The sequence below is a fragment of the Vidua chalybeata genome, chromosome 5 (assembly GCF_026979565.1).
Source record: "Vidua chalybeata isolate OUT-0048 chromosome 5, bVidCha1 merged haplotype, whole genome shotgun sequence".
NCBI lineage: Eukaryota > Metazoa > Chordata > Aves > Passeriformes > Viduidae > Vidua > Vidua chalybeata.
Genome location: NC_071534.1, coordinates 6,861,136 through 6,933,224, shown reverse-complemented (window position 1 = coordinate 6,933,224; position 72,089 = coordinate 6,861,136). Strand labels below are relative to the sequence as shown.

At 42.1% G+C, this 72,089-nt stretch overlaps 2 long non-coding RNA genes across 3 annotated transcripts; one reads left to right on the top strand and one right to left on the bottom strand.

Moving 5' to 3' along the window:
• Positions 1-18,338: 18,338 nt before the first annotated feature.
• LOC128788244 (uncharacterized) lies at positions 18,339-38,196 on the bottom strand. 2 transcript variants are annotated; one of them, XR_008430997.1, is made up of 5 exons: positions 37,918-38,196; positions 37,307-37,427; positions 36,568-36,797; positions 28,876-28,946; positions 18,339-18,560 (listed from the first exon to the last, which is right to left on the bottom strand). It is a non-coding gene; the product is annotated as an uncharacterized LOC128788244 (long non-coding RNA). The 2 variants fall into 2 exon arrangements; XR_008430998.1 differs by lacking the exon at positions 37,918-38,196 and adding an exon at positions 37,728-37,812.
• Positions 37,488-46,002, top strand: LOC128788245 (uncharacterized). The gene is made up of 3 exons (XR_008430999.1): positions 37,488-37,788; positions 42,165-42,390; positions 45,746-46,002. It is a non-coding gene; the product is annotated as an uncharacterized LOC128788245 (long non-coding RNA).
• The last annotated feature ends 26,087 nt before the right edge of the window (positions 46,003-72,089 follow it).

The following is a 72,089-nucleotide window of genomic DNA, read 5'->3' as shown; positions in this document are numbered from 1 at the left end:
ATAGCTGGTGCCTGATAGAATCTGAATCCAAGTAGTTTTCTTGTCCAGCAAATGAATTTAATACTTATATAACATGAAATTGGACAGACCAAAGTCACATCCATCCGTGTGCTCCTCCTGTTGTCACATGCACATCCACCTGTCCATTGTGGAGACCACGTGGACAGAGGCATTGCACTGACCATGAAGCCACAAAATGAGGCAGGATGTTGATTCCCAGTCATGGCAGAAAGCTGCAAAGTTGAAATATGTCAAACAGGAAAAGCAATCATTGGTAGTCTTTATTTAAAGAGTTTGGACACAGTCCACCAAAGCATCTTTGTGGGACTAATCACTGGGGCTGTGGTAATGCCAGAGTTTGTTGAGATGAAATTTATGGGTAACAATCTATTAAAAGTACTGAGCCATAATGAATTCTTTCAGAATTTATCACAGTAGCATTAATTAGGATACATTTTGTGGACATTAGTGAAGCTCTCACAAGTATTTTCCAGATATTTGATCATAATTTAGCATTAGTCAGGCATGAGTTAATGGACACCAAAGGCTTTATTCCCTTAAAAATCCCCTCTTTTTTGGTGAGTCCCACTGCTATTATATCATTTAATATTCATTTTCATGACACTAATTGTGTGGTATTGATTCAGATATTGCATATTACCATTGGGATTCCATTTTAATTCAGTGTTAGTGCAGCACTAAGATGTAAAACAAAAGTGTTAGCATTTTAAATTAAAAGTCTGACTAAAACATTTCCATTTAGTGGAATTCTGCTGCCCCCATTGAGTCAAGAAGTCAATCCAGATCTTCCTTAAGGGTGCAGATTTGTAAACAAATGTCACAACCCCTTTTATTTTTAGCAGCCAAAAGGATTTCTGAAGTATTTAGAGGGCCTAAAGTAGGACAAGGCTCTCTGCAAAAGTAAAGCACCTTTACTTTACTACCAAAAAGTCACTGGGATATTTGACTTTGATTTCAGTGGCTACAAAACCATCTCCAAAGAATTTGCCACTTGTAATATTGAAATATTGCCAACAAATATTGAATTGGTGTGGTTTCCCCAGGGTAGACTAAATTTACACTTTTATCTACTGGACTTTTTTTCCTACAATTAAGCCACAAAGCAAATGCCCCAAAAGGAGAGAAAAAAGCACTTATGTTGCCCATCCTTTATATCTGTGTGTCTCCCACCATGGCATTATCATGCCATAAAAGCAAAGGACAGAACCCTTGTTCTGAGCATAAAAATGCCCCATTACAGTGAAAATGCCACACTTGTGGCTTTTAGGATAGTGTCCTTCCAATTTCTTTTCCCTGAGCCTAGTGTGGTTCCACTGAAATCTGTTAAAATACAGATGTAAACTTCAAATTTCTGTACATCTGTTCATATATATTACTCAAGACTTTCTTTGTTCATGCCGGTCTGCTAAAATTTATGCTCATTGAAGCTTGTACATCTTTTATTTTTAAGAAAAACTAGGTTTGGTCACTCTAATTAGACTGTGAGTTTTTTTAAAAAACTGGATAGTCTTTTGCTGAGCTGTGGCCATGGTTATCCAGAGCAGCACACAATTAAATACACTTTCCCCCCATTCATTATGGCTGTGAGATGCCCTGTTTAACTGTTTTTATTAAAGAGAGAAACAAATAATCATTTTGAAGATGCTGTGATCAATGGGGAGAAGAGAAGAAGCCTTTTGCCCTGTCCAATTTAAAATCTGTTAACTCAGAATTTACTCCTAACTGGAAGCAGTGCTCAAGATGATTAGACACTCAAGATGCTGAGGAACAGAGGTGTATCCAGATCCATATATTTAAAATCCATTCAAATGGTACATCCAGAAAGTACATCCTTACTTTTTAGACACCTATTGTTTGAGGCAGAGAGAAAAAACAGAGGGAGGATACAGAAGAGAAGATATGGAAATGAAAAATAAATGGGAAAGAAAAATCTGCTTTTGTGTGCATGACAGGGACAAAAGTCTGCACAGAATCTGCTTCTGTGTATGGAACGAGGATAAAATTCTGCCCAGAATGTTCCCAAAGTTGTTTCCAAAATCATCAGTTCTAAGAAAAAAGTGGAATCTGGACCCTGGGACATTTCTCTTCTGGTACAGTGTGCTCAGTCTAAGACTGCAGATACAAACAATGCTGAGCAGAGGAAGAAATCAGGCTGCTGCTGGATGCCACATCTCTCTGTTCCCTCAGATCATCTCCACCTCTCTGCTAATGGAGATAACCTGACATGTTTGTGCACACTGGAACTCGTCGTGGAACTCCATGGTGATCCATCTCCACTTGTGCTTCCTGAATGAGTTGCAGCTACTGAGATCAGATGCCACAGTATGGTGAGACCTCTCATTTGTGCCTCTCAAACCTGCTGTGAGCAGTGCAGAGCAAAACCTAGCAAGCAGCATAGCATCTTAGCAGCTCCCAGGAATAAAACTGCCATAGCTCTGCTTCACAGAGCAGAGGGACTAAAATGAAAGTTATTAATGTTAAAAACTCCAGAAAGCATTTCTTAGATATATCTCCCCAAGAATGCTGGCAGCTTTGCAACATCCAAAGCTGTATTAGTTCCATCACAACTGCAAAAGTGTCATATTTCATAGCCCAAATCCATGAACATTTAAGAATGTAAGAACGTAAAAATTTTGGTTGAAATATTCAATATAAATAGTCTCCACAACATTCTTCTTCAGATATGTTTTTAAACTCAAGTCCTGGGTTTGTGTCCATGGTATTCCTAAAGACGTTAACTTTTCTTGGAGGCTTGAAAATCTCCTAGGGTTTTTAGGTTACATTTATGTATATGAGTTCAGCAGTGTCATAAACAGTTTCATAATAAAGTTGCATGAAACCTGTAGTTCTGAACTGCATCACTTGGCCAGCCAGAGCAGCTCTCTTTTCTACTCCTGTCCAGTGCCAAATCTACAGAAAGATACATATAAAATCCTACAGAGGATGCTGAATAAGAAATTAGTGCCAGCTGGGAATGCTTTGTTCCCTTTTGTCACAATTTTGTCCTTCAGGGCTGCTCCTGTAGCTTAGCAAGAGCAAATAATGATGAATGTTAATTAAAGTCTTTACAGATACCTGACTAGTAGATACAGAGATAATCTTTGGCACTGAAGTTAGCTATGGGAAACTTTTCTGGAACCTCTGAAAAGGCAGCCTGAAATATAAGTCTAGTGGGTATAGATATGGGTATAGATAAAGCTTTGCTCTGTGCAAGGTGTTCCATAGCAAAAAAAGGCACATATAGAAAATTTTAGGCATGCTTTGGCCATTTGCTTAGGGTGTTCTCACCCTGCTAGTGTTGGGAAATCCTGATTTTCAAGGCCACATGGTAAGCCATTGGTTTGTTGTAGCAGTGTGCCATGAATTTCTCAAGGCACAGGATTGTGTCCAGCTGGTTCTGGAATATCCCCACTGAGGAGACTCCACACCCTCTCTGGACAATCTGTTCAGTGCTCAGGCACTGCCCAGGGAAGAAGTTCTGCCTCCTGCCCAGGTGGAACCTCCTGGGATCAGTCCCTGCCCGTTCCTCTGGTGCCATTGCTGGGCCCCCGGAGCAGAGCCTGGGCCCTGCTCGGAGCCCTCCCTGCACACAGGGACACCCAGGCCTGAGGGCCCCTCTACTTCTAAATCTTCTGCAGTCCATTCTTAGAGTGCTGTCATTTGACAAGAAACTCACTCCAGGCATTGGAACATCTCCAACAAAATATTCTTCAGTGGTTACGCTCCAAACATAAGAATTGAAAATAAACCTTGTAATCCTCACCCAAACATAGCACTGAGCAAGGGCCTTACTGATTTTTGCTAAAGGTCTAGGGTTTCTTTCACCACAATTTCAGTGTGCACAAAGCTGCCTATTCTGTTGAGAATATAGAGCTCAGCAGGCTTATGGGATCAGCACTTCCTTTACCACCCCAGTCCATCACCAATATGCAGGACTGGCTTCCTCAAGCTTTATTATTTGATGAGTAGTTTAGCATCAAGGATCTTGTACAGCATTTGTTACTAATGAATTTCAAACCCAACCACGTCTGTTTTTGGATTATGTTCTCTAATTATCTCAATCTTGGTGTGGTTTAGGCTGGGGAACCTGGCAGCTGAGAACAAAGCAGCACAGACTGTTCTGCTTGGCCACATCTGGATGCTCAGAGTAACATTACCTAAAGAGGGAACAGTTCAAACCTATTTATTGTTAGGCTTGTGGCACCATAACATCATGTTGGGCTTCTCAAAGCCACAAACATTTGTCTTCAGATACTTTCAGTAGAAGCTGCTTGAGGTCCTCCTTATTTGTTTTGGAAGGAGTCAGTGTTGGATCCTCTCGGGTACAGACAGACACTTGTCCCATATTGTCACAAGTGAGTGTCACTCAGAGAATATACTTGCTATGTTCTGCTCACTGAAGAACAAGTTTGGGGCTGGCCTGAAAAGATGCAGTGATTTTGACAAAGCTTTTCAGATTTTTTTTTTTTTAATTTTCTGTTTGGGTGCTCAAGTGGAACAGGATCTTCATCCCTTTTTATGAGAACACCATTTTGGATGTGAGGGGCCTTTTAGATATGAAGAATTGGTTACCCATGTTCTATTCTACATCTAAAGCATTATCCATATCCACATTAAGGATATTCTGGTTTAGACTGGTGGGAGAAGGTTCCTCTGCTGGCTGCTGTTCATAAAAGGATTACTGCCCAAGAACAGGGCTGTCCAAGACATGGGAAAGAGCAGCTGGAGCTTGGTGCTCTCTCTGTACTCATTGGGATACTCACCTGGAAAAGGGAATGCCCTGGTTCTTATCCGTCTGCCAGGGATCACTTCAGCTTATTGTGAAAATGCTTCAAAAGGGAGACTGAAAAGCTGTCCAGATCTGACAGAGTTTGGAGGCCAGGGCATTCTAGGAGCTGGGGATTTGACATTTCTCCATGGGAGAAGGCAGTGAATCTAAATCTCTGGTACTTTGGGTAAGTGGCTTAAGCACTGGGTTAGGTAGAAAGAGTGGCATTTCTTTGTTATTTTTCAGTGTTAGTGAATGAAGCTTTTCATTTGTCATTCAGTTCTTTGTTTTTATTGGAATTGTCAGCAATGAAAACAAAAATATTTCCATTGACTCATAATGACTTTTTTTAACAGAATCACAGAATATGCTGAGTAGAAGGGATTTTCTTCTCTTAGAGAAAAAAAAGAAATCACTTATGTTCAAGGCTAAATGTTTTGCTTGTTTGGACCAGGAACTGAGAAGTTAATTATTTGCACAAAGTATTAACTGAGGGTAAGTGCTTAATGGGTTTCACAAAGATTTGAATATCATGTAGAGAGAAAGGAAATTCTAAGTGCTTTGGAGGACTGGATCAGAATCTGAAAGATCTTGAAAAAATGGCAAACCAATCCAAGGTAAACAAAAACATTCTGAGTAAAGCCAAGCACAAAGTGACACAAATAAGAAGTAGCAAATGCATCTAAAGCAGGAGATAATTCCCAGGCAGAAGTGATACCAAAAATATGAGGATAACTCTGTGACAGAGTATCAATGACATGAAGCTGTGACAACAAGAAAAGATAAATCTCACTGAATAATGCATTCAGAGGTCCTTCATTGACAGAAGGACAAAGATTGAGCCCCCCTTTGTTTTTGTGCACAGAATTAGGTTATCTGTACATTAAAGAAAAGTGTGAGGGATGATTTACTTTCTTCACAATCGAGTGTGGCTACAGAAGGGATTGTTGAAGTTCTCACACTCCTTTATTTGTTTAATGTTATTTCTCAGGACATCCAAATCAGTGTTGGTAAAAAATGTAAATGTCCTGGAGGGCTGTGTTTGCTCATCACCACACACACAAATCCTTCCTGGGGCTTCCAACCCTGCGTAAGAGGTGCACAAGGAGGTGAAGCTTCACTTCAGATCACCCACAAATGCAATTCCAGCCACCAAACTGCCACATTGTTGGGGGGGTCATGCTGCCATGGCATGGCATGGCATAGAATCCATGCAGTCATTCCAAGGCTTCTGTGGAGAGATTTCCTCAGTTGACAGACCACAGAGAGGAGGAATAGGGCATCTGACCTATTGCATCTGCAAATAGACTTAGTCAGGGTCGGTGGAGTAAGAATGAAGCAAACCATCTAGATCCCCACCAGTCTAAGAGACTTTTCTTCCTATTCTTTCTATTACTAACACACTGCTGCTTCTGTTTCCTATTACTTTGTGTTCCCTTTATATCACTTGAACAGTTCAAAGAGCCCATAAAACAAGTGTCAATAAGCTTTATGCATTCTCAATCATGCCTTTATGTGTTCAGACTGCCTAAAAGGGCTGGGGGATAAATAAGAAGGCCCAAGGTGTGAAATTAAAGCTTGAACTGGGGAAAAGAAAATATATGTGCCTGGTTTATGGCTTCAATGAATGGAAAGAAATTGGTCAGGATATGAATCTTCTATATTTGGTACCAGGAATATATTGGGGTGGGGGTGGGGGTGGGGATGGGGAAAGAGTGCTGAATTATCCCTCAGTTTTATCTGCTCTCCCCTTTTCCATATAAGAATTGCCAGGACTACATTGCATCTGGGAGGTCTGGGCAAAAGTGACCCAAGAGACTCATCCTTGGATTTCCTCACTGGGCAACAGGTGTTATTCATGTTCAGCAACAAGACTTCCTTAGTCCAGGCCACAAGAGGACACAGAAAGTCTGAAAACTTTCCTCTAAGCAAAGCCCATGAAGTAATTTGAGTTACAACTTAGAGGGAAATAAACCCTTTTAAAACTCAATGGCTTTCTCCCGTACTGGGAGCAGGGCTGCCAAGATTTCTGCCCATTAAAGCTTTTTATGGGCAGTTTCTAAAGCCCTGAAAATAGGGATTTCCAAAGGAAACACTGACCCAGATGGAACTGCAACAGTGTAAATGAGGCTGCAATAACACTGCTGGGTTCCATAAAGAAGCAGGAAAGCATTCACCTGGAATTCATGTTTGGCATCACGTACCCCCATCACTCTTCACATCTTTCAGCATTTTGTGCTCAGTGCAAAGAGAATAACTTTGCTTCCTGGGCAGATTTAATGTTTTCTGTGCCTGTTATCCTGGTGGCTTTCCTGAGCTTTCCCAAAGACAATGGGCATGATCTTTTTATTATTATTTGTTATAAATTGTAATTTTTTCTGTTGGAGCAAATTTTGAATATTATAAAACTAAACAGACTTAAGCATATCAAAATGAGACCTCAAGAAGTGAACACCATTTGTTGCAGAGTGTGTGTTGCTCAACTCTGTAGGAGGGAAGCAGAACTAGAAAACATACCAGATTTCAAAATATCCTTTATTCCTGTCATCTGGTTTAGCATCAAGGATTTTGGTCACTTAATGTGAATAGAGCACGCTGACAGATGCAGGAACTCTGTACTGTGCTAATGTTTACCTGAGGCTAATGGGGGAGGGAGAACTCACCTGGCAGGGATGCAAATGCACTCCCTGCATAGCCATTCCTGTGGCCCACACAGGATATCAGTGCCATTTAGTGTGGGATTAATCAGCCACAGAGTGGCTTTGAGGTTAAACATTTGTCAAGAGTGAAAAAGGGACTGGACACTTACATGATGAATCATATAAAGATCAACACCTACAGTTACATCAGGAAGAAGTGGGGGAAAAAACAATACATCCAAGAGTTACTGGAAGGAAAAACAAAGCCTGATGGTTTAGAGTATAATCCCCGCTCCAAATGAAGCACAGAGGAACCAATTCCCTTTTGGTCATCAAGGTTCAATTAGCAGCTTCCTGAAAATGAGCTGCCTAGTGCAGGGCACGGCAAGAGAAAGGGTACAGGGATGGCTGGCTGGTGACCCAGTGTGGTACTGCTCCTGTGCCACACTTAGTGAACCTTTCAGGTGACACTGTGGGGACAGAAATTAGACTCTGCAAACTGCTCCTACCATGGGACAATGCCACAACCAAACAAGGTTTGGCTTTGCACTTCCAGAGGAGGTTGTAGCAAGGTGGGAGCTGGTCTCTTCTCCAAGGCAAGTAGTGACAGGACAAGAGGAAATGGCCTCAGGATGCACAATGGGAGGTTCAGGCTGGACATAAAGAGCAGTTTCTTCTTAGAAAGGGTTATGAAACATTGGAACAGGCTGCCCAGGGTGGAGTCCCCATCCCTGGTGGTGTTCAAGAAACCATTGGATGTGGCACTCTGTGCTCTGGGCTGGTTGACACAGTGGGGATTGGTCACAGGTTGGGTTTGATGATCTCCAAAGTCTTTTCCAACCTCAGTGATTTTGTTGTTTTCTGCCAAGCAATTTGCATAGAAAACAAGGAACTTATCTGCAGAGCGAGGACACTTACCTCTTTGATCCCTCTCTCACTATCTTCCCTTCCACCCTACCTTTTTGTTCCAAACCCAGCACTGTGTGCGTGTACTTGGAGCTCAGGGACAAACTCACACAGTTTTGCATGGAAGGTGTGTGTGTGACCCATAAACTTTATAAACTTTCTAAGACCCTCTGACTTTTGTCATTCCTTTCAACCAGGAGCATCTGTGGATCTTAGGAGCCCCCTTCCCCTTTGGGGAGGACACCACAGTGAGTCCTTGCTTAGTTTGCAGCACCTTCTCCTGAATGCTCCTCCTACACTGACTAAAGTGTCATGCAGAGCCCACTCTGGATGCTTTGCTTGTCCTCTTATTCCTTTTTAAGATGAGAAATATCTTTTTACTGTCCTACTGCACCTTTTCATTAACATGAACATAGAGGGACAGCATGGTAGCAGCCACCTACCTTTTTAAATTTTTTTAAAATATACACCACACACATTGCCTCTATCTAAAATCCTGGTTTATTTTAAGGTATTTATGAATTTTCTTAAATCTTCCTTATTGCCAAATGTATTTGCCAAAACAATGAGCAAGAAAAGTATTGTAATCATTCTGTATTCTTTACAAAGCAGTTTTTCAGAGCATTTTTGGGTATATTAGATTATGGTCTCAAGAGGTAACAGAGAAGGTAAAGAAAAAGTTGAAGGAATTTTAAGAATCACAGGACAAATCTAGAATTAGCCACAAACTCAACAAGATGAAGGCTGGAAGGAAACCAATGCCTTTAAGCTTAGTTTCCTTTTACAGTTAGAGAATCCTTCTTGGGAACTTGGGAACGTATACTTTACAGGAATACTCAAAGAAAACACATTAAGAACAATTCTTCTTGTTTTGACAAAGAATTCTAAGAAGTTTCAAAGGAACCTCATTAGAACTATAACTATTAACTGGAAAAATTCAGCGTTAAAGGCTTTCCCTGCAGGAATATGTCACTGAAACATTTTATTTCCTTATGCTTTCCATGAAAAGGAAGACTTCACATCTAGAAACATTGGTTAATGTAAGAATAGTAGCAAGTTGTGTTGTTGCAAACTGAGGAAATTTAATTTCTTTATTAATGGAGATTATTATTTCCTATAAGCAGCACAGTACAGTTTGTAAGATTCTTATTTTTTAATGCACAGATGCACCAGGTGGGGTTTTCCTGTCCTTATATAAGAGTTCATTTAAGTTTGTCTACTCCAGACTTGCTTATAATTAATAATCAGTAATTCTGGGCATGATTTCTCTAAATGAAAAAGTATGTGCATACCAAATATGTATTTCGTTTTGAGCTGCCAGCATTTTTGTTTACACAAAATCTTGAGAGAAAATACTCCTATTTGCCTTTGTGATAAGCAGGGCAAGAGCTGGAGTGCATGTACGTGTTTCCATGTGCAAATGAAAGCACACGCAGTGGCCTAAGGGACAGTGAGACTGACGGGAAAACTGAAGTACAACAGATACAACGATCAGTGGGGAGAGGGTAGGAAATGACAGCCCACTCTTTCTTCTTCAGGGAGCAAAGGGAAAGGAAACAACCTTCCAAAATCATCCCAAGGAGGAGAGAAATTTCTGGGCTGCATTCAAGGCCCCGTGGGCAGCAGGGGAGGGGGGATTGTGCCCCTCTGCCCCTCTCTGCTCAGCCCCACCTGCAGGGCTGCCTCCAGCCTGGGATCCCAGCACAGGAAGGACAGGGAGCTGCTGGAGCCAGGCCAGAGCAGGGACACCCAGGGGATCAGAGGGATGGAGCAGCTCTGCTGGGAGGAAAGGCTGAGGAAATTGGAATTGTTCAGCCTGGAGAGGAGAAGGGTTTGGGGTGACCTCACTGTGGCCTTGCAGTGCCTGAAGGGAGCCCACAGGAAAGATGGAGAGAGACTCTGGACAAGGGCCTGGAGTGACAGGACAAGGGGGAATGGCTTCACACTGACAGAGAGCAGGGTTAGATTGGATGGTAGGAAGGAATTCTTCCCTGTGAGGGTGGAGAAGCCCTGGCACAGGTTGCCCAGAGAAGCTGTGGCTGCCCCATCCCTGGCAGTGTCCAAGGCCAGGCTGGATGTGGCTCTGAGCAACCTGGTCTGCTGTCAGATGTCCCTGCCCTTGGCCACCTCCTCAGGTGACACATCTCTAAACAAAGGCAGTGTTAGGCACTCTATATTTTTGGACCATGAAAATTACTCTGTTAGGTATTTCTAGGTTTCAGCATGCACATGTGAGTTATGCTTGTGGCCTACAAGGCTAAGAGGGAATTGGCAGGAAGCAACACAATCCCATAGTAAGCAGTATTGTATCATACCTCTGGAAAGTAGCAATACATTTGGAAAACATAAATAAATTTGCATGTGGTATTAAGATTTATTTTAGTATTTTGTTCTTCTTTTCAAAACTGCTCTAAAATTGCAAATCTCTTGATTTCTAGAGAGAACTGTGTTTAGTATTTTTGGAGCAATCCACTTAAGTGAGTTTAGTTTTAAGCCAAAGGAAATATGCCCTTATTTACACCCAGTTGACCTCTTCAGGTTCAGTGGACATTTACAAATGGACAAAGGGGATAAATTTGTTATGTGGCTGCTTTATCTAAATCCATGAACCAACTATCATGTAACTGTGTCTTCCACAGGAATCCATCCAGCCTGCAGAGCTAAGATGTGGTAATCCACAGGAGGTAAAAGCCATGATGGGGCAGTGTGGATGGGACAGTCTGGTCAGAGAGCGAGAAAACTAGATAAGTTTTGCCAGAATCAGCTTGTGAGAATTTAGGGAGTTGAAGATAAACAATGCTAGCTTATTATTATAAACAACCTGCAGGTGTTGTTCTCCTACTCTCTGTTTTCCTGTTTTTCTCAAAGATTGTTTATAAGAAAGGCATTTTGTTAATTAGCCAGCCAGGTGAAATGTATTGATAAATTGACCAATCTGGTCTAGCTGTATCAGAACAATGTATAAAAAGAGAGAATCCCAAGTAAAGCAGCTATGCTGTGCAAATCAGCCTTCTGGTGAGTCTGTGTCATTTCTTACTCAACAGTGACAGAGCAGAGTGAAGTGGAGCTTCAGGAGGCAGCCTCAAGACTGAGAACTGCAAATGACTTTGTTGTGGTTTAACCCCACACAGCCACTCACTCTCCTCTAACCTACTGGGAAGGAAAAAAGCTGGAATTGGCAGGGTGGAAGCCAGAAACCTCATGGGTTGAGATAAGGACAGTTTAATAGGGAAAGCAAAAGCCAAGCAAGCCAGCAAAGCAAAACAAGGAATTAATTCACCACTTCCCATAGGCAGGCAGGTGTTCAGCCATCCCCAGGAGAACGGGGCTCCTTCAGACACACCTGGGGAAAAAAGTGCTATCACTTCAAACATACCCCACTTCCTTCTCCCCCCAGCTTTATGAAGGTCTGCAATGTCCCTTTGGCCACTTGGGGTCACCTGTCCTGGCTGTGTCCCTTCACAACTCCTGCACCCTCCTTGCTGATGGTGTGGGGTGAGAAGCAGAAAAGGCCTCAGTGCTGGGTAATTGCTGCAGAGAATCCTCCTATTTCACCTGCATACACTTGTTTTGGGGAAATGAAGAGACATAATGATTTCAATTATTAATAGTAAATTAATTTCATAGAATATCTTGAGTTGGAAGGGACCCACAAGGGTCCCACTCCTGGCCCTGCACTTAATTATGCTAGTAAAGAACAGCTGGGCCTGGCATAGATCCTTTTTAAATGCATAAACATGGATCATATCTTTTCTAGCTTTGAGTCTGGCCCTTATTCCCACGGGCCAAAATTTCTCTTGTCTGGCATTTCGAGTCCTGCAGGTCCAGCTTCTCTGTCTCTCACTTATAACCCCCAAATTCCCTATTCCTGAGGGAAATGTCACAATATAACATGGCTGGAAAAGACCTCTAAGACCAGCGAGTCCGCCCACCAAGGCAGCACTGACCCATGTCCCCAAGTGCCACATCTGCATGGTTTTGAACCCAGAGGGACAAATTTAGCTCTGGTGAAGCTCACAAGGGTTTTATCTTGCACAAGAGCAGCAGCTGCGACTCTGCATTACACCTGACCCTAATTAGCCCCCTCCCCACACTGCCAGTGAGCTGAGGTACTGGGACTTTTCACAGTTTAGGGTTTACAGCAAGACACTGACACAGTCTCCATCAGCTCACTTCTCACCAGGGATTAGTTCTACCAGCCCAGGCCCTGCACATGCAGGGTGCAGGGGAAGAGCTGAGTTACAGAAGCCTTGCAGCCCTGACCCACTCACAGTCCTTTCTCAGACAGAATTCCTGTGTTCCTGCTTTCCTCAGGCACTGCCTTCTCCATAAAGGCAGCCCTGCTGCCTGGCCATCTGCACTGCCACTGGCTGGGGACAACAGCAGCGTAGCAATCACCGTGGTGGGGTTATCTGATAGCCATTAAATGGAATCCAGATTAGCAGAGCAAATACTTGTGAGTCTGCCTGGTGGCTTTGCACTGCAAGACCGAGCTGTGGCGAATCTGGAACTCGGCGCTGGCGTTTTTGCGTTCTCACTCAGGTGCCACCTAAGTGCCCTGGTCCAAGGGGACTTGGAGGAAGCTGAAGTGACATTCTGGTCACCTAAAATCAGTGTTTGGTCGCATATCTTGACCCTTTCAAAGGCAAGATGAAACTCTCTTACACAGGGTTTGTATCCTCTGTTCTTTAAAGGAATACTTTTTTCATCTGCAACATCTATGGATTTAAGCATTTTTTCTTGTTTCACCTCTCTGTGAGAGATCACAAAGCAGAGAGGGGCTGGACTGAGAAGATAATGTCTTTCCCATTTTTCTAAAGGATTAAGAAGGAGCAACTTTAGACTGCAACATCTTCACTGGGCTCATTATTCAGATATTCAGATCCTCAACCTGCAGTACAACAAGACAGACAATCCAAGATATATCTTTCTCCCAAGCGCTAGAGATTAGCATGATTAATTGCATGGAGTCTTCTAACAGCTCACAAGTAACTTTTCTCTCAAAGCTCAATTTTGTCACTAGCTGGAAGCAGAAAAAAATTGCATCTGTCTCCTGGCAGAAGAATCCCTAGAGGTGAACACACAGGTTTGGTTTTTTTCCTGAAGGATCCCCAGTGCTGTAGAAGAAGGGCTGTCATGGCCCAGTCTTTATCTTTGGCTGGTGCTGTGGTACCCTCTGTTCTGCTTGAGGGCTGTTGCATTGGCACAGCTTGTTACCTCAGTGGAGTGAGAACAAGCTCTTCCCTCCTCAGAATTATCAGTCAGAGATCTCTTCAGTTGTGTTTTTATCCAGGGCTTCTTCTCAGCCTTCAGAACCTTTCTTTTGGCTGCTGAGAGATCCTACCACCCAAGCACAAGGGAACATGATTAATGGGTTTGTACGTCAGCCTTCCCTGTTCACCCTGGGATGACAGGCTGGGATTTCCCACTGTTGCTAAACTGCTCTGCTTATGGACTTTTTAAATTAGCTTTTCCCACACATCCTGATAATTGCATTCTCCATTTAGCTCCACTGGTCAGTTCTCACTCACACTTGCAGCTTTCTGAAAAGTGTTCTTGGGCTGAGACCGACAAAGAAGGTGGCAGAAGTGAGGTGCTCCTATCCCGAAGAACCCTTAATTCTTTCGGGCTTCCCTAAGGAGCTTTGCCTCAGTTTTGAACCTCCTGAAAAGCCAGGTGTTCATGCATCCACGATGAATGAGGGCTGGCCAGGTATAAATGATGGAGACATCATACCCTCTAGTGGCAAGAATATCTGTCACTCCAGCATCTTGGGAGAAGCATTCCAGAATTCCGGAGGCTCGTAAGGGACAGCCAAGTAGGTGGTGAACATCACTTAAACTCTTGTGGAGCAATCCTTTATAATATATTGACATCTCAAGAATCAAATAGAAAGATGTGCCCAGAAAACTGAATGCCAAATTTGTGTCCTTAATATCAAGAGTCCCCTTTATTGCTGGCTAGTTCAGCACAGCATAAACCAGGAATAACTGTAGCAAAGGCACTTTTTTGTTGTTATTTTCTATTTTTTTTTCTTTTTTGTAATTTGCTTTGTTCTTAGATAATCTCAGCTGCTAACCCAGAATTACCACTAATTGTATGAAACAATGCAGTTAAGTATCAGACACTTTCCATGCTTGGTTCTCATCAGCAATATATCCTTCAAGGTTAAACAAAAAACAGTCTGCAGGAAGCAAAGTATCCTAGGTTTTGGCATTATTAAAAATACAAACTTAAAAATTGACTAAGAGCAGGAAGGGTTTATCACCTGACATTTGAGCTCATACCCCTCTAGGTAGTTTTGTTCTTTAACAACAGTTGCCTCAGCAAAGCCATGGGAGGGATAAGCATGCTTAATTCATGCCTGCTCATATAGAGGAGGTTGCAGAAAGCTGCTTACGAGTTTGCTTTTGAAAGTCTGGTGTTTGGGGTTTGCTCAGCTATTTGCCTAAGGGCAGGATGACATTCCTGTGGCGTGTGCTTTCTTGAATTCCACATAATACGCTGTAATTTTTTTTTTTTGCCTAAAATCAGAGTTTAAAAAAAAAAAAAAAAAGGAAAACCCCTCCAACTTCAAGAAATAGTAAATGATAGCAAAAGATAATAGGGCTTTAACTGGGTTCTGCTCTGTGATGAAGCATATATTGTTTCTAAGGTTTGGCAGTGGCAAACTGGTGTAATCACCCATTATTTACTGCAGGGCTGATCCAAATCACCATCCCATTTTCAGGTTCCCCATCACATCATTCAAAGCAAGGTCATTGCATTTCAGCGCTGCTGACAGAGCTGACAGTCACAGATTTGTTGTTGTCACATGTCACTCTATTCATTTCACTTTGAGTTAGTTAAGCCAGCATTTTGTAATTAATTAGACACGTCTGGCTAATTTCTGCTCTGTTCATTACAGAGCTCCTCTGAAGAGGATTGACTCAAAGGTGGTGATCAGTTTTGTTGCTTTTTCTGCTCTTGCCACGAGCTAGAATGCTTCAGTGGACCCCATCACCACAGGCACACCATTCTGCACTAATTATTGCACAGGCACTCATGTGCAATAATGAAGAAAACAGTAATGACCAATGAAGAAAACAGTAATTCTAAAATAATTAAATAAAATAATTTTCTTTTACCACTCAAAAATAGCATGAAATGTCCAGGTGTCTTCAGCCATAATCTTGTGTCCTTGTCAAGAGCCAGATTAATCAACATATGAAATGTGGAGTTTTTAAAGATTTCTTTTCTAGAGCTGTGTTAATGGTCCAGCTGCAAGCTTTGGCCCAACATGGCAGGCTGGGGACATGCATTTGTGTGCCTCCCCTGTGCCACCCCACCAGGGAGCCAAGGGTTAAATCTCAGAAAAGGCTCCGGCTTGCACAAACAGGGACCAATCTCTCCCCTAAGATGATATGGGGTAATAATCATTGGGACATAATGCAGACACTAATAAATGGCATCTGGGGAAAGACAAGAGATACCTCAAGGTGCCCTTTGGGGGAAAAAACTAAGATGAGTTTTTGTTTTATTAGGCATCAGAGATTCTGCCCAGTTGAGCCTCATGGCACAAAGCCAGTAGGAATCATGCTTCAGTAGTCCTACTGCTTGTGAAACGGCTAATTTCACAATATATTTGGAAATCCTTATTAAGGATAACATTGTTTACCCTCCTTTACAAGGAGAGTTCAAAATCCTTGTTATTGTTCAAAATCCTCATTAAAAGGTTATCATACACTGACTGAAAAATAACAAAACTGAGAGCAAGGAGCAGGTCTGGCCATGTGGGTGTGATGTAAGAGAAAGAAAAATTCAGAGACTTGGGCAAGAAGTAGAGAAGAGACATTAAGGAAACTAAAACTCGTCAGGGAAAGAAGATTCCTAGAGAAGAGGAAAAAGGATTGAGGACATCCACTGGCAGGGCTGAGGGATGTGAAAACACACAAGGGACAGGTGAGGTGTGAGAACTGAATATGGATGGGAAGATGAGGTGTCAAGACCAAGAGAAAGGGCCTGGGTTTTACTTTTGGAGCTTGGCTGATGATGTGGCACTGGAACTCTTCCTGCTTCAGAGAAAATCTGTCAGCAACATTCCAGGGTCCAAACTTCCCTGGCTTTTTGCAGCTGGTGGGAAAAAAAAGCCTGAATAAGCTACAAGTTCAAAATGGCCTTTGGAGATGTACTTGTTTTTCCAAGAAATGTGGGCATTTCTCATGGCCTGCACTTTTTTCAAATAGCAAACTAAAGCAGGCCCTGCTCCCTTTTTTAGTTAATAACAGTTATTCAATGGATGTTGAGGGACTTAGTCCAGAATGAGACAAAACACTGATGCTCCTCTAGATAGCTATGCTGGCCATAAAAACCACTTATAAAACAAATAAAATTACCAGTAATCAGTGTCCTGGCTATCACCTTATGCTACTTCTTGGGATATTGCTAGAATAAACCATATGCCAAGCAAAACGTCTTTAAAGAAGGGCAAAAATGCCTCATGGACAGAAAGGAGTGAGGAAAATGTGTGAGAAACATCCAGCAGACACAAGGTGAGAGGAGGAGGAGGGAGAGGCAGGGCTCCAGGCACCCAAGCAGAAATTCCCTGCAGCCCATGGAGAGGGCCACTATTCTGATTGTCTAAATCCTATGAGCTAAGCCTCTTAATGAAAAGTTCCATTAGAAAATCAGAGTGAAATAATTTCAATTACTTGGTACCACAGCTTATGGACTGATGAAGGTGAGGACTCATGCTCTTTTTCCAACCATTTTTCTTCTCTTAGGGAAAAATATGTTCTTTAATTTTCTCTGAGTATTTCACTACATTCTCTATGGCATTCCAGAAATCATTGGTAGATTTTTAAGACACTTTTGTGTCAGCACCAATTCTACCCCTCCCTCTATATTCAAATAACCTGTTTTCTCATCTTAGATATTTTTTTCCCTCAGAAATTTTTGCTAAAATATGTAATTTCTTCATCAAGGTGCTTTGACAAAGAAATTAATATAAAAATCTGGCTCAGCAATGGTGTGGCCAGCAGGAGCAGGGCAGTGATTGTCCCTCTGTAGTGGGCAGTGGTGAGACCACACCTCGAATCCTGTGTCCAGTTCTGGGCCTGTCACTACTAAAAAGACATTGAGTTCTTCACTGAAAGGCAGGAATGGGCTGTCCAGGGAGGTGGTGGAGTCCCCATCCATGAAGAAATGATTGCATGTGACCCTCGGTGCTCTGGTTTAGCTGACAAGGTGGGGATTGGTCAAAACTTGGACTTGATGATCTTGGAGGTCTTTTCAAACATTGATGATGCTGTGACAAATACAAGATTAATATATTTTCTTGTTGAATTCTATGTAGTGCTTTTACTCTGTACTCAGATTTCTTTTTATATGAGGTGGGTTTTTTCCTCCTCCCCTCTTTTTTTTTTTTTTTTTTTTTCCTTAATTCAAGAGCTGCTGCAGAGACAATTTTTATCAGATCAAATATTCTCTGCCAGGCTGAACTGGCCCATTAGACTGCCTCTTCAAAAGAAGGTTGTCAGAAAGGGAGTGAACATGTGAGCCACACTACTCTGAGTATATCCCTCTTTCTTAGCCACAATAATTTTATTTTCACCAATGCCCCCTCAGCAGAGAGATGAAGAGTTTCCAGGAACAGCTAAAAGAGACAGCAGGTTCCAAGCTGGAACAAAGGATAGCCTTGCTTAATAGTCTGCTGATTTCTACTGGGTGTAACCTAGGCACTGGGATCCAGGGAAAGAAGAGCATCAAAGTGAGTTTATTGGCTCCTGACAAGGCATTCCCAAAGTCTGGACGGAGCTGGAAAATCCCTGGCCTCCCACAGAGGATTCTATCACTTTATGGAAAGAGATCAGGATCATTAACTTAATCTCCTGTTTTATTGAAATCAGTTCCACACCACGACCTTCAAGACAGGTGGACTGTGTTAAAAACAAGTCAAAAGAAAGCTAAACCCAGCAAGGACATCAGTCTGATTCTGGATAAGAGGAGGCTATATAAAGTATTAGAAAGAGAAAATAGTTTCCCTCAACATTTGTTTGCAACATGGGAATCCATCTATCTTTCATTAACTTAGACAACTTTTTCCATTTGGAATTTTTTTTCCCCTAGTTCTTCTTGTTCCATCCCTTGTGTCCTGCATTCTTCTCCTCCTTTCTCATTTCCAGAGCTGCTTCTTCCCTGCTGCATTTTTCCACATTTTAACAGTGCTGAGAAGTAGTCACACAGTACTGGACAGACAGAAGCATATTTAGGGACTATCAGTGGAGTTAATATGGAACAGGTGGGAAAAAAACTCACATTAAAATAACAACAATCTAAGGCCCAGTTCCCTGCATTTACAGCTGGATTAAATTGTGTTTCACTCTCTGAGATGTAGCAGGGTCTGTTCTGCCCACTGCTATTGAGGGATCTTTCTTTCCTGCAGGCAGTAAAATATCTGGCAGAGGTCTCAGGGAAACAGTTTTTTTGCCTTATCTCGTGTGAGGTGTAAGACAACTGCCCCATGGTAGAAAAGCCCAAAGAGAAACTGAAACACCTGGAAATGTTCAACTGATGAAGGGCAAATATAAGATGTTTCAAGCATTTGAAAAATAAGGAATTGCGTGATTATGTTGTTTGTGGTAGTCCATAACAAAATAATATAATGATGTGTATCTAATGAAATTCAGATGCAGGAAGCTTCAAAGTGTCAAAAGCTCTTAAAAAATAATGTAAGGCTAAAGTACAGTGAGAAATCAAGAGGCAGAGAAGCCAAAAATTTAATCAAATTCAGAAAAAGATTGAATATTCATATGAATATTCATAACCATTTTAAAATACAACAAATATTTTGTCACACAACAGATCAAGATTTTAACAAGGGAGAGGAGAGGAGAGGAGAGGAGAGGAGAGGAGAGGAGAGGAGAGGAGAGGAGAGGAGAGGAGAGGAGAGGAGAGGAGAGGAGAGGAGAGGAGAGGAGAGGAGAGGAGAGGAGAGGAGAGGAGAGGAGAGAGGAGAGGAGAGGAGAGGAGAGGAGAGGAGAGGAGAGGAGAGGAGAGGAGAGGAGAGGAGAGGAGAGGAGAGGAGAGGAGAGGAGAGGAGAGGAGAGGAGAGGAGAGGAGAGGAGAGGAGAGGAGAGGAGAGGAGAGGAGAGGAGGCTGGAAGAGATAAAAACTAAGGGAAAACAAAAGCTCCTCCATCTTAAAAGAAAATTAAAAAAAAAAAAAAGAAAAAAAAAGAAGAATCCCCTGAAGAAAAAGACAAAAACCCAAGAAAAACTAATCCCTTCTAAAGGATTTACTTGATTAAATCATTCCAAACAGGTCCTCTGCCAGACTCCAGTCCCTTGTAGTAACATCAATAGAATGATTCACTTTCACTGAGTCAAGAGCTTGGAGGTTGCCAGTAACCACTGTATTTCATGCGCTTTTCAAAGTCAGTAGGAAACAGCAAATTAAGGATCAGTTAAAGCTTTTATATACATGAGGCTTTTATATACATGCCACAGTATAAAGGAGGGATCACACATCCTTGCAATTGTGGTGGCTTCCAAACACACCACACCGAAGGAGAGCTCCAGTGGTTTGTGGAAAGAGATGTTTCCCCTTGTTCCTGGATGTAACACTCACACATTGCTCCTGCTGTGGCTTTGATCTGGCTTTCTCCTCCTACCCCCCAAAAAATACTTCCAGGTTGTTGACAGTGCCCATCACATATAAATTTCTGCCTTTCCACTCTTTCCCTGGATATTAACAGGTGCAAGAAGGGAGAAGGAGGAATTCTTCTAGGCCTTTTCCCCATTTATTACACCTGCACGTGGCTCAATGCACAAAGTCCTTCAGAAGCTGGTATAGAATCACAAAATAATTTAGGTTGGAAAGACTTGTGGCCCCTGAGCAGACCATGAGTAAATATTGATTTTGAGCCCTTGCTCAGGGCTTTATCCAGTCAAATTTTGAACAGCTCCAAGGACAGAGACTTCACAATTACTCTGGGAAACTGTGCCAGTGCTTGATCACCCTTGTGGTCCTTTAATCTGATCAGGCTTTCTTTAGCTTTATCAAGACTTAACAAACTGGGAAAAGGAAACAAATCCCTCTGTAGTTTCCAGATGTACCATTGGAAAGACCCTGCTGATTTTCCATATTAAATGAGACTCGTTTGACTTAGTTTAACTGTGTTTCCTCTCCATGGCCCCCTTAGCACCTACCACGCCCCAATTTTAGGATAGATGCCATTGGCAATACATCCATGGGCCAGAGCTCTTTCCCTGTGGGAGTCACTCCAGCCTTGGCTCCGAGGGCACAGCCTGCACTAAGAGTTGCTGGCTGATCTCAACCCCTTCCCCAAGGGAGCAGGATTACAAGATTAGCTGATTACCCTGCTGCAGGGATTGGGGATTTAGCAGGAATCCTGCAGTGGTCTGGCTGGCATCAATGTTTATATACTACAATCAGTTGTATGTGAAACCACTGCAAACTGTTTTCCTTATACCCTGCATTTACTACAGCTTAATACAGATATTATGTTCTAGCCTTGGCATGGTTAATTTGAACCTTGACACTCTTCATTAAAATAAAAAAGATAAATCAAATCACTTCTAGTGTACAGAACCCCAAATTTCAGTTTTCAATTATGCCAAACAGTAAGAATCTATTTAATTAACAGCAGCAGGAAAAAGTGTATTAATGTGCACAGTTTTTAGGTTTTTTCTTAACTATTTGGCATCAGTTTAGCTGTTCTGGATGTCCTGGCTTAATAAGTCATTCTGGACAGGGAAAAAGTCTCAACACCATTAATACTGTTCAGAACAACTTAAATCAGGGAGGAATCCTCAAATTTGGTGATTTTCCTCCCTACATTGGCTGCTCCTAAACCCATCCTCATAATGCGTGTACCAAACCAGGCTTCAGCAAAACAACAGAGAGGAAGAATCAGGCAGCAGCAGCTCAGGACCAGCTGCTGTGGGATTCACCTCAATTTTCTCCATTGAAGAAACAAAGTCTTTCCTGGGATGAGCTGTGACACAGGCACATTGAACTTGCTGCCTTTTCTGTTCCTCCTCTCAGCACTTTCCACACATGTAAATACAGACAGATTTGCCCTTGGTTTCCAAACCACAGCAATTCTACAGAGTCCTTGATAGTTCTGAGAGGATTAGAAAGGCTGGGGAGTGCTGGAAAAAAGAGCTCCTCGGGAGATTTGAAGATTGCAATGGTTTTCTGCCCAGACAAACCTTTCTGGGTTTGGTTCCCAACTTCACAGTTTTCATGCCGGGGAAGATTCTGTAGATACATTAAAAAAAAAACAAAACAAAAAAAACCAAACAAACAAACCAGAAACCAACCAACCAAAAAAAAAAAAAAAAAGAAAAAAACCCACAAACAAAAAAAAAAAAAAAAAAAAAACAACACACAAAAAGCCGGTAACAAGAAGGAAAATGTATTTATGAGCAGGTGATTAAAACTTCTTTTATTGTGCTGGTGGGTAGAGCTGTCCTAACTTAACAGAAGGTGCTTAGAACTCCAAGCATTTAAAAATATTTTCCTTAGGAACATGTAGGGCAAGGAGGTGAATCTGAACTAGAGGAGAGGTCAGGCTTAGTCACCTCATTTTCTATCCCTCCCACAGGAGTCCAGGGACTTAGACCTTTTCCTTTCATCACTGCAAACAGTGCTTGGCAGAGATCCTGAAATCAGCAAGAGGATGACTCTCACCTTTAAGAGCTTAGCAAACTTCTCTTAAGGTTAGAAAATCAATTTAAAATGCAACTGCTGAGTTTTTAAAATAGCTATCATGAACAAAAAATCCCAAACCATCAACATTTTTATAGGACTTCAATTTACTTCTTAAAAGCACTATTATTATCTTGTTTTGAAACTCTCTTTTCCTGTTGTTGATGTATCACAGAAAGGCTTTTCCACAGCAGTTTGTCAAAATTTAGAATCCATGTATTATTTTTCTCCAGGAAGTTTGTGAAAATTACTTTTGGTCCAGCATTGTATGGTAAGATGAAGTTTTCTCTTAACTTACTAAGTGTTCTAATTTAACTTTTCTGGCATTATTCAAAGGCAGCTGAAATGGTAAAATTCAATCTTGACCTATTTATCAATCTTACTTTTCAAGTCAAATCAAAAAATATATATAAAATTATTTTGAAAGCTTGTCATTTTATAGTTTATTTTCTAAACATGTATATTTAAACTTTTCCACTAATTCCCAAACTTTGCCCCAATCCCTGGATATGGAGACATCCACTCTGCTGTCATTGCTAGACTGTAAATTCTAGAAAAAAAATCTAGAAACTGAGGATTCAATATTCAAATATCAAACCAAGCAGCAAGAGCTTGATGTATTGTGCTGACAGATCCAACTACATTTTTAAACAGAAAAGAAATAAAATCATAAAATACATAATGTTAGATGATCAGTAAAGAGCTGAAGCAATATCTTTGCATGAAAGATGTGCTTATGTTTACAAGTATCTCAGGCAATACAGCTCCAGTCTAGTGAGCCTTAATATAACCTCCACAATTTGGTTTTGTAGGATCTACAGTTTAAATTAGAATAGTCAAAAAATACTTCCTCCCCAAAAGGAATGAGAACAGTTTCTTCTTCCCATTATGCTTTTAGGTAGAAATCTTGATTTTAAATTGCTTTCAAATGCTTGGTGTTTTTACCAGCTGGAAAGAAGCAAGTACCACAACCCCCTGCTCTTGAATTTTCAGCAGAATCTAGCAGAAAAAGCTGGAATATCCCCACTGGTCCAAAAAAATCTTAGTAGGTTTTTTCAGAGAAAAACTGAGCAATTATTCAGACTTATTTAGAACAATAGCTTAAAAGTTAAAAGTCTCATTTTGGAAGAGCTCCAGATTTGAGACTAACAGAGGAATAAAGCCAAGAGTTGTGCTTTTACATTTTCCCTCTTGATTAAGGTGTGTTCCACTCCCATTCCCAAGACCTACTCCCTCCATTATGAAATTGGTATTGATCTGCCTCCAAAGCAGAAGCTATTCCTGTGATGAGGAATTTCAGCGTGATAAGGGGAATTGACAGGATTGATAGCAATCAGTTATTCACCCCTGGGTGAGGGAACTGGTAACAAGAGTGGCAACTTAATGAAGAATTAAGTGTTGGATCTGAGATCTGGGAAAGGTTTCTCCAGAGATTATTAAAAAAAACTATGGTAAATCTTTCCTCTGGCAACAAAATCACCACCTGAGTTGAAGGGACATCAACAAGGAGGCTAAATGACATCTCCCACCTGCCAGCTTTTCACTCAGTGGCTCCCATCAAGTCAGCACAAAAGTATGTCTCTGAGAACGGATTGTGTTCAGTTTCTAAAACAAATAAACATGCAACCAAATGGCTGTTGTGTAAAACACTGCAGGCTGACATCTGCTCCTGCCAGCAGCGTTCTACCCTGAGGACAGCGGGTCCTCCTCCAGGATGAGAGGGATCCAGGTTGGTGGCAGCCCAGTTGTGGTTTCCAAGTCCCATCTGGGATCTGGGGCAGGGCTGAGAACTCAGGTTAAGGCCTTATACAGTTATTTCTTGTCCCTAATGTCTCACATACCTCTGAAACTCAGAATCACAGAACCACAGAACCACAAAATGGCCTGGGTTGGAATGGACCTTAAAGATCTTCCAGTTCCAATCCCCTGCCGTGGGCAAGGACACCTTCCACTAGCCCAGGTTTCTCAGAGCCCCATCCAGCCTGGCCTTGGACACTTCCAGGCATGGGCAGCCACAGCTGCTCTGGGCAAATGTCCCTCTCCAGCTTCCCTGTAGCCCCTCCAGATATCAGGAGGTGCTGTGAGGCCTCCATGCATCCTTCCCTTCTGCAGGCTGAATAGCCCCAGTTTTCCCCAGTCTCCATAGGGAAGGTGCTCCAGTCCCCTTGTCTCCTTTGTGGCCTCCTCTGGACTTGCTCCAACAGTTTCATGTTCTAACTTATTCTGGTTTGGTACATAATTATCCAAACATATTCTGATTTTTGTACACAAATTTCCAAACATAGGCTCTCCAGACTAAGCCTCTGAGCTGAGCTGAAGTCTCCTTAATCAGAACACACATCAGTAATGTGTTTAAAAGGAGATTGACACCCCAGGAGCCTTTCTTTGGCACACATAGTTCATGATCTGACACTTGTGTGGCAGACAAAAAGTCCCCAAAAGGTGGTCTTTTAGGGACTGTCACTCACATAGTCAGTAGGCTCCATCCTGCTTTAAATCAGCATAAATGTTTAACAACATTTTTCTTTCTCTCACACTGAAACATGAATGAAGAAACATGGCAAGGAGAGGAACAACTTCTAAAAGCAAAGACCTGTATGTTCCTTCTGTCTAAGGACTAAATCCTGAGCTCAGTGAGCTCAGCCTGCTCTGTTTCCAGAAGAGCTCCTATCCTCTCCCTAAACTAAGAGGTATCAGTTCCCAGAGCCAAATTCCCAGAATTCAGGATCCAATGAGAACACAGAAAATAATCTGTCAAGACACTTGGCATAACATAACACATAAGCATGGAAATTCTTCCCACTTTGGCATATTCTCTTATTCATCATGAAGGGAAAAAAAAAAAAGGCTGCTTTTAATGGCTCATGGAGAATTTCTCTCACCTACACTGATGCATGTCACTCTCAGACCTTCTTTAAGTAAAGACAGAAACAACACAGATATGTACAAAACAGTCCTTCTGAGTGTTGCAAGGAAAGGCTGAAAGAACTGGAATTGTTCAGCCTGGAGAAAACAAGGATTCAGGGTGACCTCATTCCAGGACCTGAAAGGAGCCTATAGGAAAGATGGAGGGAGACCCTTGACAAGGGCCTGGAGTGACAGGACAAGGGGAAATGGCTTCACACTGGCAGAGAGCAGGTTTAGGTTGGATATTGGGGAGAAATTCTTCCCTGTGAGGATGGGGGGGCCCTGGCACAGGTTTTCCAGAGCAGCTGTGGCTGCCCCATCCATGGAAGTGTTCCAGGCCAGGCTGGATGGGGCTCTGAGCAAGCTGGGCTAGTGGAAGGTGTCCCTGCCCATGGCAGGAGGGGTGGAACTTCTTTGAAGTTTTTTCCAACCCAATTCATTCATGAATCTATGACCTTATGGAAGTGGTGTGTTAATCTCAGCAGTTCAATCATCTTTGTCAGTCAGTGTCTTCCCCTCTGCTTTTGTCACCTCTGCTCTACAGAACAGCTGTGAGATAGTATGAACAGGGACATAAGGTTTTAGCACTATTTACCCTAATCCCCCTTTATTAGAGCAAATCCCTGTATTCTCAGGGATTAGGGTCAGGCAAGGTCTGTTGAGCTCTCAGACACAGTGCTGCTGGTCCTGACACTAAGGCATGGAATGGAGAGCAAAAAGAAATTCTTTACACCCAAATCAGAGATCAGACATTAAATGGCTCAAAGTACCATATGCCAAAACCTCTTTAGTGCCTGATGAACAGTTCCTATGAGTGTTGTCCTAGGGATAGCCACTGATTTATCTTGATTATTTCAAGCTTCTTTTATAGAAGCTCCAGGTTTCCTGAAGCAGACATTTCTCCTCAGCAAAAAGACAGAGTAGCAGCCCAGGCTCAGAAGACAAACACCAGAGAAAATAATCTGTGCCCAGCAGCCACACCACAGAAACCTCTGATTTGCTGGGTTTTTTTATGTGCTGATAATAAAAAATCTTGCTATGTTTTAAGTGTGAGAACCATGTGGGGATGTGAGGATGATAGGTATTCCCAAACAGAGGGCACAGTATGACCAGAGTGCATTTTCCTCAGACAGTCTGCCCTAAATTGCAGCTTGAGTACCTGTCTGAGAGCAGATGAATCAGATCACAGGAGGAATGAGGAGCAGCTGGATGGGTATTTTCTGTGTGTGGGGGTGGTCATCTGACCCTGGCTGGACACCAGGTGCCCACCAAAGCTGCACTCTCAGTGCAGCTCAACTGGACAGTGGAGAGAAAATATAGCAAAAGGCTCATGGGTTGAGCTAAAGATGGGGAGAGATCAGGGATCACTTACTGTTCCAGGGCCAAACAGACTCAGCTTGGGGAAATCAGTTCAATTATGTACCAGTCAAATCAGAGTAGCATAATGAGAAATAAAGCAAGTCCTGAAAACAATTTCCCCCTGCCTCTCCCTCCTTCCCAGACTCTACATCCTGCCCCTCAGTGGAGTAGGAAGATGGGGAGTGGGAGTTATGGTCAGTTGACCACATTGTTTCTGTTGCTGCTTCCTCCTCAAGAAGGGGAGTCCTTCCCCTGCTCCAGAGGGGGGTCTCTGTCTTGGAGGACATGAACTTCTCCAGCATGAGTCCTTCCTGTGGTCTGCAGTTTCTCACTAACTGCTCCAGCGTGGGTCCCTTCCATGGGGGTCAGTCCTTCAGGAACAGACTGCTCCAGCCTGGGTTTCTCCCACAGCATCACAAGTGCTGCCAGCAAATCTGCTCCAGCCTGGGATCCTCTTTCCACAGGAGTCTGCTCCAGTGTGGGCTTCCCTCAGGGTCACAGCATCCTTTGGGTATCGCCCTGCTCCAGCAAGGGCTGCTCCAGGGGCTGCAGGTGGATCTCTGCACCCCCGTGGGCTGCACCATGAGCTGCAGATAAATCCCAGCTCTGGCGCCTCTGCTCCCTCCTCACTGCCCTGGGTGTCTGCAGGGGTGTTCATCTCACATCCTCTCACTCTTCTCTTCTCTGGCCACAATTATCTCTGCACAACACCTTTACTAACTTCTTAAAAAATGTTTTGGCAGAGGTGCTCCCACCGTTCCTGATCTGCTCAGCCTTGGCCAATGGCACATCCGTCTTGGAGCTGCCTGGAATTGGTTATCTTGGACATGGAGGAAGCTTCCAGCAGCTCCTCACAGAAGCCACCCCTGGGGCCCCGTACTACCAAAACCTGGCCATGCAAACCCCATGCAGTGTGTGGGCCCCTGGGAGAGAATATATATAACAGAGCCAAACTATAATCAGCCAACTGGAGAATAAAACAGATTTAACTCCATGAGATATAGCCTGTGCTTGAAATAAAACACCTGTGCTGAAAGGAGGCTCTCCATGGAGCAGAAAACAAACAGATAAGCCTTGAAATTCTGTTATCCAGAGCATTATTTCTCCTTTACTCATGCGAAGAACTAAAGATGGCTTTTTCTCTTCTCTCTTCTCCACGAGATGTCATCATCTCTCTCCTGCCAAAGAGATGATGACTCTACTCAAACTCCTACCTACCCCTGGCTTCCAGTTCTTAAAAATTATTTTCAATGAAAGAGGAGCAGAAATCCAGAGCCTTCCTCTTCTGGGTCTCCTTATCACTAACATATGAGGTCATGTTTACATCTTACCTCCCTCTTCTGAAGAACGTTTAGGAAGACTGTCAAAAGGGCAGCTTCAGCAATGAAACCCATGCCAGAGTAAGTGGTAATTATGACATGAACCAGGGTATGGGAGACTGTCCCAGAAGGGCTTGGAAAATTAGTTTCCCATATGCCTGGTGAGTTCCTTAATTTTAATTTTTCCAAATGGGAATCTGGGCCTGGAGATACAGATGAAAATTAATATATCTCTAAAAAGGGAAGGAAGGAAGGAAGGAAGGAAGGAAGGAAGGAAGGAAGGAAGGAAGGAAGGAAGGAAGGAAGGAAGGAAGGAAGGAAGGAAGGAAGGAAGGAAGGAAGGAAGGAAGGAAGGAAGGAAGGAAGGAAGGAAGGAAGGAAGGAAGGAAGGAAGGAAGGAAGGAAGGAAGGAAGGAAGGAAGGAAGGAAGGAAGGAAGGAAGGAAGGAAGGAAGGAAGGAAGGAAGGAAGGAAGGAAGGAAGGAAGGAAGGAAGGAAGGAAGGAAGGAAGGAAGGAAGGAAGGAAGGAAGGAAGGAAGGAAGGAAGGAAGGAAGGAAGGAAGGAAGGAAGGAAGGAAGGAAGGAAGGAAGGAAGGAAGGAAGGAAGGAAGGAAGGAAGGAAGGAAGGAAGGAAGGAAGGAAGGAAGGAAGGAAGGAAGGAAGGAAGGAAGGAAGGAAGGAAGGAAGGAAGGAAGGAAGGAAGGAAGGAAGGAAGGAAGGAAGGAAGGAAGGAAGGAAGGAAGGAAGGAAGGAAGGAAGGAAGGAAGGAAGGAAGGAAGGAAGGAAGGAAGGAAGGAAGGAAGGAAGGAAGGAAGGAAGGAAGGAAGGAAGGAAGGAAGGAAGGAAGGAAGGAAGGAAGGAAGGAAGGAAGGAAGGAAGGAAGGAAGGAAGGAAGGAAGGAAGGAAGGAAGGAAGGAAGGAAGGAAGGAAGGAAGGAAGGAAGGAAGGAAGGAAGGAAGGAAGGAAGGAAGGAAGGATCACAGTGACACTCCAGTCACACACACTTCACCTGGGAAGACCATGCCCTTCCCCAGTGCATTTCCAACATTAGGCAGTCTCAGATATTGATTGCCAGATGTTTCCTCCTCTCACTCCCAGCTTAGCAAACCCTCTAGCATGCTTTTGGTGGAGCTGTTCTCCCTCATGAGACAGGGAAAGGAGTAAGGGCTTCCTAGATAAACCTGTGATAAAGAAGTGTTTATCACATAGTTCTGCAATTTCTCATGCATCTCTGATGAACTCACCTGTCCTGTGCTCACTAATCCATTTCCCTCAGGCTGCTTGGAGCCTGCCAGATCTCTGAGGAGTTTTCTGCCTTATGGACAAAGAAAAAAAAAAATTAAAGCCAATAAAAGACTGCTAAAATGTTTTCTCTTTCTGCCTTTCAGTGAAAATTCCCTCAAAATACAGCAGTGGTCATTCACAAAAAAAAAAAAATCTGTCTGACAGAGCTCAAAATAAATACAATTTTAAGAACATCCCATCCCTGTAAGGTGTTCAAGGCCAAGCTGAATGAGGCTTGGCACAGCCTGGTCTAGTGGAAAGTGTCCCTGCCATGGCAGGGGGTTGGACCAAGTTGATCTTTAGGGTCCCTCCCCGCTCAAACCATTCTTTGGTTCAATGATTTGATAAATCAGAAGGGAAAATGACATGTGTCATCTCTTTCCAGTCCTGGGCATACCCAAGGAGTTTATTCTTAAAACTGAAACATGTTCAGGTCTCTAATTACTGGGTTTTTTTTTTCTTTTTGGCCCTTCCTGAACTCCAAAGAGCTGACTTCATAAAACTAAAGGAAGTTTATAAGCCTAGGTTTTATAGGGCTAGAGATGCAACTAAAAGGAACAATTGTAATGTAAAAAATCATTAATATCTGCGGATGCTTTTAAAACCCTACAGCATTTTGAAGCCTTATTTCTGGTAAATATTCAAGCAAATACAGAATATTTGTTGATAAAATGAATGATATATGGTGTATTGGCCTCTCTTAGAAACTTTCTGAATAATTTACAATAAGTTGGAATGCCAGCTCCAATTATCCATTATCTCCAATCTTTCTTATACGTCATTATGCTAATTGTCTTTTTACAGAAAAGTGACAATTACAAGATAACATTAAAATAAACTATATTTTCGACTTCAGATCACAAAATTAATCCTCATTTTCATAAAGATTTTCCCTTGCATTCCAGGATTGTATTTGTATCATGTTTGGTTAGACAGCACGTTGACAGTCAGTAGTGTCAGGGATGAAATTCCTGAAGGCATTTATTCTTATGAATTCTGTTGGACATTTATTGGTAACCTCCAAGGAAGAAAACAGGCAGTTCCTCTTAGCAAAACTGTGAACAGCTGATGGGTTTGTCATCAGGATTTGGGTCTGTCACAGCACAATGGGTTATTTATTTATAGGTCTCATTCTTGTCACGCTGTCACCATCTTTAAAGTAAAATTTGCATTGACTAGAGCCAAAGAGAGGAGATATTCACAGAATCACAGAATGTTCTGAGTTGGAAAGGACCCACATGAGTCATCAAGTCCAATTCCTGGCGCTGCACAGGGTACCCCAACAATTTTTTATAAGGTTTGAATACTAAATAAAATGTAGAGAGTATTTGAATCTGTGAGTTAATATTTAGGCTTTCTGCCCAGACAAAACCACATCCCCTTTCACCTTTGAGTGATTTCCACTCTGCTCTACTTTCTGCTCCCCCTACATCAGTCAAAATTACAATCTCTGATTTCCTGGTACCCTTTCAATCCTTTATCTGCTTGAGGGCTTTTAATTACATTGCAAAGCTCAAATTTTTGTCTCTCCATGTATACTAGATAGAAATGCACCCCAAGATAATACTGCTCGAGATGCGGTGTTAATGTGATAAGTACAATAATCGTAAAGTAGCTACAAAAGGTAGATAAGGATATGATTTTAGGAGCTCATTGAAATGTCACAGTGTCATAATATTATGCATTTGAATAGCATAAGCAATTGGATCCTTAGCTGGTGTGGCATTTTCTGATTTTTTCCTTCCACATTGTCCATGAAAGAAAGAGGTTTCAGAAGATAATTTGGGATCACACCACTACTTAAACCATTCCATTGGGATATTTCTGTGACTGTTTCTGCTTCTAATCAATGAGAACTGGCACTTTGAACTTGTGAAAGTCTCTTTGACTGCACAAGAAGAATTCATGTGTAATATTGTAATGTTCAAGTGCCTTATGGGAATGAGGTAAATCTCAGCAAGTCATTTCCATCACAGCCTGAATATCCACATGGACATAAAACACAAAACGTCACACTTACAGCCCTATTGGAATGACATCATTTCATTGCCATCCTCTTCTTTGAAGCACCTTTCATCTGGCATTATGTTAGACAAAAGTTGAAAGCAATGCTGGTAATTGAGTCAGCGACAGAATTTAACCAAATATTGCTCACCCCCAATACAGAATTAAATTCCTATTTTAGACAGACATGTCCACCTTGGATCCATTTATCAAAAGTCTGGGGAGCCAGCTGAAATTAAATCAATGCCACACACTTTATGGGCACTGGCTGATGTCCAGAGTGCTAAAATGGTGGTGCAGAATTGGAAAGGCCCAAGCATGTTGTTTATATGGGCTGGCTGAAATCCAAGATGGTTACAGTAAGTAGGAGAATAAAACATTGGTAACAGGGCCCTCTACTCCTCACTTGAGGCCAGCAAGTGCAACACTTCAGCTGGGAATAGGTGATCATTATGAAACATATGCACATAAATCTCCAGGCACAGATCCTGGCGGGAGAGAGAGCAAGAGGCATAGACACACTGCCAGTCTCCCAGATGGCTCAATGGAACCATGGCTTGGCTCTCCCCCATGAGCTGTGACTCTCAGCTGAGACAGGCTGCTCAAGGGTGCTCTGCTGGGTTGCATTTGAATCTACAGTCTGGAGGTTTGTGAGGAATGGTGCTTAGAAGGAATATCCCTGCTGTCTGCAGGGTCTGCAGCCCTAATGCAGAGCTCCTCAAGACCTTTTACTCACAGAACCATTTAGGATGGAAAAGACCTCCAAGACTGAGTCCAACAATCCCTCCCCAGCCTTCTTCCTAGTCTAACAGATCTATAGCAAGGTCATGGACCTCATTTGGTATTTTCAAAATGGGTTTTCTGGAATAAAAATAAGTCCCCAGGTGTAGGGCTCCATCGTGTTTTATGGCCGTGCAGTGCTGACAACACACAAAGAAAGGGATGTGGGTAACCAAGGCTGCTTTCCAAAGGTGGGGAAACACAGGCCATTAGACACATCCAGATCCCTGAGATCCACATCTCAGAGAGGTCATCCCTAACTCCAGCTGAGTACAGAATTAGCAGAGATCACACTGATTTTGTAGCCGTTAATTTATTTTTCATATTTATTTGCCATTGGGAATTCTTGCCCAAAATCTTAATAATAACTCTGGCCCAGAGAAATAGAATCAAGATTCCTTGGAAAATGTTAAGAGACTGGAAAACAAGTTCATATTGATTTGCAATAAATAAAACAAAACAGAAAACCCAGGCGTTGTTCATGAGACAGGAATTCTAAAATATTCCATTTGGGGAGTTTGATAGCTTGCTTGCTGCCCAGCTTGACAGCTTTCAAGCATTTCTGCTTTCTCAATGCAGGAAAAAAGCTGCAATAACTTAAATTAAAAAAGAAAAAGCAAAAAGCACCCTTTCATGTTCCATTCTGAATCCAGAAACTTTGCCTTCTTGATCATCCCCTTTTTTCTACCTTTACACTCGTGCTCTGCTCCTTTACAGGAAACATTGAAGTTAGAGGCATTGAAGTTAGTTACAGGCATGCTTTTCTTTAATGGAAATGAGAGAAATAGACCAGCATCTTCAAGGTAGTCTTCTGGGGAGATACTGTTTGAATTTTCCAAAGAGAAAACAATGTTCCACCAAAGTAGTCATTTTCCCATACAGCATCATACAGTTGTTCAAAGACAGAGTTTTTTTCGTCAGGAAGATAACCCTCCAATAAAGTCTACTTCATCCCAAACAGTCTAGACAAGGGCTGTAATTAGCTTCTGGCCATTAGATGATTTACAGACAGTTCCCTCCCAAAACCTGACATGTAAAACTCAAACCCTTCAGATTTATTTAAAGCAGATGTTTTAAAGATGAGAAAATGTAAATATCTCTGAGAACTGTGTGAACACTACCAATACTTTTTTATCTTGGTTTCAAAAGCTGCAATTCAATTGTGTGTATGGGAGAATCTGGTGCAACTTGAGACACTTGAGGATTCCAAAGATATTCACCTGAGCTGGACAGAAATGACACAGGGTTCATGGAAAGCCTTCTGAAGCAGTAGATCCAGACAAAAAAGGATATCACAGAACAGCTCAGAATATGTTACATGCTGATATTTCAACAGCTGAGTAACACCCCAAACCTGCACTCTAAAGAGAGCTTATAAGGTTTGATTTTTCAAGTATCTTGACGCACATGTGTATTTATGAGAACCTTGCCCCGCAAAAAAACAACTGAAAGTAATTCCAGCTCATTGACTTAGAACCAAGAAGATGAATTTTTTTTTAAGGACAGTCTCTTGTGTAAATGGCTGCCTTTAACATGAATCTTCAGGGACATAAGTGCCACATTGGTACCCACAGAGGCTTTGCAGAAGAGCAATTTCATGGAGCAGTTGCTTAACGTGCTGCAGAGGGGAGCTTGTACTCACATTTCTCAGTATGGGAAGGAGACCCCACTCTCTTTTGGGAATGTTGAAAGGAATAAAGGCTTACTTTTGTTCCCAAAGAAAGGACATATCTCTGGTTGCACACATGATACAGCAGTGCTGAACTAAGGGAAAGGACTGAATCCTCAAGGATCACTTTTCAGAACAAAGACAAAACTTTTACTATCCCTCAGTATTACTGATAGAATCTCAGGGTGTTCTTGAAGAGAAGGCTGTGAGAGTGTATCAATCATTTGGCAAATTTCATACCCTTATCTCTCACTAAAATAAAGGTAGGAACAGCAAATCAATCCAACAGCTGGATTTATAAAAGCAGCACTCAGACTGAATTGTAAAAGCTGGTTTGGAATTCTTACAGGGTTTAACACTATTATAAAATCAGATTTGTGCTAAATACACCAAAATATTGTGGTATTTCTGCATCTGAATAACCATTTTTACTTAATCAAATAACATAATGACTATTTTATCTTTCTGGGGAAAACCGAATGAAATAGAGACTTAATAACATATGGAGATAGCAATACACAGTTTGACCACTTTAAAAGAAAAATGGATAAAGAGGAGGTATTGTGAGACTACAAGAGAAGATTCCTGCATTTGACTGGAATTTTAGGAGAGTAGTTCTTCAGAAACATGCAGTGTCCTGGGGCAAGTGCTGCTTGTGATACATCTGTGATGACAGCAGTTTGTTAGAGACCCAGATTAGAGGGAAATGTTCCGGCATGCAGAGACTTTAAGGCTCTAACACTACAAAAAGGATGGCTCAACAGAGCAGAAATCTTAAGGGGAGATGTAGTTGGGGTCGAAGACATTCAGGGTACGGCCCAAGAAGTAGTGGAGGGAGAGCACATTTACATAAACACAGGGTACAAACTCATTGCAGGGCCTCCTTTTTTTGTTACAGCTCCCGCTTCAAAGCTGCCATGCTTAACATCCCTGCCAGGCTGCACGGGGCAGCTGGTGATGAGCTGCCATTGCCTGTCTCACACACACAGCTCGTGTGCTCAGCTCAGCTCCCAGCAGGAAATGGGATGGTTCTCCTCCTTCCCCTGCAAGTGTCACTGCAGCTGCAGCCCCACCCGGGAGCTGGAAGGGCCATGTCCATCCACACTCCTCCCTCACAAGGAGCAGGGCAGCACTGCCACTGACACTTTTCTCAGCCTTGACCTCACAGCCTCTGGAAAAAAGTTTCTTCCCAGTACTTGTCTGATAGCTCATGGTCATCTTCCATCCATCTGATGCTGCTGTAGGAAAAGGCAGATTCTCTGTTACTCTGCAAACTTTTCAACTCCATCTTCCTGTCTAATTCAGAGGTAAAACAGGACCTCAAACAGAAAACAGATCCTTTTTTAACTGCTGCATTCTATGTCTCCCAGCTCTTCTTGAGTTTTTGGAGAGTCACGTATGAGGAACAGCTGAGGGAGCTGAGGAGGCTCAGCCTGGAGAAAAGGAGGCTCAGGGGGACCTTGTGGTTCTGCACAGCTGACAGGAGGGGACAGCCAGGCAGGGGTTGGGCTCTGCTCTCAGGGAACAGGGACAGGGCAAGTGGAAATGTCCTCAAGCTGCACCAGAGGAGGTTCAAGAAGAATTTCTTCACTGAAGGAGTTGTGAAACATTGGAATGGGCTGCCATGGGAGATGGTTAAGTCACCACCTCTGGAGGTTTTTCAAGAAATGACTGGATGTGGCACTCAGTGCTCTGGTGTAGCTGACCAGGTGATGTTTGGACTCGATGACCTTGGAGGTCTTTTCCAGCCTTGATGGATCTGTGAAACTCATGCCTTTGCTAAAATAAGTTCCCTTCCTCCATTATGGCAGCTTTGATGTGTTAACAGTTGTGTGTGGATACACTGACACCTTGCTCATGTCACATCCCTTCCTGTCACTTTCCTGCCTGCATAAAACTGAGAGAAACAGGCTGGCAGTTGTTGCACTCCCTGAGCTGGCCCAGGATGCTGAGGCATGAGGATCCATGAAAAGGACAAGGAGATGTTTTCTGCTTCTTAGATTATCACGACTGAACAACTTGTGGACTGCTCTCCAGATGGGAAGATGGGCACAGCATGGAAAAAGAGACTTTAGACATTGAGCTTTCTGTGTTTGTTATTCATCACTTAATTTATACTGGAAATGAATCTAAGAGAAGGAAAGCTTACACAGCTTTTAGTAGAATTCATCCCCTTAACAAAAAGCATGAGATCACATAAAACGTACCTCTAAAGGTCCCCAGAAAGGAAGATAAAATTTGATATGGCATTCTTGAGGTTTTAGACTGAAATAGGGAAAGAATAGGAAAGAATCATCTATCATCACACCTGATCTCCTCCAGTTTGTATCTTTGTACTTCATGAGGGAGGAAACACAGAAAAAATACATGTACACAGGTCCAATATTTTCAACGGCCCTTCTAAAAGATTTAGTCCTGTCTTTTGAGGATAAAGGTCTGCTAAATATCCATGAGAAAATGAAGTCAGGCTTTGATTCATTCTGTCCTGGACATTTATGTAACTTTGTTTCTTCTTCCTGACTTGGTGCTTATTAGAAGAGACCACCCCTGAAATCTGAGAATGTTGCAAAGATCACAGAGGCTCTTCTAAAAGCATCTTCCCAGTGGGTGTGAGATGGAATAAGATGATTCTGAGATATCAGTAGCCAAAGAGAATTTCAGTCTAATCAGTAGCCAAAGGGAGTTTAAGTCTAACACGTGGATGCTGCAAATTCTGCTTGTAGAAAGGAAGCAAAAACTACGAAACCAAGACTAGGATGCGGTTTGTCTGCTCGTCCATTCTCCAGCAAGATGGATGTGCTAGGAGATGCCAGACTTCTCTATCTTTTCTTTTAAAACTTCTTTTAATACCATAACCAAGACTTACAGTGCTTTAAGTTGAACTGAACCTGTGATGAATGAACTCAAATATGAAGCAAACCAAGACACATTTTTACAGTTTCTCTAAGGAGGAACACGCTAAAGAATCCCTTGGTGAGTTGCTGCTCTCTGCTGGGGAAAGGATGTACGAAAGCCTACCCACATGGCACATTCCCTGTATTGCATGTTATTCCAGTCTTATCCATGAGCTGATGTTCTAATTTTAAAGTGATCTTGACAGTGAATTCCCAAGTTAATCTGCTTAAATAATTTCCTACACGATGTCACATGCATGTGTACCCCTACCTTAAAATTTCAATAGATTAATATCCTAACTTACCTGTTCTCCTTCCGTCTCCCAAACACATTCATTATCCTCATTTACTGCTCCTTCCACCAACGTCCCAGGCATCAAGTCCAGTTCAAAGTGCCTTGTCCAGCTCTCAGGGATGTGCCTGGTTCCTGTTGCCAACTGCCAGCTTCATTTCTTCAACAGTGAAAATATCTCACACAGCTGTGACACTAATTTGAGTAAACAGAAGACTTGTGGTCACAGAAGATGAACTTTTCCTGGAATAAGATGAAATTATAACCTTGTCAGGAGATAAAAAGAAGGAAGAAAGTGTTCCTAACACTTTATACACTGCCAGCTACAAAATTCCTCCTTTTGTATCATTTTTTTCCTCCTTTTTTGGTTTGTTTCTTTCCTTTTGCTGCCTTTTTCTTCCCTCCAGCCTCCATTTTCTCTCCATAGTTTTCTCAAATACACCAGTATACCACAAGAGTATAGATGCTCAAAACTACACTTTTTTATTACTTTTTTTTAAAATTTCATTTTCAATTTTGCTTTCAACAGCTGGACCAAAACTCTTCTTGCTGCAGGAGATTTTACACCAGGACATGTAGATAAATTTGAGGTGACTCCAAATGCTCTGACACCAAAAATGGAAACTGGGGAGGACCTGAGCAGAAATGCCCAAGATAGCTCAGGTGTCCAAATAACCTTGGAACTGAATCAAGGTTTTGTCAGGAATGATCAGAATAAAGGCTAATATTTGGGGCAGGAATCTGCTACAGACCTGCTTGGGAAGAGGAAGCAGATTAAACCCTCTTCAGCTGGTAGAACAAGTCTTGAAGTCACGGGCTCTGAGACTTGCTGTGGATCATCAGGATCAGCTCCTGCCTGTCGAACTCCTGGCCCTGCACAGGACACCCAAAGAATCACACTGTTATAATCTCATGACTGGAGAAGAAGACAGAGTTAGGGAGCACTTAAGCCAATTGTTTATGGGAATAGTTGGTACGGCTGTGACGGTGCCAAGGGAACCATCAGTGTCACTGTGAGACATTGTCTTATCATCTTCAACAGCTCATGGCAACCAGGAGAAGTTACTTTTGACTGAAAAGGGGTCAATGTGACACACATTTCTGCTTGTCAAGAGAGGGGGAGAAGCAGAACTGCTACTTGGGCTTTCTTATATCTCCTTGTGCAGAAAGCACCTTGCTTTCACGAAATGCAGACTCCTGACGTCGGGAAGGGCGTGTTTGAGGCCTCTTACAGGTATCGATCACTTGGCAAATTTCATACCCTTATTTCTCACTAAAATAAAGATAGGAACAGCTAATCAAGATCTGGATTTATAAAAGTAGCACTCAGACTGACTTGTAAAAACCAGTTTGGAATTCTTACAGGGTTTAACACTATTAACAATCAGCCCTCGTAAGGCCTCCCCTGCAGAGCTGTGTCCAGCTCTGGGCTCCTCAGCACAGCAGGGCCATGGAGCTCCTGGAGCGGGGCCAGCGGAGGCTGTGGAGATGATTTAGGGGCTGGAGCATCTCTGGCAGGGAAAGGCTGAGGGAGCTGGGGCTGTCCAGCCTCGAGAGGAGCCCCAGCTGAGAGGGGCCCTCAGGCCTGGGTGTCCCTGTGTGCAGGGAGGGCTCCGAGCAGGGCCCAGGCTCTGCTCCGGGGGCCCAGCAATGGCACCAGGGGAATGGGCAGGGACTGATCCCAGGAGGTTCCACCTGGGCAGGAGGCAGAACTTCTTCCCTGGGCAGTGCCTGAGCACTGAACAGATTGTCCAGAGAGGGTGTGGAGTCTCCTCATTTGGGGATTTTCCAGAACCAGCTGGACACAATCCTGTGTCCTGTGCTCTGGGATGGCCCTGCTGGAGCAGGGAGGTGGGACTGGTGACCTTATGGTCCCTTCCAGCCTCAACCAGTCTGTGCTTGTGTGATCAGACATTTCTCAGGCTACATCTCAGCAGGTTTCTGCTTTTCTTCTGGGTTTGTTGAAAGGAAACAACGATTTCTTATCCTGTTTCCCCCATATGGGGAATGCAGTATGATGGAGACCTCCAGCCTGAATGCATCACACATTTGTGAATCTCTGTACATACACTCCAGCCTGCTATAGGTATCCTGACACATAAATCAGCTGGGCACCAGATGCAGTTTGGCTACAAGAGAGAAGCAAAATCTGGGGGCAATCTTTTTAGGATGCTGGAAAAAATCTCCATGCACATTGGTTATTAACACAGACTGCAAGTTGGTTTAAAGAACTAAAGAAACAATCTTTAACCATAACCCATTCCTTTCCAGAGGTTTTATAAAGATCAGACACCACAAATAAAATCTAACACCTTTCCTAAGTGAGGAATATCAGTTATAAGAGTGACAGTAACTAAAAACTGTTTTCTAGAAATGCTTTTGGATTCAAATATGTATCTAATGTGTATGTTAAGTAACTATAGTGCACACATCTGGCTTGTGAGTGGGTATGTGCATGAATTTCCACCCTCAGAAATGTATTAAACACCATAAAAGATGTTAGGTCAAGCACTTAAAAGAGAGAAAATGTCAGAAATTAAGTACATCCTGGAGAGCTGTAGTTCATCTCTTCTGTGAGATTGTAATGTGATAAATTCTGGAACTGAGTCCTTTTTTATCTTTTCCTCTTAAAGCACTTCTCTCTCTCTGTGTGCTCCAAGTGTTCTGGCTGCTCTGTATTCATTCACTGCCATTTTTTCACTCACTTCTCATGCTATGTGTGGCCTCAGGACACACTTATCAAAATCCTGTTCTGAAGAAAGAAGGCTTCATTTCCCCATGGGATTTCCTACAAGCAGCAAGCATAAATCACCTCCCTGAGTCCTTCAGTGCCACAGTGAGGGAAGGGAAACACGTGCTTGACTGAGCATCTTGTACTCCTTGTACTTCAGCACTGTGTCTGAAGGCTTCATGAGCAGGAGCATTTATCCCCAAAAATGTCCTTTACTGATGGGGACAAGAAGAAGATGTTAAAACAAGACCTATTGCTCAATTGAGTCTGAAGGCTCCAGTTATTTAGAATCCTTAGGAACATTTGCATGCTCTGTATAGGCTTGCAGCCACAAGGACCCAGAGCTCCCACAGATCCAAAGCTGGGATGCAAAGCAACCTGCAGCAGCACCTAGTGCTGGATCAGTTTCCAGGCTGTGCCCTGAAAGATGGTGCTGTTGTAAAGCTCCTCAGAGCCATCCACTGCATTGACAGCAGCCACTGGGAGCCCATCCCAAGTCTCATATTTGGCAGAAGGCAGCCAAGCCCCTGTGTGTGTCCTGCCATGTATCGCACACGACGTCTGCTCTAAAATTACCAAGGCAATAAAAGGGACACTTCATCAAAGGGCATTTTCCTGACACTTGTGTGAGTCACCTCAGCCTAATCTCAGTTCCTGGAGCTCAGGGAGTGGAGGACAGCTGCAATAGTTTAGCATTTCTAGTGTGGACAATCGCGTTTTGCCAGCAAACCGCAGAGCTCTGTGCAGGAGTGGCTCTTAGGTTCCCTTCCAGCTCCAGCAGGGAGTATTTTGTTGGCTTTAATTCCTGCAGCTAAACCCAACCCACTTGTTGCCTCTAGGTCTCTTTCTTCTTTCCCAGCTACTTCCAACTTCATCACCTGCCTGCAGTCTTTTCCTTATCATGCCTGCTCTGTTTCTCCTGCTATATCCTCACTCTTCGTCACACATCTACTCAGCGCTCACCAACTTTACACCTACCTCTCCCAATTCCTAATCCACAGATTCCTGAGGAAAATAGTGAATTCATGTTCTGAACCATGTATTAGAAGTTGTTTCTGTGTTTTGTAGGAAAAATCCTCCATTAAAAGCCAGCAACTTTCTTAGAAACCACCCAGAACTCAGGTAACCAATGTGAGCAATTACTGCACAGGCATTGAGGGGGCAAATAATGCAATTTATCAGTTCCATTCACATTCATAGACAAGACCAGCCTTATGCACAAAGAGACAACATTTTACCCCCTCTGGAATTTCTATCAGCTATAGAGAGACAGGATTTTCCCTGTGGTCTCTACTTTTAAGTTACCAAATGCAAAAACCTGTAAATTAGGAGCTTTTAAATGCCAGACTCTAAGAATTTATCAAACTGTGCCTTCTGTCTTCTGGACTGTTTTCAATGTTTGAGATTCATATCCATTATGCCCTCTCACATGTTGAGTAAATACTACTTTTCTACGCTGTGTACACATTCCCAGTAGATTCTACTCATTTGGGCAAAATGGCTTTGATACAGAGCTACTGCTTGTTGCAACTTGGGATACACTGTGCCAATATCAAGTATTGGGGCAGACCCAGGACATAATAAGTAAGATAATGAAAGCCTTCAAATCACACCAGCTTCCAGATTCAGGCTTATGTGCCTATTCCAAGAGTTATCTATAAGAAAATTTTGACATTGGAAAAATAAATTGCAGGTATCTGGTAGCTGAGACCTGATCCTGTACTTACACACATCTACTTAAAGCAAAGGAGTTCACTGAAACCAAAGGAGTGACACCAGAAGGAGACCAAGATCCAGTGGTGATCCAGCACTGGTTTAGTACTTCAGGATGGATTGAAATAAGGAGCCAGCCACTGCAGTTGTCCAATTTTTTTTTCTTTATTTCCCTGCTGTTCCCATCCTGAAGCCATTAAATGCCAGAACCACTGGTTGATGTCTGACCTCAGAATAGTTCCCAGAACAACCAGCGCATTGACCAAAGACATCAGCAAATCAACACCTACCCAGAAGGTTAAAAATGGAGCACTGGAAATCTTTTCCTCTGTTTTGTGGTTTGACTCAGGTTTCAGCCAAGTTTTCCTTCCAGATAAACCCCAAAATCCTTTTCCAAAAGGAAAACAACTAATCCTGTTTCTCCCCTTGGGCACACACAAAACTTAAACCAATGTTGTTTCCAGGGAAAGGAGTGGCTCTTTTGACAGCAGTGATGGCTGTTTATGGGGCACCTTGGTTCCAAAAGCTATTTTACTACTTCTTGTACTGAGCAAAGTGATAGAATCTTGTTCAGGATTCAGTTTCCACAACTCGAGCCCTGCCCTCCAGGCACACTGGGGTGTCACTCCACATTTACCTGCAGTCAGACCTGGAAGCCAGCTGCCCAAAATTGTCTTATTCTCACACACACACAAACAAGCACGCATTTAATTGCATTCCCAACACATACTTTGCCTAACCTTATAATGACCCAAATCTCCGCTGGGCTTCCAAAATTTGTTGTTTTCTCCAGTCTATCTCTATATCTACTGACAATCTTTCAGCACCCTCTTTGTCTACTCAAAGCAGAACTAAAAGTGAAGTTCATCTGCTTCCAAGACACTTTTCCTTCTGCCTCCTCAGGGTTCTGACAACAAGCAGCTCATTGTTTGTTGTTATTACTTTGGCAGAGACTCTGCTGAGAGAGCTGCTGCTTTCAAAAATCTACCCAGTAGCATGGTCTCCCAGGGCTGCACATTGTCATATTTGCCAAGAATGCATACAAAAATAATCCAACATTTATCACAAAGAGAGAATTTGATTTGTTGCTGGGTTTTTTTTTTTTTTTTTTTTTTTTTTTTGGTGTTATTTTTGGTTTTGGTTGGTTTTTTTCTTTCTTTTTTCAGAAGTCCTCAGAGTTAATTGTCTGAAGTAGTTTGGAAACCTGAGAAGCTGAAGTCCTGAACACCTTTCTCCTTCTTCTTGGTAGAAAGATGGCACTTGTGTGACTCGTTGGCTACAAGTGGAACTGCACACAAAACTGCCATGAGAGCTAGAAAATCATCTGGCAGGTGGATGGGCCTCATGCACAAGAGAATTGATAGTGTGGATGCAAAGTTGATGTTCTTGACAGTAAGAATTTGTATAGCTCATCCATGTATTCACCATCTTTGCCAGTGTCACCTCTGATGTAGCATACCGCTTTCTTCCAGGAAGTAAGGAATTCAGTTTAATTCCCTTCTAAGCATGAAGAGGTTTTAATACTTAACCCCTCATTTAAGAAGCAGTTCACCAGGGAAAGTCAAAGAAGTAGAGGAAAAATTAGAGAAGAAATTCTTCCCTGTGAGGGTGGTGAGGCCGTGGCACAGGTTGCCAGGGAAGCTGTGTCTGCCCCATCCCTGGCAGTGTCCAAGGCCAGGCTGGATGGGGCTCTGAGCAAGCTGGTATAGTGGAAGCCCATGGCAGGGGGTTGGAACTGGATGGTCTTTAAGGTCCCTTGCCATCCACACCACTCTGATTTTATGGTTCTTCATTTCACCCAGTGAATCACTTTGAAAGAAAAATAAATAATTCATTGCCTCAAAAGCCATGTCACTCCACGTTGATCAATTCCTTCCTAGCATTTAGCTAGCTGTGTTTTCCACCAAGGCAATTGCTTTCCACTGTCAAATCACACCAGAGAAATTTTTAATCCAAAACAACAACAAAGAACCTGGATTTTCCTGTTGATTAGTAGTTAATTATCTAACAGCATGCAAATGTTTGACATAGTGACAACACACAAAATGAAAAAGCCTTAACTTTCCAATATGCAGTAGGAAAGAGCTCGTGTATGTGTGAATAGGCTTTCTCTTGTATCTTTTATTTGTGCTTTAACACCTGGAAAAGAAATACTGCAAGGAGCCTTATTTGCAAAGGAAAGGTCACCGTGGTGAAGCCTGTAGAAGTGGTTGGGATAACACTGTCCTTCCCACAAAAGACAGACAAAATCTCTAGAATTCTATCTATGTAAACTGATCCAGGCTTGACCAACCTTTACACAAACTCTCAATTTGGCAACATGAAAAAATTTAAAAATAGGCACAAGAGTTTCACTGCCAGGAGGGTAAGACTGGGCAAAGAGGGTTTCAGCTTGAATGTGACCCAAGTCCTGAGTGAATGGAGGTGGTTATTTCACAACTGTCTGCAAATGTGTGTTTACACATCTCTCTTCAGGCAGCTGAGGGGTTTGCAAGAGCTGGACATGCCCCCACAGGGCTTTAGCAGGGACTTGATCAGATTTCTGGACTTTGCTCCAGTCTGAGACTCAGCAGATCTGTTGTATTTGAATTTTTATCACCCTTAACTAAAGAAAAAGGTCCTGCTTTTAAAAAAATTTCTGAAAACATTTTAGCCTTCCTGGAGTCTTCTTAGTTGTTAGTTTTTTGGTTTTTTTTTTTAAGTGGCTGTGACAAAGAGCAGGGTTCTCATGGTGATAATCAGCCACCAGGTCTCAGTGGGAATCCCCATGTTTAATTTACAGCCACTCCCTGGTGCCCATAAGCTGCCCCGTGCCAGCCATACACAGCATTTCTGGGGGCTGCCATGCCCTGGTGTGCAAGGGTGGCTCAACGCCCTGAAAAGCACAGGAGTGGTCCACGGTTTCTGATCCCAGCCTTCTGATTTGGAGGGTGTGAGTAACTTCCTCCCTCTTGCTTCTGCAGCTGGGCTCCCCTGAGCTGCTCCACAGGGCAGCTGGGACGCTCCAGCCCTATCCCTGCTGCTTACATCAAACCACACTGCCCTGTCAGTGGGTGCATTCATTACCCTACTCTGCAACATGTGTGGGATGGCAGATTCCACACCGTGTGGTCACCACCCCTCTGCTCAGCCCTGATTTAGAAAGCTTTCAGGCACAGCCTGCTCAGATGCCTTCTCAGTTGTCCTCTCCCACCAGCCAGCAACAGAGCAGTAATTTTTTTCTGGGCTGGCTCAGAGCACCATCCCATTGCCTGAGTGTGCCCTGGGGCTCACACTGCTGAATTCACCACCAAAGCACTGGGTAGCCCATACCTGGAGATTCTGGGGTTTTCCAAGGGCCTGCACAAGCCTTGTCTGAGCAGGAACTGTAGGGCTTCCAAGGAAAAGAGCAGGGCTGAGCACTGAAAGGGATGGGCATAACAGCAAGCTTTCAGGGAACAGGTTTCCTCCAGACTGACCCCAAAGGATTTTCTTCACTCTGGTTTGGATTAAGTAGTATTAAGAACTGCCATCAGCCTAATCAGATAATGAGAAATAGCTCCTCCATCACCTACACAGGCTCCCAAACAATATCTGGGGCCCATTGGCATCCACCATGTACATAAATCACAGAATTACAGAATCACTGAAGTGTTTGGGTTGGAAGGAACCTTAAAAACAATTTCATTTTAACCCCTGCCATGGGCAGGGACACTTTCCACTATCCCAGGTTGCTCAGAGCCCCATCCAGCCTGGCCTGGAACACTGCCAGGGATGGGCAGCCTGTGCCAGGGCCTCACCAGCCTCACAGGGAAGAATTTTCCCTTAATATCCCACCTAAACCTCCACTCTGTCAGTGTGAAACCCTTGTCCTGTCACTCTAGGCCCTTGTAAAAAAATCCCTCTCCATCTTCCTTGTTGGCTCCCTTCAGGTTCCCCTAACCTTTCTTAAATCAAAAAGAAGGAGAAGGGGGATAAATGGATATCCATGAGGAAGAATTAAGCATTTGTCTCTGGGCTGTGGTTATGATTTGTGTTTCATAATTCTCAAAAAAGGATTTAAGACAGTCCCATCTCCTGCACTTTCCCCTAACACCTGGACTTTTGTAAATTTATGTTTTTGTGTGCAAGTCCTGATGAAGGCAAGAACAATATCTTTTCAAAAATACCCATTAAAAATAAAATCTTACTCAAAAATCTATATTAAAAGAAATTCTTTTTGAAACAGCTCTGACTCATTTAGAAAACAGCCAGGGTTTTGAAAAAGCTTGATAGAATTTAGTCAAACACCTTTTATAATATAGATTTTTCTGCAGTAAATTCTGAACATATTTGAAATGAAGTTACTTTTCTTTTTTTTGTGGTCTCCAAATTAAGTAAAGTATTTACTATTTGAGTTCAGGAGAACTAAATCTCTTTTATTCTAATGTGGCAGTTTAAAATAACTCCAAGTATCATGCCAGCAAATGTGGGAACACTTTCAATGTTCCCTTGCTCTGCATACCCTTTTACAGGTATCTCTTGGGTCAAAACCTCTTTAATTTCCAGTTCATTTTCTAAGAAGGCTGGACACTTGCATAGTTTTTGAATAGATGAAGGGCAAAACCTCTTTTAGAAAATAGCACAGCATCTGGAAACTGCTTTATTTTTTCTTTTTTACTGTATTAAGAGGCATCTATATATAGAGATATACACTCTATATTTTACTTAAGGCTAATTTCAGGCAGTGAAAATATTATTGTTTTCTAAAACCTCTCCACATTTTCAGGCCAAGGTCATTCCCGAAGCTGATCCACCAAAACACAACGAGGAAATCAATTTTCTATGAGAGATACGAGTGTCCAGTTGCACAACACTGATGAGATGGCTGTGCTAACTCTTCAAACCTAATACCCAGTGTCATGGGCATGGAAACAAAAGCCAGTTACAGCACAAGTTTCTTTGGCTGGTGTTAAAAGCAACCAGCATAAAACTGCAACTTGAAAAGCTTTTAAGCCTTTCTCAAATAAAGTGGATATAAACTGACTCATTTTTTTTAAATGCACCCCAGTTCACGCCAAATGCAACAAGGCGAACAGCTGGTCCTGCAGTTCTGAAGTCTGGGCTGGAAACACTTCTTTATTCCTAGTCAAAATCATTAAGTTGAAAGAGAAAATGGAAATAACCCATTAACAAAGGCAACCAGCAAGATAAAAGCCAGAATGGACTAAAGGGCTCTGAATACGAGCGAGTTTAGATTAAAGGCCAATGAAATATGGAACCCAGCCCCATATAGATTTACCTGGCTCAGCTTGTGAAATGGCAGTGTAATAGGCTGCTGCAGGAAAGATAAGCAGGGCTATGGTCTGAAGAGGAGCTCTTAACAATGGGAACCTTGTTAGAAAAGTTTTCTATTGTACACACATATATTAGCTGCTATTGTCTTCCTTTATTAAGAAAATCTTGTCTTGGATTCTGAGATTGCAAAAGCCTTGTCCGTTAATTCTGTTCTATTTATTCTATATTTTAAACTACATTTTGAACAAAAGAAATCTAAATATATCTTTTGTTTTAACTGGGAAAAGCTTCCTGAAAGGTCCCAGCTAATTCTTACTGCTAGGTACAATGAGGCATAGAAAATGAATGCAGTGGGCATTTCCAGATGGTGAATCAGTTTTTTTAGTGATAGGCATCAGTGAAATCCCCATCGTACTTCAAAGGCTGTGTGGAAAGCACTGGGTGTTGTGTCAGCGAGAAGAAATATTAGATCTCCTCAATCCTAACCAAACCACTGGAGAAGCACAAAAGGTGCACTTGGAATCAGCCCCAAACAAAGGCAGAAAATCTCTTCTTACAACAACAAATTTGTATTCATACTATGCAGCAGGGTATCAAGTGAGCTGGGCAAACCAGTGCGTCTGTTTCCCAAAAACATGCTTTTCTTTTCCACTTTTGTTGAGGAATTGCCTGCAGTAGGCCCATGTATTCCCATTTACTACGGCCCTGAGAACAAAGGATCATTCTGCATGATGATGAACCCAGACTAGGACTTGTTTGGCTTTCCATTTAAAGCAAATAAAACTAGGGAAGATATTTATTATGACATCTACTGCAAAGTGTTAAAATAAAGAGGCTTTAGGTGATAGAACCTTTATCAGGTACTCATAAAATGTTTAATTATATCAACATTCATAGCTGGAAGAAGATGAATAATATTCAGGTGTATAACTTGGATCAGCCTGGAACTTAGTGTTCATTTTAACAAGGCATACCAATTGAGATAGTAGAATTAACCTTTCCAGATATGTTACCTTTTCAGTCATGGTCTCTATGTACTAAAATATGGATAATATATATATTGACATACGTAAAATGCTTGATTCATACAATATCTCAACACAGTTGCAATGTAGGGGCTGTCACTGCATGCTGCTGCACAACATTTTTTAAAATAACAATACTGGAATCAGGTTTATTTAAATCAAGACCCTTTAAATCAGTGACTTCATTCAATAAGCTAAAGCATATTTATGTAAATTACTGGTTAGATTTTATTCTATTATTTAACATGGCCTTTATGAAGTGTGCCAGTCCTGGTAAAAAAATCTGTTCAGATCTCAATTTCCATATTTTCCAAGTGTGAAGACTTTAAATGTGAAACCTTCAGAGTCTTGAAAGCTGGTTAACAACATTAAATATCATTTAAAGGTAATGAGTACTCCACTGCTTTTGAAAATAGAAGTCTTTGACCTGTCAAGAAAACAGCAAGAGCCTTGCAAAAATCTAGCAACTAAATAGCATTTTTGGCCTCTCTCAGTTAGGTATGGAAAATTATTTCTTTATTTAATTATTACTTGACAACACAGTAGTCCCTGGACATCACCATGCAACATCTTCTGCCTTTGACACTTCTGTAATTATGCAGTCCCATGATTTATTAGGCCCTTTGAAGTACCAGGGGTTGGAAAACTTGTGTCCAACTCTAGTCTCTACTTCCAGAGCTAACATGCCATATTTCCTTTCTTAGCAGGAAAAAAAGTATTTGAAAGTGCTCAGCAGGAAAAAAAAAAGAGCTTTTCAGGAGCAGCTCTTTTGTCACTCTGGCTGCTCTTACCAGCAAGTGGTTGTCTGGCCAGGGATAACATGACAGGAATAATCTGCAAAGAGGACACATCTTATTAAAGTTGTGGCCACCCACTTTGCTCCCTTATTCCATCTGGCTTCCCACATATCCTGCCTGCCAACTCTTTATTGTGCTAACAGGAATAAACAAGAAGCAAACATGAAATTGCAGGCATGGAATTTCCCTCTCATCACAGGCACCATAAAAACTGAATTTTCAGAGGTGGAACAACCAGAAGGTCCCCATTATTAAGTTTGCAATTGGTTTTTACAGGGAGTGCAATGGGAAGTTGAAATTCACCTTTCCCTTTAAAGACATAGATTTGTACTGAACACTGATCAGACCATTTGTGTCTTTTTTTCATGAGGTGGAAAAGCACCTCTTTTTTTCCACTGCTTTTGGTTTCCTTGGTTACTTGAACAAGTTACTTGAAGTTTTTATGGTTTGTGGCATCACATTACACAAACATGAGTTATTATTGATGCACCATGGCTTTGAGCCTCTGAGAATGATAAGTAGAAAGAAAATCCCCTTTTGATGTAGCAGTTGCTGAAAATTCCTCCTGAGGTCACTCCTCTGAAGAACAGCTCTCTGTCCACAGCAAGGACAGACTTGTCAAGGGGTATTTTTAATGCCTTGGATAGTTCCCATGTAAATATTAATTGGTGGAACCTGCACAAGTGAGTGCACCACTAGGTTTCCACATGCTAATATTGAGTAATCCAATGAATCAGCACCAGTCGCAGAGACTTTTAGAGGCTGGACACTCTGGGTTCAGCACCATTTCCCCCCACCTCACAGCAATATTGCAAACTTCCAACAATTTTCACAATGAATCTATGAAAAGTAGACCTTGTATCAGGTATCCACATCTGGGTTTTCTCAAAGTAATTGCATGTAAATGGACCAGGGGCAGAGGATTTAACTACAAAGCAGCAGCCCACGTTTCAGAGATGAGAGCAAACACTCAGCTTTGGTCCTTGAAACAATAATCAGCAGCAGTCTGTGTGCCTCCAGCTGGAGATTGAAAAGGAGGGATTTAAGGAGTATGCCCAGTTTCCTGTACAATAGCACAATGCATATGTGTGCATAAATAGCCACATAAAAATGCTGTGAGAATTGGGATTGTTCAGGCTTTGGGGTGACCTCATTGTGGCCTTGTAGTGCTTGAAGAAACCTCATAGGAAAAATGGAAAGGGCCTGGAGTGACAGGACAAGGGGGAACGAGTTCACACTGGCAGAGAGGAGGCTTAGATTGGAATTCGGGAAAGAAAATTTTCCCTGTGAGAGTGGTGATGCCCTGGCACAGGGTGCCCAGAGAAGCTGTGGTTGGATGGGGCTCTGAGCAACCTGGGATAGTGGAAGGTGTCTCTGCCCATGGCAGGGGATTGGAAGTGGATGTTTTTTAAGGTCCCTTCCCATCCAAACCATTCTGTGATTCTATGATTTGTACAAAAACACCCTCGCACATCTCAAAGTCATCAGCCTTGGAAATCTGCATGAGCAGACAGCCCAAAAAAAGTGACATTCCACTTTTCACGGAGTGCAGAAAAGAAATGCATTGTGCTGGCTGTGTGCTCTCAGCTGCAAAACCAAAATCTGAATTCCAGGGATATTGCAGATATTGGATATACCCTGTCAGACTGACCTTGCAAAAAGAGCCATCGATGTGGGAGGCAGGTGACAAAGGACCTCCAGGATGAGGTGGAACCTCTTCCCCTGTTTGTGGCCCTAAGGGCTGAGAGGTGAAGGACTGTGGGCAGGTTCAGAGCACACAGACCCATGGCAATGGCAGCAAGAGGAGCTTTAATGAGAGAAGTACTAAGTGCCTTTGTCACCTATTAGTGAAATGATGATAAAAATAGTGTTAGGTCATGTGAAACTGCACAGAACAATGTTGTTTATGCTCAGGCAGTTGAAGCAACCAATGAACTGTGTGGTTTCAGCTGCTTGGTTTGTTTCAAGAGTGATGACCCTTAAAATAGATGAAAATATATTTGTTGATACTGGGCATTAGACATCCTTCCAAGCCACAAACGCACCCCCCTCCTTCTAACCTTCCCAAAGGCACAGAACCGAGGTTCCAGATTTAGGTGCCTGCCATTTTAGATGGCCGGTTTTGGAAGTGATAGAAAACCCACAAGGTCACACGAGTGATTTTTGGTGGAGCTCAGATTAGACTCAGGATGATTTGATATCTTACAGCACCTCAGTTCAGCAATGGTTTTACTGGGATCATGAGTAAAAACTCAGTTGCTTTGGGTCTGTTTTTTCTTTTTTTTTGCTTCGTTTATGGTGAGTGTTTTGTCTGTTGTAATGATGTGGAGCTACCTTGCTTTCTATCAGGAGAGATCATTTCTTCTTAAAAATTTCTCATGAAAAAGAAATTGATCTTTAAGAAGTCAAAAAGGGTTTTCTCAAACAGATTTCACATTACACAAGATAAATTAGCTAATAGTTTTTTCTGAACCTGGATTATGCTTCTAACCTGTTTTCCTGAGAGTACAGCTTCACCAGAATGCTAAATCATGGTATATAAATGTGCATATCAGATCTGAATAATATATCCAGTTCAAAAACAGAAATAAACATTTTCTTTCCTGAAGCACTTAAGGCATGTTTTCCTAAATAAAAAACATCCTCTTAATATACGGTTAGACTTATATGTTTGGGATTTGTTGTTTGTTTTGTTTGGTTGTTTGTTTGTTGTTTTAATTTTATTTTGAAGGCTACTAATGCATGCCTGACCTCAAAAGAATATTTTCTTTAATTAGAAAATGCTCCTAGCTAGAGATGTCAAACTCGAGTTTCAAGTAAGAAATGCCTAGCTAAACAAGCCAAAGAGGAAAATCTCTAAATCCATAACTTTAATCATAACAGATATTTTACATAACCAAAACTGTACTTAAATCAAATTGCTGTCCAATTCAAAGAATAGGAAATAATTTACTTGAAGTGAACCTAAAAAGGATAATCTGACTGCTGTGTTTTAGCCCAAGGAGTCCTTAGTCTGAAGAAAATCAGCACATACATATTGACAAAAAAAAAAAAAAAAAGCTTTAGAGTCTTACAGTAAATCCCCCAAAAAATGATATTTTTTTTAAAAAAGTGAACTGGGAACTAATGAGATAACAGATACACATAATTCAGTGTCCTGTCATAGCCATTACAAAGGAACCCACATTTTCTGCCTAGCTTGGACTGTCCAAGCTCAGTGTGGTTTATTTGCTGGTAAGAGATGCTACTCCCTGGCTGTAATGAGAGCAAGCAACTTCAATTGACAGTCACTGAGTCAATGACAAATAACATTCTGTGCTGAGAGGCTTTTACAGCCAAATGGGAGCTCTGGTTTAGGGGCAGAAACATCACACAGGCAGAGTTTTATGCTACCTCATAAACCTTGAAATCTTTGGGCAGGATAAGACAATTCCTCCCCAGAATTCCACGAGAGAGTCTGAGACCTGGATGCGAGGGCAGGTCGTGGTAGGTGACTTTGGAAAAACACTGCTATTATTAATATAGGATAATAAATAGTTTTGCTAGGAAAGGTGTAGGGTTACATGGAAACAGGGAACAGCTGAATAGTATTAAATCAACAGAGCCAGCCTTGTGACTCCGCCGGCCCTAATATTTGTGAACTTGTGTATCCTGGAGAAAAGCTGGCGTGCTCTTCCCTTGCCTCGCCTGGATTTGAACCCAGGCACCATGCCTGCCCCATCCACTTCCACCCCCTCAGTGCAAGGCTAGAGTGGCAAGGGCAGGCAGGCCAAGGATCGTGTTCCTTTTCACCCTCGGACTGCAAGGTGACCTCTGAGAGCTTATTTAGATGTGTCCTTGGCTGTTCTCAGCCCCAAGAGGAGTTTCTCTGGCCCCCTCTGGACCTTCAACCCTGCTTTTCACATAAAATTATAGCATACAGCCTGTTCTAGAAATAGCTAAGAGACTACAGACAAATAAATGGCAAATATCTGCTTGAGAATAAAGAAGAATGACCAAACCCGATGTTTTTCCTTTAAGGTGCAACATGGGATTTTAGTGACACAACTAAGCAGAAGGAGAAGACACTTTAGATATGTCTGTGATTGCAATAAGGCTTCAAATATGCTTTCCCTGACAAGTAAATTCCAATTTATTAATTATGTCTATATCTTAACTGGCACTCACAGAAGTGAGTATAATTCACTGTGTCCACATTTAGGCTTCTTTAAATTGTGTCATCACTGGGACTTCCTTGGTCCTTGGGGCTACACAGACCTGAGCCCCTCTCAGAGCTTTTCCTGGGGTCTTGTGGGAAGATCCTTCTACCCCTCCAGCTCCAGAGAAGAAAGGAGAGTGATTTAACCCCTTGTCCTTGCAAAGCACTGAGCTTTCTACATCCAGCAACAGCATTGCTGGGCCTCCACCTTTCACCTCACCCTTCATAAGAAGCTCCACTTATAAAACACAGCCACGGTCACATGAGGCATTTAAAGGAATGATCAGCACCTGGGTTAAAGAAAAATCTGTGTCCCTTCCCTACCTCTAGCATTTTGTTGGACTTGAGCACCCTGTGTTAAGACTCAGTATGTTACAAGTCTTTAGAGATGCCTCTACGTAAAGAATTACACCGTGAATTGAAAGGATGGGAAACAAAAAATACCAACGATGAACAGTCAGTCACTTTGATGGCCCTTTATCCTGGAGCACTGGAAAAGTATTTCTTAGTGTTATTTCTCATGGGGGTACTAAAAGTAATTTTAGAACACAGGGAAAACACAATCAGTTTTCAGACAGACTTTCCAAAGCACAAAGTGAATCTTGGCATCAGTGAACTGCCTCACCAGAGGAGTGAGTGTTCCTGAGGACACAATTTCACCGAAACCATCCAGAAAGCATTTCAGGGCTTACTTTCTGAAATATATATTGGAAGAAGATTTCTTTTTTTTGGAGTTTGGGGCAGGGGGGGAGATTGTGCTCTTCTTTCCCCCCCCCCCCTTTATATAGCTAACATTTCTTGTACTGTAATTCAAACACACAACATCTGAAAAAAAGCACAGAGTTTATCAGTGAGACTGTCACCCCCCACTTTTGCCAGATTTGTTTGGATTTATGACTGAGGCATTGTCTAGCCAGGAAACTGCAGATACCAATTCAATCAGTTTAAAAACTGATACAGCAAAATCTTGGACTCACATTTGAGTAGGAAGCAGCTGCACTGTGTCAAGATGTCACTGACCTTTGTTATTTGTTAGCAGTGTCTGGCCAAGTCCCTGCTTTCACAGTAGTGTCTGGGGAATGGCATGTGGGAGCAGTTCTCACATGCTTCAGGGTAACTTCCAGGGCTTCCACTTCCCTACAATATGCACACAAAGAGGCAGAATTTCCCTGGAGTGCCCGAGAAGAGCAAGTGCATTCTGACCAATGCATGTGGTGGGGAAATCCTTCCCAGAAGGGGCAACAGCATCATAAAACACTGCAGCTGATTGTGAAATGTTCACAGAGAAACCTCAAAAAAATAAAAAAAACCCAAACCAACAAAAACAAAGAAACAAAGCTTTACTTCAGCTCTCTGAAGGTGTGACTTCAGATAAATCATTGTTAACTTGAGATAAAATAAAACAAATGCCATTAAACTTGGACAGCGTGAGATTAGAATTCATTTAATCACATAGATACTGCGCTTGTTTCACCAGTCCAGTTTAAATCAGTATCACACAGACAAGGTCCAATGTGCTGTAAATTTTCGGGTAGAAAAAGAAGTGCCCATTTGTTATAAAGAGCATATTGTTGGGCCTCATCTGCACATAATCCTCCACTAGGAGAACTGAAAGGGTATTTTTAGATTAATTTATTTAGCTGTGGAATATTAATTTTGTTAGCTGTGGTATTGTATCCATAAATCTATGACCTGCATCTCAGTTATTCTAATGGGTTTTTTTTTGTTTTTGTTTTTTTTTTTGGTTTTTTTTTTTTTTTGGCACTACTTGGCAATAAAAAGCAATCTTGAAACGGGAAACAAGCATAATTGAGGTCACTGGGAGAGCTTGTGTGCTTACAGCACTTTCAGCACCTCTGAGAGCTGGATGAAAGTGCCAAGTGACACAGAGCAGAGCACCACTGTGCTACACCCCGTGTCCACACACGAGGGCCTGACCTGCTGGGGCTCAAAGAAGAAACAGAGGATGGGTACAGCTCAAAGGGGGAGAATCAGGAAATTGTGCCAGGCTAGAAATTGTTTTCTCAGCTAAGTAACAACTCCTGGAAATGGAGAAAGAGAGAAATGAGACAAAGTGTAATATATGGCATGTGACTCCTTCTGCCTTTGAGAGGCAAGCCAGAGAAGGGACGTGCTCATCTTTTGCATTAAATCCCACATCTCAAGCATCTTTAGGTAGGCTTGAACACCTTTCTGTGGAGCTCAGAAGACAAGTGTCCCATGGGAACTCTGGCTCAGCAGTCCTTGCACTCTCTGTAGGAAAACTTGATTTGTATAGTCCTAACTTTGCAGATGGGCCGTGAGCACCTGGGATTCAATTTGTGTCCATACTGTTGTAAAATGTTAAGAGTAAAAATATGGTATTAGCAGGAACTGTCTGTGGTCATTCAATGGTAAAATGTCTTCAACCAGGGCTACAAATGTACCTGCACTCTCATGCTCAGGATAATGGGCAGACTGTCAAAAGGTTGTATCTTTGATATTAAAAAAAACCCCAGGTTGTTATGAGACAGAGCTTGAAAAGATTGTGCTAAACTCTGTGATCAAGTAGCACACCAGGGTATTTACATCTCCTTGGAGCAGACCGAAAAAGGAAACAATTTTCACCAGCATTTCTGTCCCATCTATTTTTTCCCACCACCTCCTGTGTACTGTAACAATGCATTTGGGAAAGTAGGTGTTCATCCCATACCTCCTGATCAAATTTTGTTTACTGCCTTCTTTCCCAGACTTCACATGAGTAATGGAGATGCCTTCAGCAGCCGTGAAAAGCCATGCGGAGGTGGTGACGGGGGCACCAGGGAAAGGACACGCAGGGCTGGCAGCCGTGCCCTCCAGGCCAGCAGCACATCCCAGCCAGGCCTTTACCTTTCATGGAGCTCAGCACCCCATCTCCACCTTAGGAAGGAAATGGATCAGAGCAGGGATGGCCCAATCCCACTGGGGCACACCCAGGGCAGCAGCTGCTAAATCAGCTCTGAAGAGGAGCCAGTCAAAGGCTGGAGGGGGAGGGAAAGAAGCACATCTTGGATCCTTGGGAAAAGGGAGTAGAGTGTGCCCTCTATGGCTCAGCCACCCCTGCCAGCCACAGGGGATAATTCAAGATTTCAAATTCAATACAGAGCCCATCCTGCCTTCACCTTGAAGGTGCAGAGTGGCAGAGGCCAACTCCATCCACCTGCAGCCCGCTGGGATTTCATGGCCTTCAATAGTGCATTAAACAGGATGGCTGAAGCCCTTCCTTCAGCATCTCCCTCTTTGCAGTTCCTCTTTCACACCTTAATCACATTTTTCTCCAGGCTGCTGGATCAGCAAGTGAAATGCCCTTTAACTGAGCCCTTAGCTGGAAACATCAACATAATGTAAAAGCTACTGTTCTGACTGATTAGGTGATATTACTCACATGAAATCAGCTTAATAATTTCAGAAAAAAAGTTTGAAACAACCACACCAGTGGGATCTTGGCATTGTGCTTTTTAGCATCAGGGGATAAAGAGTGAAAAGTGATTGGAGATGTCTCTAAAGGAAATGCTCCTTTCTTCCTGTGATAGATGATACCAGCAGCACTGAAACATGACATTGCTACAGATGGAAGGAATTATTTTGTACCAGATGAAGCAAATTGATGACTTATTCTTAATGTGAGAAAAGCTCAAGAACTTAAAAGCATTTTGCATTCAGCTGTTAACAAATGTAATGCTGGTAATGCTGTAGTGAGAACTAATTTACATTCTAAATAGGGCTAAAAACGTGGGGACCGAAATGATAAATATTAGGGAACACCCTTCTGGATTGACTAGCAATTCAGAAAAGGAAATCTCAGCCAATCTAAAAAGCCATAAAGTTTCAAAAGGTGAGTCCTGTATGTACTACATCAAAAAATCCACAGAAAAATTTTGCTTTCTTGTACTGATTCATCCTTGAAGCATTTCATTTAACACACGGGTTTGTTACAGTCAGACTCTATTCGGAACACAGTAATGTTTTAAGTAACATTTAAACATTATTTAATTAATAATTATTATTTAAATAATAATTAAATATTTAAATAATTCTAAAACATTATTTAAATAATGTTTAAATAATGTTTTAGAATTTGTACTCATGCAAAAAAAATTTCAGTAACTGAGGTGCATTTACTTAACATACCATCAAACTCACAATTTGCAGAGGAGTCAGACTACATGCTCATTTATGTTTTACTCTCCTTTACCTTGTGTGAACTTTATGTGGCTAGCAATCTAAATTAGCACTTTGTTTCTTGGTTAGTAAATTGATAGGAGTGACTCTACATCCCTGTACTGCTGAAAGCAGCAAGTGATTAATTCTCTGATTCACTGCCTGGTAAAACAGGGGTTGTGACAGTTCCCAAAACACATCTGTGTCTATTTCTGGAGTAACAAGTGCATATATGAAAAATGTAGGGAGATGTAGAAGCATGGATAAGGAGCAGCAACCATTGACTGGACCATCAGCCACAATCCAGAACATGTCAAGACCCTTAAAACTGAGAATGTGGGTGAAGGAAAATGACCGTGCTGGTGTCGAGTGGTGCCCAGAGCTGGGGGCTGAGGCAGCTTCCGTAAATTCACCTCCTGTTTATCCCACTCCTTGTTTATTTTCGGAGCCTGCTTGGCTTGTGGCTGTGAGAGGGGATGCTAAAAAGGAGCTGCCAGGCTCAGTGAGGTTTTCCCTGCTGACCCATGAGGAGGATAAGCCAGATAACAAGGGCAAAGGGGAGAGCTGTAGGGATCTGCACCTCCTGGTTCACTGGGCACACCTTGGGCTGAGGGGCTGCAATCACTGCCTTGAAGGCTCAGCTGAAGGCAGAAGATGGTGCTCTTTATTTCCAGGACACTATGCCAGCAGCAAAGAGTGTTTGCTGCTTTTTGAGCTTGGGAAGAGAAGATGAAGCAGTGACTCAATCAGCCTGGGCACTCCAGATAATGCCATCAAGGTGAGTCATGAACAGGTGATGTCTGACACTGCCTGCCCCCAAAACATCCAAAGACTGCAAATCGAGGAATTAAATCTTTCCTCTGATTTTAAGGAATAATTTGTATCTTTTTTTCCTGTTTTCCTCCAGGTTGGACTATCCCCTGTTATTCATTATCTCTGACATTTTTGAAGTTCTAAGCATGTGTCTGAGCACACATATGGGTATTCTCAGTTCAGTCAGAGAGAAAGAGAGAGGTTTCTTTTTTTTCTTTTTTCCAGGAGACAGTTGGAAAGGAATGTAAATAATTCTCTTTCTCTCTTGTTCACATTGTTTACAGATATGTTCTGCCACTGTGGGTCATTCAGAGCGCACCAATGGTGTGAGATGTTTTTACTTTAAGGCCCATGAAATTAATCTACACAATGTTCCCTATAAATAGAGCAGTGCATTTGAAATAAAATAGAGTTTTCTTCTCACCTTCTAATCTTAGAGTTCTTCTGTTCCTATCCTGCCTCAACAGCGACACACACACAAATGAGCTCTTACAAAAAAGATAACTGTCACCATTTCCTGAACTTATAAGCTGTGCAATTCCTGCCTTCAAAATTGCCAGGCATCTGGCAAGGAAAAGATCTGGCAAAGGCCACGCTGTACTCTACAGGAGGAAGTGGAATCACCTAAATACTACAGGATCAAAAAGCAAGTAAATTGAGAGAGGTCACATTAACCATATCATATTCAATGCATAGAGATCGAGGAGTCTAAATTTGCTTCAATTTTGGGTAAACAAGTTTGGGTTTGATGTTAAGAATGTTTAATTAATTCAATCAATCATTTTGCTGAAAATGTTCCTGTCAAAGGCTTAGCATTAAATGGAAAAGTGTCTTCCCTAGAGATTAGTGTTTGACAGAGCTGTCTTCATTCTCTGTTGCTTTCATTACATGATTATTGACATGATTAAATTAATTTGATGTCTTAGCTAAGGGACAGATCTCCCCAATTTCCCACTTAATTAATTGATTTTCAGGCAATTGCAATTGTGACTGTTACTTGCTCAAATTAATGATTAGAATATCTAAACTTTGTGATACATTTGTCTGATTTTCAATGATTTTATAGATTAGGACATAATTTAAAAAATAATAGTTACTTTCAGAGATGTTTTTCACCATTTTGAATTGTCTTAAGCTTCCAGGGAAAGATCAGCAGAACAAGAGAGGCTGGGTCCAAAGCTTTTTCACCTCCCAAGAACAGCCTCAAGTACCTGCAGAGCTGTTCTGAGCTACCATCACCCATCAGCCTTGCTGAGCCTTGTCACCATCAGAGCTCAAAGCAGCTTTTCTGAAAACTTCCAGGGAACTTCAGCACAAATCCTGCTTGTTTTGCCAGAACAAGTGAAGTGTAGAATATATTAAGTAGGCTTATTTCACCCTCTTAATAAGATTATGGGAAGGGGAAAGTTCATTTGAGAAGTAAATAGGACTACAAAACACAAAAAATTCATTATTTGTAAAGGGGGTTTCTTTGTTTAACGCAAATGTGGCTGTAATTGTGTTTGAGACCTTTGGCTGAATTAATTATCCTTTTAAATCATTCCAGATGTAACAAAGCTACAGACTAATAACCCTTTTTGTACCAGATAAAGCTGTGCCACCTTCCTCAGTTTTGTGAGCCAATCCACTACCAAATTTGAAGCCAAGTACTGAAGCTGAATATGAAACTGGGAAATACTCAGGAGAACCTGCAAGACTGGAGCCAAAGAATGGAAGAGCACTTGGGAAAGCATGAAGAAAAGCTGGAGATATCCTGAGGGTCTAAATTATTTTAATGGCTAGAGACAGACACCTCCTAAAAGTGACAATTCTTCATAGGGTGCTGATGCCAAGAGATGTCTAGGGAGGGAGATCAGTTTGAGGAGCTAGAAGTCTGATATTTCAAATCACACTGAGAAAAACAATAGGAAACCCCACAGTTACCAAACCAAGCACAGACAGCTCCTCTTATTCCACAGCATTGACACTTCACTGTAACAAAACAATTAATCCTGTGAGTAAGGATAAGCACTGCACAGGTTCTGCCCAGAGAACTCACTGCTACTGATTGTTCAAAATTAATTGATTTCCTTGTATCAATGCTCTGTGAGAATGATTTGTTTTGCTCCAGCCACCTAAATTTTCCTTGGAAAGGTTAGGTTGCACCAAGTAAACACAACTAAATTGTGAAAACTTGGGGAAAGGTTTTCACTGGAACTGTGATTGAAAGAACTTTTTCTTTGCTAAGAATGCAAAATGTTCTGGTTTAAAATACTGTTACTGACAACATGCAGGACTTGTGGGGCCTGATGGATATCTTAGTTGTTCCATGTGCCTATATCCTTATATAAGAATGAGGATACCTGGCTGAACTGAGTGTCCCCACAACCTGCTCCTCTACACAGCCACAACCTGGGGACTGAAGTCCTTCTTCCTCCCCTTAAAATAAAAAATGAGGGAACAACAAAGATTTCCAAACACAAAAATTATGGGTTTTGTTTAACCACTCCAACAAACCAGTAACAGAATGCAACTGCTTGAATGAGGAAAAGTTGTTTCTTTCCACCTAAACCAAAGACTGATTTCAGATCTGCCTTTGGTGTGTTGAGGTCCCTTGTTCTTTTTCCTGTCCTGGTTTAACTCCACTCAGCAGCTGCTCACTCACCTCCTCACCACAGGAATCAGGGAGAGGATCAGAACGGTAGAAGTGAGAAAATTCATAGGTTGAGACAAAGACAGTTTGACAGGAAAAGCAAAAGCTGTGTGCACAAATAAAGTAAAACAAGGAATTCTTTCACCACTCCCCATGGGCAGGCAGATATTCAGCCACCTCCAGGAGGGCAGGGCTCCGTCACACATATTTGGGAAGACAAAACACCATCACCCCCAACATTTCCACCTTCCTCCTTCTTCCCTCTCTTTTATATACTGAGCATGATGTCAGATGGTCTGAAATGTCCCTTTGGTCAACTGGAGTCACCTGTCCTGGCTGTGCCTCCTACCAACTCCCCAAGCACCACCCAATTCCTTCACCAGCCTGACAGTAAGAAAAGCAGAAAAGGCAATGTGCAATCCCTGCTCAGCAGTAACAAAAACATTTCTGTATTATCACCCCTGTGTTCAGCACAAATCCAAACCACAGCCCCACTCCAGCCACTGGGAATACGATTCATGCTACCCTAGCTAAAACCAGCAGTGTTGCTTTCCAAAATCACAGAATAAAACAAAGTTTACTGGAGGGATGACACACCTCTCCTGTGAGGAAAGGCTGAAAGAATTGGGATTGTTCAGCCTGGAGAAGAGAAGGCTTTGGGGTGACCTCACTGTGGCCTTGCAGTGCCTGAAGGGAGCCCACAGGAAAGATGGAGAGAGACTCTGGACAAGGGCCTGGGGTGACAAGACAAGGGAGAATGGCTTCACACTGGCAGAGAAGAGAGTTAGATTGGATATGAGGAAGAAATTCTTCTACCAGACCAGGTTGCTCAGAGCCTCATCCAACCTGGCTTGGAACCCTTCCAGGGATGGGGCAGCCACAGCTCCTCTGGGAGACCTCTGCCAGGGCATCAGCACCCCCACAGGGAACAATTTCTTCCCAATATCTAACCTAAACCTGCTCTCTGCCAGTGTGAAGCCATTCCTCCTAGTCCTGTCATTATAGTTCCTGATGAAAAGTCCCTCTCCAGCTTCCTTGGAGGCCCCTTCAGATACCAGAAGGCTGCTCTGAGGTCTCCACACAGTGGCCTTGCTACCCAAGTGTGGGCAGCACTCAACACCTGCAAGACATCAATGCAAGACTGATTTGAAAAGAAGCTTGGAAATCTGCACATTCCCTACATTTTTCCAGGAGAGAAAAAAAAAAAAAAAAACAAAAAAAGCCACAAAGGTCCTGTTTTTTCCAAAAGCTCTAAACATTCATAATCAACCCTTAGAGAAATCCATAGCATTTATATGGGGGAAAAATAAAAATCACATCATTCATGTGATCAGTGTGTCCTTCTTCTTGCCTTGTCTCACTCCTGCTTTCTCCTGTTGTGTGTCCAAGCAATACTTACTCTTAATTAGTATTGGGCTACTATTCTTAGTAGACCACAGTATTTCTGAAGAACTCCAAGACACCTAAATAATTACATCTCCTTTGGGTAAGATGCAACTCAAAATGCAACTTCTTCAAGTGTGCAGTCACCATCCTTTTCATTCAAGCTGAAGTTGCTCATTACAACTCCTTGTATATTACACCTGTGTTATGCAGTACCTAGGAGCCCTCGGTGAGGCTTATTAAAAGAAAAAAACACACAAGCATTTAACTGGGACACAAGAGGGTTGGAAACCGAGCCCCTGTGCCGGTACAGAAAATTGAAACCCCTCAGCATGCTGCTCTCAGGGTTTGCCATCTTTAAGTCACATCCAGGATGGCTCTTTGGATTCCTGAGATTGGAACCTGGCAAAAGGGCAGCTGAGGGGGTTTTTTTGGTTGTTTTTTTTTTTTTTTTTTTTTGTTGCTGCAGGAGGTGTAACATCTGCCTGTCTCCCAAGCAAACCTCACAAATGAACCCTGTTCAGCCATATGTAGAGAAAGGCAGAGTTTTGAGGGTGACAATCTCTGAAGTGAGCTGGTAATTGTGTCCCATTTTCAGGGGCAGACATCACACAGGCATTTCGTGCACTCCTGCGTTCTTGGTTCTGAGCCAAACAACTGCTGGGAAAAGCCAGATAACAACCATGGCCTGCTGGAGGCTGAGGTGCAGTCTGGTACAAGTGCCTAGCAGCCTGGACATATTAAATGGGAAAAGAAGCCATCACTAAGCTCCAAAGCGAGAAAACAATTCCCATTAGGCCTAATAAAAGACGAAGAAATTAAAGGTCTACCAGAACAAATGAATTAGATAATGAAACTCTGGAACTAGATCAAAACTAGGAGGGGGAGGAGGGAGAAAAGAGCAGAACTGAGATCAAATAACAGCTGTGGGATGCAAATCAGACAGAATATCCTCAAGTCAGGCCCAGAATGAGGCAGCATCTGGCAGAAGGAGGGAGAAGGGCAGTGGGAAACCAGAAGAGAAGGAATGCAGAGTTTGGGAAAGCTGGCTGGATGACACTGCATAGCAGAGTACCCTGCACAGCCAGAGTCAGGCTCCAATGCACCCAGCCCATTTGGGAAGCAGAAATCCAAACTTTCCACCAGAGGAGGAAGACAAGGAAGAGAAGGGCAAGGAACTAATGAGATGTGAATCAACAAGACAACACTGGGAAGCAAGGCTTGATATGCCATTAATATTCTGTGTGATAACATTTACATTTTATAGTGAATTACAACAAACATGGCACACTGTAAATAGGGACTGATTTGCCTCAGAGTGTCGTATTTATTGTTGAGGTGTCTTTAGGGCTAATTACTTTCCCATTAGCCAGTTTTGGGTAATTTCCATTACACAGTTTTCCATTACCATTTCCCAGTTTTGTGGGAAAGCATCCAGGACCTGTTGCACCCAGAAGTTGCGTCCCTGATGAGGGGAAGAGTCACAGGCCACATGTTCAGGAATTATTTACCAAAGAGAGATGTGGTCCCAGTTTCTTGAAGATACCCAGGTACCTCTTCAGGTGCACCACAGAACCTCTTTCACAGGCTAGGCTTTCTAAATCCTGTGAATATTTTAGGGAAATTAAGGCTGGGAGTGGTTAAATATTTTTCACCAGGACTTTGGATAACAAATTACCTAAATTCCATTTAAAATTTTCATCCAAGGGTTTACTGAGAATGCAGTATGTTCTAACTTTCTAACACTAGTAGGGTAGATTGAACTTTTACACTTCTGCAAGGAGTTACTTGTGTGTCCAGGATGATCCAGAATAATCTTTACACTGGATTTCCCAAGTCAATTAAGTTAACACAGTCACAGCACAACAGATGACATCGTCCTTTCCCTTTATCTCTAACTTCTCTCTAATTTATCTCTGCCTATTTTTGTCCAAAATCATCGGAAGAATAGAAGAAGATACCAGGAGAAAGAAAGGCATCCTGTCCTATCACAGCAGAAATGAGATGATTTGCCTGAGATTACAAATAAGAAACTGTTTTAGTGAAATTTTTTAAAAAGTAGAATTCAGGGTGTGTCACAAATACAGGTTTATTTTATTTTGCTCCACTGATCCCAGTAATATTTATCTGAAGTATCATATTGTTTCTATTCTTTGTTTCAGATAAATTTATCTATTTGAATCAAATAAGCACTACTCAGAAATGAAAGTGGAATATGACTTCATGTTTAATGCTAGAATTTTGTTCTTCCATAGACTGAAAATTGAAAGTTCCAGCTAAAAGGATCAAAAGAAAAGAGAAAAAATTAAGCAGCTGTTGAAAGAGAACAAAGTCTCTGCCTCAAGGGGTAAAGACTGTGGCCTTCAGGAGACAAAACGAGCATTAAAATGAGAATTTAAAGCTGCAGAGCACTGAACACTAAAGCACTTTACTTTCAAAGCAAAACAAACCATACCTGTCATGTTAGAGAATAAGATGTTTTGCAAAATTAACAATTGGGCAATGGGCATAGGTGGTACTGATTAATTATCTGTATCTGTACTTTACTTGTCCTTTGTTATCAGCCTGTACAAATGCTGAAGGTCAACAACCTGCATCACAGGCTGAAAAAAAAAAAGAGATAAAATTTATATAAAAATGGGTATAATGAAGGGCATGGTATGTACACTGAGTAAATGGGATCTCAGCAGTGAGGTCTGAGTTCCCACAATTTTCCCACACATTCATTGTCATTTCAGCATCAGACTTTTGCAATTTCCTCTTACATTGACACATCACAGCCTGGATATACGAACTAGAATCCCACTTACATCTCTTACATATGGAAGGAGAACATTCCAAATGTCAGGGCATATATATATATATATATATACACACCCCTAAATTGTTCTTTTTATGGTAGCAGCTCATGTCTCTCACCATTACTTTTTTGTGGCATGAGACACAGTGTATATTCTCATTGATTTAGTGTTGGAGACAAGACCTGTGTAATCTTCACTTCTTCACCTGCCACTGTCTCCTTGCAGGGTCTTAAGTCACATATTCCCCTTGGTGCCTCAGCTTGTCCATCCAAAGAAATCAGTGGGACAAGAAAATGTGCAACAAACACAACAGAGGCATTTCAGAAGTAAGGAGAGAAGGTTCACTCATGAACTGGGGCAGTCCAGCACTAAATAGAAAGTTCTGCAACAGAATATCTTGCTCACGGAACAGGGGTTATAAAAGAGAGGTACAGTAAATAAATATGTGTGGTGGAAAACCTGAATACAAAGGATACTTGGTAAATAAATATATGTGTGGTGGAAAACTTGATAAGGAAGGACACTTGGTGAGTTACTAAGGGACTTGGCTGATATGTCCTCCCTCATCAAGAAGAAATTCTGCTACCACATCAAAGTACTTAAGCACTGTCCTGAAGGAAGAGCTGGGTTCTCTCAGTTCTCTGTTATGCTTATTTCCTTTTCCTTCATGTGGAAATTTGCCTTCCTTCCACCGTTAGAGCTTCCTGTGAACTTGAGTCAGAGCAAAAACTGTTGCAAAGAGCACAGTCTTTCCAGCAGAAAAACACCAGCACATTTTGTGCAATCACATATCCTAAATGACATATTAAATTTGATGTTAAAGCTCTGAAAAATCTGTCTCTGACTGAGAGAAGAGAACCACCTTTGCCAAAATTGCAGGAGAACTACAGTGATAAATATTCCTTTTTGTTTGTTTGTTTGTTTAGGGAGCCCCTATAATTGAATGAATATATCCTTTCCCTCCCTCCTTTGACCACCTTTGCTTCAGCATCGAGTCCTAGTGAAGATTTAGTGTAACAACATCATAAAAAAAGAGAGAAAAAGTCTGGGGTTAGAGGAGGAGGAGAAAAGGCAGGTGTGGCTTGACAAGTGATGGGGAAAGAGGCTTTCAGGACACAGAGACTCGGGACAACTAAGCTGACACCGCATCCCTGAGAACCAGAGGGGAATCCCACGCCAGGCAGGGAGCAGCATTGCTGACCCACTGGAGTGCACAGGAGCAAGCAGCAGGCATGCTGGCATTTCAGAACAGGGAGACTGAAGTCATGAGAATGTGAAACACCATCTGAGAGCAGGCATTCTATACCAAATGCAAGGAAATCTCCATGGAATCAGCTCGGAGGCATGTCAGGAGCATGACCAGCAGGGCTGGCTGGAGTTCAAAAAGCATCACAAAAAGCCTCCAAGTGTTGTCTCACAAGTGTTCATTAGAATTCCATGATTCCCATCCACTCCTTTAATCCTGAAGAGGTGACCTCTCCTAGCACCTACCAAGGTCACAAGAGCTCTGCATCCACGATTGCCTTGTGAAGCTTGACAGACTAAAGCAAAAGCTGCTTGCTAAAGAGTGACTCTTTAACTACTAACTCAGAGTTCCCTCGCTGTTGTACAGCAAGGAGAGTTGCTCTTTCTTTCCTGTTACCTGAATGCTGTCACTGGGGAGCCTTCACAAACCAGTTGAAGTAAATCAACTGAACCAGGAAAGTGGTCCCGGCAGCATCAGGACCACAGCAAATCACAGCCCCTATTTGAAAAGTAGGGTGATTAAAACATTACCTAAATGAGAGGCAAAACAAGTTCCTGGAGACAGCTCAACAGCAAACAGGTGGCATGGTATCTGATAAGACAAGGGAACAAGTAAGTCAATATGTAAGGCTAGATCTCCATAATCCATCCTAAAAGTACTAGAATACCCTTCCCAAGGCCTGGATCCCCATTCCTTCTTAATAGCAAATTCTTGCATTACTAACACTTTTAGAATAAGCTTCTCAGCACAGTGTGTTTCTCCTAAAATGCTGGGCACTAATACAAAAATGCCATGTCACAAATTCAGCTTCTCCTGAAAAAGCAGTAACTTGCCATAGGAGACCTCCACAAATTAAAAGAAATGCTTGAGACAAGAGCTGGCTGAAAATTCAAAGCAACTCTTTCTCAGGAGAAATAACTAAATAAACCTTCAAATACTCTTTTCATTCTCAGACTGTAGGAAAATTTAAAAAGTGAGAGACTAGAAAGGACATTGAATTCACCTCCAGCAAAAGCAACCAGCGGTGGATTCCAGGAATATATATGTAACTCTTGTCCCTGGAGTCACAAAAAGCTTTCAGAGTATGAAGCCATAACCAGAGAATAAAAAAGACATCTTCCACTCAACTCTAATGCCCAAGACTTTATCTAGACTAATATAACCTTTGATTTTCAAAAATGCTTTTGGACAAACAAGTCCTGCTAACTCATTGGGAGAGTATGACATGCACCAAATTCAATTCCCTGATGTCCAACCCTCATCACTCAGCCAAAGCTGCTCTGGTGCAAGACCCTGGGCATTCACCCCTTCCTGGTGCTCCCTGGATCAAAGAAGAATGTTTTCTTAGGTACAGTGCTCTTAACTCCCACTAATCAAAAGGATTTTAAAAGATCACTCTGAAGAAAAATAAAAAGCACACAAACAAAAAAGATCATAAAACTGGATCTGAATATGGAAAAGATGTGATTAATTACATACAAAGCCTGAAGTAGTTACCCTACAAATTGTTGCTTCATGAACTGTCATTGCTGCTGATGTTTTGCTTCTGACAGAAAGGGCATTGAAAAAATTAAGTGGTGTCAGTAGAACAGTTCAGCAATAATTTTAAAGACAAATACAACCACATGGTCAGATTCAGGCACAACCAGAGATGTTTTCCATATTTTGGAGATGGGCTGAAGTGCCAGAACTCTGGTAAATATTTCCAGAGGGATAAAATTCAAAATTCAATTGAATTGAAATATTGAGCAAATGAGGGGCCACAGTGTATAGATCCAAACCTTTTCCAGGCACCTCTTACAGGGAGGATCAGCCATCCATGTAGACAGAGTGCAGGACTGGGAGGACTGGGATGCACCCACAAGCAGGAAGATTGTCAATATTTTGAGAAGCCAGCACAGGACCTGTCCTTTCTCTGCTCAAGCTACTGTATGCCTAGGCCTGTTAGTGCATGAGCAATAATGTCACTTCATGGTTTTTTGGGACAAGGAAGAATAAAAATACTACAACAATGCAGGAGATTGCTGGTTGCCGAGTGGGTAGCCTTCTGTAAACACACCGAGAAACAGGATCTTCCCTGCAGGATTGCACACATGGGATTTAGTCACATTTGGTCATTTTTGACACTTAGTGCCATTCAAACATACATTGCTTTGAAATCAAGGAAGGAGCTTTCTCAGATGTCTTACTGCCCAGCCACAAGCTCCAGGCTCACTGCTGAGCACGGCTTCACGGAGCAAGTTACAAAGAAAGGCAGAGCAGGTGTCTGGAGATTCATCCTTTTCCTGCCTTAATGACTCCAACTCTCTCACCCCTCATGATGACACCACAGTTATCCCAACTGCCCACCTTTCTGTATGAAAATATTTTCATTTTCTTTTCCTCAGCCATGTTGGAGGCTGCCATTTGCATGATTCACCTGTTCTCAGCTCATCCTAGCTACAGCAGCACTGTTTTTCCTGAGATTGTAAGTGGAGAGGGATCTATCTGTGCATAACTCTCAGCAGCCACAGTCTGTCAGCTAGAAAAGAGCTATAAAACCCAAAACGTCCTGTTCTTCTCCAGCAGAAGGGGGAAAACCAGAAAAGCCATCTATTTATGGCTTCCAACTGAAAAGGTCAATGAAAATAATCCCATTTGTTTTCACGGATTTTGGAGAAGATCCACAGATCTTTATTTTTAGGCATGAAAGGATCTATTGCTGGCTGCTTAAAATACACCACGACTGACTCCTCATCCATGGGACAAGGCTCCTCCCTTGCCTTTGCTGCTCTTTGACAATCAAAGGTCCTTTTAAAGTTTTTTTTCCAGAACACTCTTGTTTTCCCCACCACATACTAAATACTTTGTTTAGAGAGGTTTTCTGGAACAACATTTCTTCCCCTTCTCTGAGGAAAAAGGCTTCAGTGTCCCTTCAGAGAGCCCTCCCTTGTGTGGCTGAGCAGCTGAGCCTTTACCCCATCCTCTGGCCACATTTCGGAGTGTCAGACTATCACAAAAACATGGAATCTTCAAGGCTGGAAAAGACCTCCAAGATGATCAAGTCCAACCTTAATCACAGTGTACAGAAGCTGCAATGCACTCTGCAAACCACAATGTCTAAAAAAAATTGCTGCCTTGCTCAGATTGCTGTCACTGACAGGAATCTCTTGGATTTCTGGGCTGGATCAAACCCAGCAGGTCACTTGCACTCCTAACAAATGAGGGCCTGTTTTCTTTTCATTAACTCTTCTGGGAATTTGTTTTGTACTGCAAACAACACAGAAAACAAACTTTATCCAAAAATCTCTTCTAGTATAGAAGAACGCACTTTTCTATTCCAGTGTAAATAAGGTGCTGCTATGGGAAGTCACCCAAAGCCTTAAACCTAATCCATATTCTGCCCACTGGGACTATCTGGCCAAATGAAAATTAGACACCCTGGGACATGAGCCCTCAGGGCATTAGTAACAACTGAAAAGGATTTAAAGATTTGCCATAATTATGGTGGACAATAAATATCTGAGCAGGGTGGCAGATTTCTGTGGAACAGGGAGCGACCTCATTGGGAGCTGCCCATGATTATGTACCCTATTCTTCCCCTTTTCAGCCTGAGCTCTTATGTGCACCAAGAATTTCTATAAATTAAATACCCTGTTTGTATTAAAACTGCACCAAAAGCAAAAGCACTGCTTATCCTAAAGTAATTTATTCCATTCTGGTGAAAACAGATAAATCAAATATTAAAAAAAAAAAAAAACTTAATATAAAAACATTATACAATGCACCAGGGTGTTATGACTGGAATAAAAATATCTTCAAGCATCCTTCCAACTGAATTGTGTTGTTTATGTTGTTAGCAGAGATAAGAGTTTAGTTTCCATGCTACTCAGGGTCTGTGGATCAGCCTCATTTTCAACACTGGCTATCATTCTTAAGGAAATCTTTCTTTCTTGTACTGCCAAGCTGAAGTCAAACCAGCCTTCCAGCTCTCCAGTATGTAAAAATGTGTATTTATTCTCCCATACACTTTGTGTCTGACTGCATTCCTACAGTCTGAGAAAACAGTGCACAAGCTCAATCAAAGATGACCCGAAAATACTTTCATAATGAACTCTTAAAAATCTTTTACACTGGTGACTGGACTGAAGAATTCCCTTGCGATAAAAGAGTATCAACTCCTTTCCTTATTAAAGAAGTTCTGAGCTCTAACCAATATTTCCTTGAGTTTTGAGTTGTGTTTTACTCCTAATGGAAGGATCAGAGATGCAATTATGAGTGAGCAATTCTTGACAGCTTTCCAGGATCTCAGATACAGGTCAAGGGAGATAATTGAGTCTGCTCTGAAAGGTGATAGGACAGCTGGATGTTACACAGAAAAACAAAACAAAAGAAAAAAAAAAACAGGGATCTGTTCTGATTAAATGAGTACATCTGGTCAGCTTCCTGTGGTAAATTATTCTAATTTTAAGACCAATAAAAGCAATCCAATATATCTAGAAGGCTGAAGAAGGCTGACCCTTTAAAGAGCCAGACACTGAGTGTTGAAGGCTGTGGGTCATCTCAAAAGGAGATCAGTAGCAAAAGTCACTGTCAAGGCCAAGGAGCAAGACAAGATCCCATCAACCTCCTGCTTGCAGGTTTCACTTTTTAATGATGTATAGATCTATCTAATTTTAAGAGTACTGCACTTACAACACCAGGAGGCTGCCAAGGTCCCACTACTGGTGGACATTTGAGGAAAAAACATTTGAGTCCCAATTCCATAGGGACTGATAGTGCAACATTTCCTTTCAATATGATGGTATTGATGGTATTTCTTCTTTATAACATGTATGGCCCTGGCTTCCTGCTTCCTCCTCCCACTGGGAAGTCCTCAGCGGGACTTGGAACTTCATCCATAAAAACAGATTAAACCGTAATTATAGTATTTATATTTATGCCAGAACCCCTTAGAATGAAGGGAGAGTAAGAGACAATTGGCTATAATTGCCTGCTATTTGCATTGTTAATTATTATTGAGTGGCTGAAGTCCACGAAAAGAGAAGTCATGTGAAAACAAGAAAAAGAAAACTCAACAGAAAAGTTAGTCAAGAGGAAGAGATGTTCTTTCTAGCACACAGACACAACAACAAGGGACAATATGAACTGGAGCCATCTCAGACTGCCTGTGGGTGCCCTGCCAGTACTCAGAGCAAAAATAGGACTCATAACACCAACATTTGACTTTCAAGACTCAAGGCTGCAAAGGCTTCTGCTGGCAGCTGCAGAAAAGAATCAGAAATAAAAATAAATATTAGATAAATCAGAGGGGAAAACAAAGGAGAGTCTCAAGGACATTGAAGTACTCCTGATGTCTGGGAGAAAAACTACTTATTTTGAAGAGGAACTTTCTGGATTGTTGCAGAGCTGCACAATTATCACTGTGTACTAGCACCAGAGGCACCCAGACAGAAGAGAGAGGTGATCCTTCTTTCAAAAATAGAAGCATGGGCACATGCAAGTGAACAGATGGGAAAGGATTGTTGAGGCCTGTGCCTGCTGCCAGGATCAATCCAGCTAAATATCTTTACAAAACAAAATAAAACAAAACAAAACACCACCACCACTCCCCCATAAACAAACAAATAAAACCGAAAAAATACATTCCTTCCTGGAGCTATGCTTTTATCCCAGGTTGTAGGAAAAGAAATGTCATAATGTGGTGGCCAGCAGGGACACTGGGTCTTCTCCACTCAGAAACATGAAAATTCTCAGAAGCATGGAGCCACTGATAGAAAAATCAAAATCATAAAGGGAATGGAAACAGGAAAATTTCCACAGAGCCCCCTATATAAACAAGCATAGCAAAGCAGCACAACAGGACTCTCGCCTAATTTCATGCCCTAGTGATGGTGATGGTGTCCATCACCCAACTCTTCAGCACCCTCCAAATCCCAAGTATCCTACTCAGGAAAGCAGGTCAGATCCTATCCCTGCTGGGCCAGTCCAAGTGACACACAGAGGGTAGGACCTCCAGGGAACAAGGAGAGGGCCTTTGAACATCTGTGGGGTAGGAAAATAAGGAAATAAGTTTTATAAAGGTAATAATTCCCTAGGGAATTTTTTTAATTTGCATTCCCCCAGAGAGCTTTGGAGGCAAATAATCCCAAACCACATCCTCTATCTTGTTAGGTAAATAATTTTCCCTCAAAATTCCTTAGCACAAATTCAGCACTGGGGATGGGAAGGATGAGAGCTTGCATTCACTGAGCCGGAGTTGGAATCTTTGGTTTCTTTCAGGTGGTGACATTCATCTACATAAAACAAAGTATCTTGATATTGTGCATTGGGATTAGAGAACTATCACCATGATCTAAAGACAGAGCTGGGTAATTTTATATTTCATGTCCTTCCCAGGAGCCCTCCGAGATTCTGGAGATGGAAAACCAATATAGCAGATACTTTGTGACTAACAAAGAGCAGAGGCAAACAGCCCCCTAGAGCACACTGAATTCCTGATAAGAGGCAATAAATGCAGAAGGAACTTGGGGGACAGGCAGGGACTTTGAAGAGAGAGGCTACAAAAGAAACACGTCTCCAATAAAAAGGGTATCAAAATCAAAGTGATTGTGAGCAGCAGGAAAGGCTCAAAAACTTGCTGAATCTCATTTGTAATGTGATCTGAAGGATGAGTTGCCAAGTCCTGTCAATGTGCTTAGGAAATATGGCCCTGCTTTTTATTCACATTCCTCCCATCCTCTCACAGATGAAAAGGGAACAGAAGGTATGACACCAACACC